Source organism: Gossypium arboreum, chromosome 13 (genome assembly GCF_025698485.1).
Source record: "Gossypium arboreum isolate Shixiya-1 chromosome 13, ASM2569848v2, whole genome shotgun sequence".
Lineage (NCBI taxonomy): Eukaryota > Viridiplantae > Streptophyta > Magnoliopsida > Malvales > Malvaceae > Gossypium > Gossypium arboreum.
Genome location: NC_069082.1, coordinates 29,709,741 through 29,770,688, shown reverse-complemented (window position 1 = coordinate 29,770,688; position 60,948 = coordinate 29,709,741). Strand labels below are relative to the sequence as shown.

At 34.0% G+C, this 60,948-nt stretch overlaps 2 protein-coding genes and 1 long non-coding RNA gene across 3 annotated transcripts; 1 reads left to right on the top strand and 2 right to left on the bottom strand.

The window, feature by feature from the left end:
* Positions 1 to 14,261: 14,261 nt before the first annotated feature.
* Positions 14,262 to 15,149, bottom strand: LOC128286921 (uncharacterized). The gene is made up of 2 exons (XR_008277609.1): positions 15,091 to 15,149; positions 14,262 to 14,469 (listed from the first exon to the last, which is right to left on the bottom strand). It is a non-coding gene; the product is annotated as an uncharacterized LOC128286921 (long non-coding RNA).
* A 6,864-nt stretch (positions 15,150 to 22,013) lies between these two features.
* Positions 22,014 to 26,989, top strand: LOC108461195 (beta-glucosidase 40). The gene is made up of 13 exons (XM_017760943.2): positions 22,014 to 22,480; positions 23,975 to 24,041; positions 24,183 to 24,241; positions 24,362 to 24,437; positions 24,568 to 24,639; positions 24,784 to 24,871; positions 24,957 to 25,212; positions 25,325 to 25,440; positions 25,616 to 25,839; positions 25,957 to 25,988; positions 26,147 to 26,249; positions 26,351 to 26,459; positions 26,577 to 26,989. Exons 1-13 carry the CDS (start codon positions 22,343 to 22,345, stop codon positions 26,749 to 26,751), a joined length of 1,515 nt encoding a protein of 504 aa, XP_017616432.1. The 5' UTR covers positions 22,014 to 22,342; the 3' UTR covers positions 26,752 to 26,989.
* LOC108461196 (expansin-A8-like) lies at positions 26,901 to 27,863 on the bottom strand. The gene is made up of 2 exons (XM_017760944.2): positions 27,665 to 27,863; positions 26,901 to 27,594 (listed from the first exon to the last, which is right to left on the bottom strand). Exons 1-2 carry the CDS (start codon positions 27,816 to 27,818, stop codon positions 26,984 to 26,986), a joined length of 765 nt encoding a protein of 254 aa, XP_017616433.1. The 5' UTR covers positions 27,819 to 27,863; the 3' UTR covers positions 26,901 to 26,983.
* Between the last annotated feature and the right edge of the window lie 33,085 nt (positions 27,864 to 60,948).

The following is a 60,948-nucleotide window of genomic DNA, read 5'->3' as shown; positions in this document are numbered from 1 at the left end:
TGGCCAAGGTGGATTTTGTGTTAATGCCATTGCATGTTAAATATGAAGCTTGTTAATGGTATATGTGATGGGGGATTGATGGCTCTTGGACTTTCTTTTTAGTATTTTTGAGTAAGACATTAAGTTCTTTGCTTAATCATGACCAAAATTATGGTGTTGTGATGTATTCGGTCATGGTATATCCATAAGTATGATTCATGCATGTTGCATGGTAGGTAAGATTTGAGCTTTGGATATGTGTTTATATTTGGATATAAACAACTTGAGATTCGGCCCTTGCACCTACATGAATATGTGTTTGCACATGATGAATTGGTATGACATATATACTATTTCAAGGTGTATATTTGCTTGTGATGATGTTTCGGTTATGTAGTAAATGAGAGATGTGTATTGAGCTACAATATGTAATCGTTAGTTAGTAAAATGTATGCTGTTTTTTTTGTGTGGTATTAAGTGTAAAATTGGCCTCAACATAGACATGCATATTCGCCAAATGAAGTAGATTGGTGTGCATGTATTCGGTTAGAGGCAACCGTATTGAAGCCTTATCTTGGCTTAGATAATTGACTAAATGGGTAATAAGTGAGGATGGTTGCGAATATACAAACATACATATGCATGTGTAATTGAATTATGAATGTTTAGCAAGATGGTTAAACTAGTTAATTTATTGATTAAGCTCAAGGAGTTAAAGAAGGAGAATCAAGCAAGGGAAGACGAAGGTCATCGAGTAGCCGACTTGGACTGTTTTACCCAACACAAGGTAAGTCACTAAGCATATATTTTGTATTGAATTGAATAGACATAATGTCTATGTAATTATGCTTGAAAGGAATGATGAATTTATATACATGTGTGTATGTGGTGATGGAAGTATTGAATGGAAGGAAAAGAGGTGAGATGTATTGAGTTGTTGATTTCGGCACTAAGTGTGCGGGTATAAACATTTGTGATCATGAGAATGGCACTAAGTGTGCGGGTTTAAAACTTGTACAGCACTAAGTGTGCGAGTTTGATCATGTAGCACTAAGTGTGCGAGTTGATTATATAGCACTAAGTGTGCGGACTCACTATATGCTTTTGAATCACTATTGACACTGAGTGTGCGGCACTATTGAGTTGATCACGGACAGCGGATCGGGTAAGTACCTTGAGTTCATGGCTAATAGGCGCTATGTTTATATTTGGGGTCGAGCTTGGTAAGTTTGAACCTATGTGACAATGTAAATTGAAGTCACGTACATAAGAATTATCGCGAATGAGTGAAAGGTCATGTAGATGTATGATTGAATCGAAGGTCTAAGGAACTATGGTATAGTTCGGTTTGAATGGAGTAATTAGCCTCGTTCCATTTTGTTTCCTCTTGCGATAATGTTATTAATGGTTGTTAGTGCATTGCTTATGACTTCTTGAGTTATATACTCATTCGGTGTTTGCTTGTCACCTATTTTAGGTTTCTTGGACTCGACTTTTTGTGTATTCGGGACCGTCATCAAGTCATCACACCGCTAACAACTTTTGGTATTTTCTTTGTAGTTGGTCTTGGAGTACATTTCGGCATGTATAGGCTATTATGTTTTGTTTGAACTTGGTATGTAAAATTTTGAATAGCCATGCGAAAATGGCTTATAAATGTTTTGAGCATAATGTTATAATCATTTGGTATGTATATGCTCATTAAGAAGCACGGAAATGTTTGGCAATGACCAGCCATTAGAATGGGTCATCATGATTATATTTTGGACTATATATGTAAAAGGGGTGGTTGAATCATAGAAACTATGTGTTAGAGAAAGTCTACCCTAGAAATAGATGCTGGCAGCAACAGTGACGTGGATGTGAAAAATCACTAAAAATAGTAGAAATGGAATTAAATAGTTAATAAATTATGTAAATGAACCTTGATGAATCCATTTTCATATGGAAGAAACGAAACGGTCATATGAGTTGTATGTTAAAAGATATTTGGGTTTTCGTGAAATAGGGCCAGAACGGTTTCTGGATTTCCTGTTCCGACTTTGAAAATTCATTATAAATTAACCAGAGATAATTAGGAGTCATACCATATATGTATAAATTCCTCTTTGAGTCTAGTTTCTATAGAAACAAACGGCATCAGTATTGAAGCCCTGAATAGGGAGTTATTCGAGTTGTAATGCACGAAGGTCAGTGTAGTCGACCCCTGTAACATGGGAGAATTTAACTAATAAACTGTACTAATTAGCTAGACCAAAAATTCTAGAAAAAAATATGTATATGGACATATGAGTATAGTTTCAGGGAAAAATTACGAAACTGATTTTTGAGTTGTAAAACTCAAGTTATGATTTTTGAAGCGACTAGTACACAGATTGGCAGCTTGTCTGGGAAGTTCTCAATAAGTGGTTTGAAGTCTGTTAACACCTCGTGTTCGACTCCGGCGACGGTCTCGGGTTCGGGGTGTTACAAGTTTTGGTTTAGAGATACCATATTTCGATTTGGTCAGCATAGGATGAGTGTTCACAGTAGTCCGGATGGGAGGAGAAGGAGGCACACAGGGTTCATCAGATGCTTCAGGAGAATTCCTTGTAGAGTGACCCGATTGAGATGCTTCCAAGGAGTGAGAGGAGGAAGACATACCACCAATAGACGGATTCCCTGTAGAGTGTCCCAGTTGAGAAGGAGCCATAGAAGAAGAGCTGGTCGGGCAGACTGAGAGACTAGAGGAAGAAATCACAGGAGCTGGTGTTGCAACAATAGGAACGTGAGACTACTGATGAGTTTGTCCTATGAGGTCAACTGGGGTTCTGGAAGAACGGCTTTGCTGAAATGGAAACTTGGTCTCATCAAAGATAACATGCCGAGACAGAAAAACACGATAAGTATCATCGAGGCATTTGTAACCTTTGTGATTCAATCCAAAACCAAGAAAAGTACAACATCTTGATCTAAACTGAAGCTTGTGTTGATTATATGGCCGCAAGAATGGAAAACAAGCACATCCAAAAACTCGCAAACAAGAGTAGTCAGTTCGAACTTTATACAACATCTCATACGGACTAACACCATGGAGAACATATATAGGGAGCCTGTTGACCACTTGGATAGCATGAGAGAATGCATCAGACCAGAATTCAACAGACATAGACGCCTGAGCGAGGAGGGTTAACCCCATGTCAACAACTTGTCGGTGTCTTCTTTCAGCCACACCGTTTTGTTCCGAGGTATGAGGACATGTTATTCGATGTTGAACACCAAGTTTGAACAGTTCAGAGGACAATGAGCGATATTCGCCCCCCAATCTGTCTGTAGCATTTTTATAGAAAATCCGAATTGAACTCGAACCATTTGTTGAAAATTAAGAAAACAGCTCAGCACTTCGGATTTGGCCTTGATAAAATATAGCCAAGTATATCTGCTATTCATATCTACAAAGGATACATAGTAAGAGAATCCATTTGACTTAACATGGGCTGGTCCCCAAACATCCGATACAACAAGTTCAAATGGCAGAGAATATACTATTTTTGAGGCACTAAAAGAGAGTTTATGAGACTTGCCTAACCGACAAGCTGAACAAACAGTAGGCAAGCAATTATGCTTGAAAGAAACATTACAACTTTGCAAGACTCGAGCAAGAATGTTGTTGCACGGATGACCGAGCCTATTATGCCATAGCAAGGGGTCTGACGAGAGCTGAGCATGGTACACAGAGGGTGGGTCGACCTGCGAACCAGCAGTACGCTTGAAGGAACCAGCTGGAGACACATCAAATCGATAGAGGCCTTTATGCATATGTCCCACGAGAAGAATCGTCCCTATTTGTATATCCTTCACAAAACACATATAGGGATGAAACTCAAAATAAACTGAATTGTCCTTAGCAAATTGACCAACAGACAATAGATTCTTGAAAACTGTAGGTACATGGAGTATATTCTTAAGATGTAGAAGTCGTAAGCCAGACATCATAGAAGAAGTGCCAATATGGGCAATAGAAACAGACGCACCATTTCCCATAGAAACTCGATCCATACCTGTGTAAGGAGAGGCAGTTGAGAGATTGTTCATATCAGGAGTGATGTAATTCGTGGCTCCAGAATCAGGATACCAAGCCTGGACTGAGGAACCTGAAGAAGGAAGTGGAGAAGACTGGGAACTAAAAGAAGAAGAAGACTGTGGATGGGAGCTGCAACAATGAGACGAAGGCTGTTGTTCATAATGATGATAGTTGACAGTTTTTGAGTCAGTAGAGTCTACGCCAGAGAAGTTTTCATCAAACCGGTGATAGTAAAATTGGACCACATGGCCAAGTCTACCACATAGTTGACACTGGGGTCTGGAACGTGACCACCCTAGACCATTGCCACGATATTAACCATGAGACCAGCCTCGACCACGGCCTTTGGAGCCTTGTCTAAAATCTTGAGAATAACCAATAGAATCATCAGTTTGTTTTGAGGGAGTAGGATTCTTGGAATAGGAAGTCATATTAGCCTGCATAGGAACCTCAGTTAACAACTCCAACTGTCGGGCTTTACAGTCAAGGAGCATTTCAGTTAACAAATCTAGAGACATGGGAGTGGCTGAAGCAATCACACGAATAGACTCAAACTCCATCGACAAACCAGCCAAGATAATGCTGATCTATTCTTGTTCAGTAACTGTACTCCCAGCAGCAACAAGATTATCATTCAGTCGTTTTACCTTCAACAGATATTCTTTAACTGTGAGGTTTGCTTTCTTGAGAGAATACAAGTCATGGCCCATTCTTGAAACTTTGATATTAGACTTAAGGCCAAAACGTTTTTCAATAGTCGACCAAATATCAAAACTAGTTTTGGCTGTTGTAAGATGAACCAGAATATCATCGGAAACTGTGGAAAGCAGCCAGGAAGCTAAGAATTTGTCTTGTTTCTTATAAGCAAGAAACAGCGGATTATCAACTAAGTGGCCATCGGTTCCAGTAATAAGAGGAGAGGGAATTGGGATAGTACCTTGTACAAAACCTTCAAGATCGTAGCCTTCAAGAATGAGTAAGAGTTGATGTTTCCAGAGAAGAAAATTAGCTTCAGTAAGCTTGATGGTGTCATGCTTGGAGAAAGAGTGAATCGTGTGCGATGGAGTACTACCAGAACCTTGAGAAGGAATAGCCGGCCCGGAATGAACAGAATGACAAGAGGTATCAACCCCAGGTACAGGATTAGTAGCCATGAAAGAAGAGAAAAATTTACACCAAAAACCACTTGGCTCTTGATACCATGTTGAAGTATTGAAAGAACTTAACAAAGAGATTTCTTTCACATTAATGAGTTTAAGGATTACAGACGTATTTAATACATGCAGCAGCCTATAATGATTTCTTAACAACTAATTGTCAAGGCTAACAAACTTATAACAGACTTTAACCAAAACACAGTTTATGAAGTACTTATAACAAGAAGCAAAACAATAACAATAAGAGAAAAAACAGAAAGGTATATACGTTTTACATTAATAATTTTGAAATAATATATATATATATACAGATAGATAGATAAATACACCTATATATATTTATGTAGTATATACTAACAGCTTTCGTTTTCATGCTAACATAGCAATTTGCATGAACTGTGGAATCGACAAATAAACAACGTGGAAGGAACATGATGGCTTCTTGACCTTACTTTGATTGATTGTGGTTTCAAAGATAAATATATTTTTAAAAATTTTAGATCATTCCTAATATTCTCCTCAACTTTTACCATAGATGATTTTGACTTCTGTTTGACTCCTTCCAAACTTCCTGCCTTAGCTAATGAAGCATAAGCCTTTCGTGGGTGTACCACCGGCACGAAACGATTTCCTAAATAATTCTTTCTTGGAAATAGGGTAAGCATCGATTTTCTATTTTTCAGTGTGAACACATCTTTATCGACGAGTAATTTATTAGAAATAACAACTTTATATTATCTGAATTTCTATGTCTATACCTCATATACATCATGCTAGAATGTCCTCTATAATAATTTGTTACGTCACAACACAAAATTAGATAATCTCTTCTATCAATAACTCAATAATGTTTTTTTTTTTTGTTTTTTTTATGTGTATAGATTTTTAGAGCTTTGCATATATAACACAACGATGAGTTTTATTATCAGAAGCTTACTTCCATCGTTAATATTTTATTTATGATAAACAAATTCATCAATTCTTTTAGTTAAAGACAGAACTCAAAGTTGCATCAATCCAATTAAGCGTCGCTTAATATCTTTCATTAAAAACATAATTCAAATGAAGCAAAGCTTTTGTAAGTAGCATTAATGATGCTTTAAAGACAAAGAAGCATAATGTTTATTAAAAAAAAATTAAAGACAATTGAGCGTTATATGCAAACCATATTTAAGAAAGAAAACCTTATACATAACCCTTATTCCAATTATCAAATACTAATTAAAAAAAATAGTATCGGTATAAGTCCTCTTGTATCAGTATAACTCATAGGGTTTCATTTGGTATCGGTAAAATCTATCAAAGTATTGATAGAAGTGTAGGGGATGCTAAACTTTGGCTACTGACTTGAATTGTTTCGGTAGAAGTCCTAAAGGTATCGGTAGCACTTTGGTTGTATCGGTAGATAGGACCAAGGTATCGATAAAAGTCCCAAGCCAAAACTACCTTGCTTACTGGACTGCATTCTACTGATAGAAGTCTGGATTGTATCGGTAGAACCCAGAGTTCTACTGGTAGAATTCTATAGCTTTTTCAAGGTCTTTTCATCATGAGTTCTACCGATACTTGTCCATCTAAGTATCGGTAGAAGTCTTTCAGACTTCAAAAACTCGTTAAAAATGAAGTTAATTCAAGACTTTTTTAAAATTTTATTTTGTCTAACACTTTGAAAATAATTTTAAGGACTTATAAACAATTTTTGCAAATTTAAGTTGGGGATTTTTAATATACTTTGTGTTATATCAAAATACTTGAAAAACCAAAGCTAACAATCTCCCCGACCCCTTTTTGATACAACAAAAACATTTTAAAAAAATTTGTTAACTCAGTATTTTCAAAATAAAGCTCCCTTTTTGAAAAAAAAATTTAGATGCCATTTCATTTAAATTTTCAACTTAAAAATTTGGCTTTAAAAAAGATTTAGATGAAAATTATATTATGTAAATTTTGTAATTTTCTCCATTTTTTGTAATATCAAAAAGAATACATGCTTGAAAAACTAAGGAGTAAGTGCACAATACTTGAACATTTGGAGACATAAGAATAAGAAATAGAAACAAAAGAAAAATGAAGCATGTAAATAAGTAGATAGAATAAAAAGAAAAGAAAAGAAAAAGACATGAAAAAGGTACAAAATAAATAGATAACATATGTAAAATCATATAATACATGTTTAAACAAATATCTACAAGAAAATCAAGTAAAAACATGCTTGAAGACAATCAAAAGGTGGAAAATATGTTTACTAACATACTCAAATTTTGATCTATGATTTAAAATACTATCTAACTTAATTATATCACATATTAACAATATTTCAAGCATGCGAGAATAAAGAGAAATAAAGAATTTACAAGTTTAAAAGTATAATCAAGTAATGTACACAAAGCATGCATAAAACAACACAAGTGTCCAAGAATGTAAAAAAGGATTATACAAGAAGCTTATGAAGGCATGTTCATTAGTCCTAACTCTCCCCTAATTGTCCAAAATCTCTCTTTATCTAAAGGCTTTGTAAAAATATCGGCTAGTAGATGCAAAGTATCTACAAAGTCTAGAACTATGTCACCTCTTTGTACATGATCTCTAATGAAATGGTGTCTTATCTCTATATGCTTTGTTCTAGAGTGTTGGATAGGATTTTTGGCTAAGCAAATAGCAGTAATGTCATCACACCTTATAGGAATGTGATCCATATCAATACCATAGTCAACTAATTGTTGCTTCATCCAAAGAATTTGAGCACAACTACATATGACAACATATTCCTCTTCGGTTGTGGACAAAGATACATTATTTTGTTTCTTAGAGAACCAAGAAACAAGCATGTTTCCTAAGAATTAACATGTTCTATAAGTGCTTTTTCTATCTAACTAGCATCCTCCAAATTCCACATCGGAGTAAGCATGTAAACTAAATGATGAATCTTTAGGATACCAAAGTCCTAGATTTGGAGTGTCCTTAAGGTACCTAAAGATTCTTTTAATTTCTTGTAAATGTGACTCTTTAGGGGATGATTGAAATCTAGAGCATAAACAAACACTAAACATTATATCTGATCTATTTGTGGTAAGATAAAACAATGACCCTATCATAAATCTATAAAGTTTAGTGTCAATACATTTACCTCATTAATCTTTATCAAGCTTTATTGAAGTGCTCATTAGTGTTGATTTAGGCTTCAAGTCCTCCATTTTAAACTTCTTGAGCACTTCCTTGATGTATTTGACTTGATTAATGAATATGTCATTTTTAGTTAGCTTGATTTGGTGCCCTAAAAAGAAGTTGAGCTCACCCATCATGCTCATCTCAAATTCACATTGCATAATCGTAGAAAATTCTTGACAAAGAAGTTTATTAGTAGCACCAAATATAATATCATCAACATAAATTTGTACTACTAAAATGTCTTTGTCTTTAGTTTTTATGAACAAGGTGATGTCTACTTTGCCTCTTCTAAAACCATTTTCAATTAAAAATTTGGAAAGCCTTTCATACCAAGCTTTAAGAGCTTGCTTCAAACCATATAGAGCTTTGGACAATTTGAAAACATGATTTTGAAAATTCGGATTTTCAAAACCAGGAGGTTGTTCAACATAAATTTCTTCATTTATGAAACCATTTAAAATTGCACTTTTGACATCCATTTGAAAAAGTTTGAAATTGTTTAAACATGCAAAACCTAATAACGTCCTAATGGATTCTAACCTGGCTACCAGTGCATAAGTTTCATCATAGTCTATACCTTCCTCTTGGCTATATCCTTTTGCAACTAATCCAACCTTGTTTCTAACAATGTTACCATTTTCTTCAAGTTTATTTCTAAAGACCCATTTAGTTCTTATAGCTGGATGATCACTAGGTCTATCAATTAATTTTCATACTTAATTTCTTTCAAATTGATTTAATTTTTTTTTTGCATACCCATTATTCAAAACTCATCATTTAAAGCATCATTAATGTTTTTAGGTTCTATACAAGAAATGGAAACAACATAATTACTAGTATTTCTAATTGAAGATCTAGTAATTACCACTTTAGATGGATCACCAATGATGTGTCCATTCTTAACATATGAAAGCTCTCTTGGGTGGCCAGATTCTCTTTCAACATGATTTGGTTCTTAGAGTTCATCAATTTTGAGTTCTTGAACCAACTTACTTACGCTTTGATCTTCATATGATGCTTGATTTTGGTTAACTTGATATATTTCTACATCATCAAAATTAATAGATTCTTTTCTAGAAAAATAGTTAGATTCATCAAAAATAACATGTATAAATTCTTCTACAATAAAGGTTCTCTTGTTAAAAGTTCTATAAGCTTTAGAATTTGTGGAATATCCAAGAAAAATACCTTCATCACTTTTGGCATCAAATTTTCCTAAATTTTCTTTTCCATTATTCAAACAAAACCTTTGCAACCAAAAGGATGAAAGTGACTTATGTTAGGTTTTCTTCCTTTAAAGAGTTCATAAAGAGTTTTTCTTCAAAATAGGCATAACCATAGCTCTATTTATAATATATCAAGAAGTGTTTATGGCTTCCAACCAAAAATATCTTAGAAAATTATTTTCACATAACATGGTTCTAGCCATTTCCTCTAAGGTCCTATTTTTCCTCTCAACAACTCCATTTTGTTGAGGGGTTCTAAATGCTGAAAAATTGTGACTAATACCATGTTCATTGCAAAAATTATCAAAGCCAAGGTTTTCAAATTCTTTTCCATGATCACTTCTTACATTTGAAATTGAATATCTCACTTGCTTTTGAATAATTTTACAAAAAGTAATAAATTTTTCTAAATCTCCATCTTTTGAAAACAAAAAGAAAATCCATGATTATCTAGAATAGTCATAAACAATAACAAATCCATATTATTTACCTCCTAAGCTCATAGTTCTAGTGGGTCCAAAAAGGTCAATATGAATAAGTTGGACTACTCTAGATGTAGAAACTATATTTTTAGATTTAAAAAATATTCTCCTATGTTTACCTTTAGCACATGTATCACATACTTTATCAAATTCAATAGGAAAGTTAGGCATGCCAACAACAAGTTCATTTTTAATAAGCTTTGAAATAATACTCATGCTTGCATGTCCTAATCTTCTATGCCATAGCTAACATACATTTTCATTACGAGTCATAAAGAAAATATTAGAGGAAGATATGTCATCAAGATTCACCATAAAAATATTAGCTACCCTATGTCTTATAAAAAAGAATCCTATTATTTACAATATCTACAACTTTGCATCCATTAAACTCAAATATTACTTTGAATCTCTTGTCACAAATTTGACTAATGCTAAAGAGGTTATGCTTAAGACCATTGACATAAAGCACAATTTTAATGAGAGTGGAATAATTTATACCTATAGAACCAATGCCTTCAATAAACCCATTGGAGTTATCACTAAATGTGGCTTCTCCTCCATTCTTGGGCATTAGTTCCATGAAATGGATTTTGCCACCAGTCATGTGTCTAGAGCATCCACTACCAAGGTACCATGAGTTCTTCTTAGAGTTGCTTGCCTTGAAGTAATGCTCTTCCTCTTACAAACATAAAGTTAAACTCTGGATTTTGGTACCCAAAATTTCTTCGGTTCATTAGCATTAGTCTTAACAATTTTTATCCCCTCAGGAATCCGCTTCTTTAAAGTAGCATCATTTTGAGATGTTTTTAATTCTTTTGGAACCCACACACTCTTAGTAAGTTTTCTCTTAGATGTGAGCTTCCTTAAAGAACATACTTGTCTATTATGCCCCTTTTTATGATAATATGTGTATGAGAGTGAAGCATCATAAATATAGCTTGGTTTTTCAAAAAAATATTTAAATTTTCTTTCTCTTTGTAAATTTACAAAACCTAAGCCACTCTTGCAAAGAAGGCTATTTGAGATCCAAGCATATCATTTAGTTTTTGTTTCCCTATGTGAAACATAGAAAAGGAATTATGCAAGTTCTTATTCTTTAAAATCAAATCATCAATTTAAACTTGCATATCATTAATTTCTTTTCTATTTCCTCTTTAGCTATGGTTATACACTTATTTTCCTTATTTAATTTTGAAATAATTTTCTTATATTTGGAGTTCATAGTCTCAAAATCTATACCTAATTCATCAAAGGCATCTTGTAATTCTTCAAATGTATATTCATTTAATTCACTAAAACTTAGGATTATCTTTGGTTCTTTAATAGCTATAAGACATAGGTTGACAACTTCATTGTCCTCATCACTATTAGATGAATCGCTATTGCTCCAAGTTGCCATAATAGCTTTCTTCTATGCCCCTTTCTTCTTCAATTGTGGGTAATCAAATTTAATGTGACCAAACTTTTTGCACTCATAATAAACGATGTCCTTTTCCTTCTTGTTTGGTTCATCATTGATGATGTCTCTTCTTGGGAATCTTTTGGCTTTGTTGAACTTCATGAATTTTTTGAATTTCTTTACAAACATAGTCATCTCCTCCTCATCATCATTATTACTAGAGTCTTCATCATTCTCACAAGTTGTTGATTTGAAGGCAACTCCCATTTTCTTTGGAGCTTCTTTGATTTTTTTTTACGTTATGGTTGATCTTCATTTTATATGTCAACAAGGAACCGATAAGCTCGTCAAGGGAGAGTGAATTAAAATTTTTTAATTCTTCTATTATTGTCACTTTAGCTTCCCAAGACGTTGGGAGACTATTCAAATCTTCTTCACCATCTCCTTGTTGGGATAAATCTTCCCAAGGGCTTTGAGACCATTGATGATGTGAGTGAAGCGATTGAACATCTAATTGATTCCTTCTTCTAGTTTTGTCTTAAACAACTCATAATCAATGGTGAGAAGGCTTATCTTGGAATCCTTAACTCTACTTGTCCCTTCATAGGTAACTTCAAGCTTACCCCATATTTCTTTTGCATTGTTACACAAGAAAACTCTATTATACTCATTTGGACCAAGAGCACAAAATTGAGTATGCATAGCTTTTGCATTTAATTGTACCTTTTTGATATCATTATCATCTCATTCACTCTCTTCCTTTGGGACAATAACATTTTTAACCCTATTTATTGGAAGGGATGACCTATTTGTAATTATCCTCTAAATTTCATAATCATTAACTTGGATTGTGACACCCCTAATGTGACCCTAGTCGGAGAGTGGTTTCGGGACCACAAAACCGAGTCACAAGAATAATTAGGTGTTATATTCTGTGCTTATTGTATGTGGAATTTGTATGCGTAAATATTTCGTGTCTTGATTTTTATTAATTAGGTGCTAATTTATAAGAAAGGACCCATGTGTTAGGACTTGAAAATGTGATAGGTGAATTTTTAAGTGGCCTAATAATGCATGAAGTGAAATAAATAGAGTTGCATGTCAATTATCCCATTTCCTAAGGTTAGTGGCCGCCATGACAAATTATGGGCAAAGGAACATGTTTCCAACATGTTTTACTAATGGTTGATGTTAGAATGGTTATTATATTGGTGTTAGTAGGAAGAAAAGAAAAAAAAAATGGGTATGTGTGGTTGCCCCCTCCCCATTGCCGTGTATTGAGCAAAGAAAAAAAAAAGTTTGGTTCATCTTCCTCCTAGCTTAGCCGATCCTTCAAGAAGAAAAGGGAAGAGTTAGCATTCGGTCACTTGAGCTTGAACTAAGGTATGGAATCCATGTTAGTCTTTGAAATCTTTGCATATATGAAGCTAGTTACTAAGTCCTTTACTTGCCCATGTCAAAAATTTTGAAGGTGGTAGTAATACAAGTGTTCAGCCATGGAAGATGTTTAGGGGAAATGGTTGTTGCCTTTATGATTTAAGGAATAATTAGAAATGGGTGAAAGAAACAAGTCTTTGTTCTTGATTCTTCTTGGCCGATTCTAAGGGAGAAAAAGAGAGCAACCATTTGGTTTCTAAGCCATAAATAAGGTGAGAAATTCATATGAATCCTTGAAATTTTAGATGAAATTGAGCTAGTTACCAAGTATTTTTTTTAGGTGACCCATGTTAGAAATTGTGATTTTGGGGTGACTAGAACTTTCGGCCATAATGGTTATTGAGGATTAAGGTTATGTTTCATGCTAAACTTGATGAATCTTGGTGTATGGGTGCTTGAACTAAACGAATGATCAAGTAGATGCATAAATACAAAGTAAGAAGAATCGGCTATTATGTGTAATACTATTGCCGAATATGAAAATATTATACTTGAATAATGTATATGGTTGGAGTTGATAATATGAAAGGAAGGCTTAGATGTGTTTGTTTAAAGAAGGAATTGTTGAAGAATGTATGTGAACTTGGCCAACGTATTCGGCTTAGTACATATATGATGTGAAAGTTGTAACGCCCCCACGCCCGAAACCATCACCGGAGTCAAGCTTGAGGTGTTACTAAACTTATCTTACCTTTTAAACAACTCTAAATCACTTATTTTAATTTTCAGAATAAACTGTTTTTCTGCGTCATGGTTACTTAAAAATTAATTTCTCGAGTTTCAAAACTCGAAATTAAGATCCGTAAATTTTTCATGAAACTAGACTCATATATATATCTACTAATTTTTTTCTAGAATTTTTGACTTAGCCAATTAGTACAGTTTATTAGTTAAAGTTTCCCCTGTTTCAAAACTCGACTGCACTAACCTCTTGTTACTACGAACCATGTTTCTTCCTGTAAAAAATTCATATCACTAAGTCGTTTGTTTCTTTTAAAACTAGACTCAACAAGGATTATAACCATATAAAGTATACCTTCTAATTAGTTTTGTAAAATTTATGGTGAATTTCCAAAGTTGAAACAGGGGTTCTAGAAATCGCTCTGACCTTGTTTCACTAAAACTCAGATATATCATGAAATATAATACCTTTACCTATTTTTCTTATTCCATAAGAAAATAGACATAATAAGCTTTAATTTCATATATTATTAATCTTCAAACTATGTTTATACAATTTTTAGTGATTTTTCAAAGTTACATCATTGCTGTTACTTGAATCTGTTTTTAGGTTACTTTCACATTTTTCATAATTTTCATGTGATAATCACCATTCAATCATACATATTAATAAACATGCATATCATCGGCCATTTTTATTAGCTAATCACTAGCAAGTATTTACACATCATTCATTGTTCATATTATACCAAAAGTGGCTAAGTTTCTATACATGCCATACACAAAACAAAACGTCTAATTATACCGAGTTATTTCTTTGATAGTGTGATCGGCCTCCGACATTTCCTTCGATCCCCGAGTGACTAGATAAGTACTATAAGAAGAAGAAAATAAAGAGATTAAGCACTAGGCTTAGTAAGCTTACAAGCAAATAAATCACAACATTCAACATAATGGATAATTATGCATAATGTCATCTAACATCATAAATTTCTTTACTTCTCAATTTCTATCTTCTTCTTTATTCCCTTACCTTCTTTCTTACCTGACCTTTCCTTTTTCATAAGTATAATCTACTTTTCCTTTGCTGTTAATTCACTGTAATTTAACTCGTATCCTGACCCGTTGAACCACTCGGAATACTAAGGATACTAGGGTCGTTCCTGTCTATCAATATCCTGCCAATGCCATGTCTTTGACATGGACTTACATGAATTATTCCTGTCTCCAATGCCATATATAATATGGACTTACATGGCTCAATCTGTCTCCAAAGCCATATTTCTAATATGGACTTACATGGCTCATTTCATTACGTCACATCAACCCTAATATCCTAACATTCCTAGGGTTCAACCGGCTTTCTAACACTTTTCTCCGTCACTTCACCTTAAATTCGACTTTAAATATTTTCATAACATAAATATATAAATGCTGAAATTGACAATAATAATGTAAAATAAAAGAATATTGCATTTATTTATCAGAAACTTACCTCGATACAAAATGTGACTAAACTTTACAATTTAGTCCTTTACTTTTTCTTTTCCCGATCTACTCTCAATTTCGCTCTTCTTGATCTATAATAGCAAATTTAGCTTATTTAATATCAACATTTATCAAAACAACCCTTTACTCAAACTTTGGAAAAATTACATTTTGCCCTAAACTTTCACATATTTGCACTTTTGCCCCAAGGCTCGTAAATTAAACTTCATCCTATTTTCTTATGTTTTATGACATGCTGATCATTTTACCTTCTATGGAAACATCAAATTCACACACTAACATGTACTTATGATTATTAGGTATTTTTACCGATTAAGCCTTTTACTCGTTTTCACTTAAAACCAAGTAGCACAAGTTGTCTAACATAATTTAAAACCTCATATTCCATCATAAAACATCAAAATACACAAATTTCACCTATGGGTATTTTTCCAAATTTGATTCCTAACTTAAATTATTGCTAGCATAAGCTTTATCGAGCTAGGGACTTCAAAAACGTAAAGATCATTAAAAGCGGGCTTGGAATCACTTACTATGAAGCTTGAAAGTTGAAGAAACCCCAGCTATGGAGAGAGGTAAGGTTCTGCTGGTAACTTGAAGAAGATGATACAATTTTATCATCTTTTTACCTTTTATTAATGTTAATAACCAAATGACCAAAATGCCCTCCTTACTAAACTTTCAAAAATTCCTTCCATGTCCTAATTTTGTCCATGAACTTAAAATTGGTCAAATTACCATTTAAGATCTCCTAATTAATATTCCAAAATAATTTCATACTAAAAACTTCTAGAATGCAAGTTTTGCAAATTATTCGATTTAGTCCCTAACCTCAATTTAAGCACTTTATGCATAGAATTTTATCACGAAATTTTCACACAATCATGTAATCATACCATGAACCTCAAAATAATAATAAAATATTTTTTATTTTATTTTTTTTACCCTGAATTTGTGGTTTCGCAACCACTGTTCCGTTTAGGCCCTATTTCGGAATGTTACAAAAGTCTTGGAATTTATTTTTGATTTTTGTGTATTATGACCATGTATAATCGGCCACATGAGTAATTTGAGCACTTGATGTTATATTAAAATTCTTGAGCTTAAATATATGGATGTATGTATATGTGGTCATATAATGGCGTTTTGGTTTAAAGGTTGAATGATAAATTATAATAAAGCGAGATGATATGAGATGCCGAATGTGATTGACAAGTAAACATTATTGATAAAAATATTGAATACTTCTACTTGTATTCGTTAAGCTCAAGAGCAAATGGGAGCTAAATCCGATAAAGGGAAGGAAAAAGTGGTCGAATAGCCGTTAAAGCCGTCAAGCGACATCCGAGGTAAGTCCTCAAGAAATGACCCTACTCGAATTATGTGAAATGAAATATGGATGTGTAATGATTATTGATTTATGTGTGTATGAGTATTTGAATGATACCCGAGCTAAGTCCCAAGGCGATTATGCTAGTGATATGTTTGTGTTTGAGCCTTAGTAACGAAAATGAAATATGGATGTGTAATGATTATTGATGTATATGTGTGCATGAGCAATTGAATGATATCCGGGCTAAGTCCCAAGACATTTATGCTAGTAATTATATCCGGTTAAGACCAAGGCAATTGTGCTAGTGACTACATCCGGCTAAGACCAAGGCATTCGTGCAAGTTGTTAAATCCGGGCTAATACCAAAGGCATTTGTGCAAGTCGTTCTATCCGGCTAAGACCGAAGGCATTCGTGCATGTGGTTATATCCGGTTGTATTCAAGAAGCTTGGGCTGGAGGTGGCGTTGGTTGCTGTAATAAATTTAATTAGTACGCTCGAAAAGCCCAAAGAATAAGGTATGTTTATATGTGCATTGGAAAAGTCGATATGTTTGAGTAACATTCGCTCAATCGACTAACGAGTTTTCAGCTATTGAATTGGTTGATATCTTGTGAAAGTGTATAATGATGAAGTGTGAAGTAAGTATGATTATGTGAATGTGTATTAATAAAATGATTCATTTGGCTATGTGAATGTAATGCTTTAGTTAAAGCTGATTTTATTGCTTGAGACTTACTAAGCATAAAAAAATACTTACCCCGTTGCTTTGGCTCTCTGTTTTATAGATTTTACTCGTTAGCAATCGGATTCGGGATCATTAAAGTCGAAGTCATCTACACTATCAAAGCCTCCATTTTGGTATAATTTTGGTTGAACTTTGAAATGGCATGTATAGGACTACCCTATTGTTGAAGGTCATGTACCTTTCGGTTTTGTGTAAGCTTGGATAGCCATGCGAAAATGGCTTATATACGTTTTTAGTATGATTCTATAATCGTTTGTATGATGATCATTATGGGGTATGGAATTGTTTGAAAAGATTAGCCATTGGAATGGTTAATCGTGATCACACTTTGTGCTATGTATGCAAAAAGGGCCAATTGAATCGTGGAAATCATGAAATAGGTAATGGTTACCTTGAAAACAGATGTTGGCAGCAGCAGTGATGTGGTTTTGAAAAATCACCAAAATTTGTAGGAATGGTATTAAATAGTGAATAAGTTATGTAAATGAACCTTGATGAGTCTACTTTCATATGGAAGAAATGAAACGGTCATAGGAGTTACATGTTAAGAGATATTAAAGCTATTGTGAGACAGGGCCAGAACGGTTTCTGGGTCCCCTGTCGCGACTTTAAAAATTTACTATAAATTATCCAGAAAGAATTAGAAGTCATGCCTTATATTTTCAGATTCCATTTTGAGTCTAGTTTCATTAGAAACAAACGGAACCAGTATTAAAACCCTGTACAGGGAGATATTCAAGTTGCAACGCGTGAAGGTCAGAGCAGTCGATCCCTGTAACATGGGTGACTTTTACTAATAAACTGTACCAATTGGCCCGACCAAAAATTCTAAAAATAAATCCATGGATGGATATATGAGTCTAAATTCAGGGAAAATTTACGGAATCAGTTTCCGAGTTTTGAAACTCGAGATATGATTTTTAAGGCGACAGTGACGCAGATTTCCAGCCTGTCTGGAAATGTCAAATTGGTGGGTGCAATATGTGGATTTGGCTTGTTAACCCCTCGTGTCCGACACCGGCGATGGTCTCGGGTTCGGGGTGTTACATGGATGAATAGCTTTATTCTTGTTCTCCAATATGAGTAGTTGGTGCCATTGAATAAAGAAGGCTTCAAGGTGGAATGCCCTTCTCCAATGTCATGAAGCAAATTTCTTGACTTATGGTTTCCATCTTGATATCTTGAGGATCTTCTCTCTTGGTGGTAAAACTGTCTCTAGAGTTCTAGCTTTGATACCAATTATTAAGATCGAAATACACCAAGAGAGGGGTAAATTCTTGTTCTCCAATATGAGTAGTTGGTGTCATTGAATAAATGAGGCCTCATGATGGAATTTTGCTCCAATGCAATGAAACAAATTTCTTGACTTATGGCTTACATCTTGATATCTTGAATATCTTCTCTCTTGGTGGTAAAATCGTCTCTAGAGTTCTAACTCCAATACCAATTGTTAAGATCAAAATACACCAAGAGGTGGCGAATTGGTGTATTAAAATGTTTTCAAGAAAGGGAAAAAATAAAACGACTTATGTATTTATAGTGGTTCTGCCTCAATTGCCTATATTCACTACCTTAGCTTTTCTCAAATAAGGATTTCCAAAATCCACTAGATTTAAACCTTTAAAGATAATATTCAACCTTACAAATCCCTATCTTTTCAATGGTAAGATAAAACCACTTCCCCTTAAGGTTTTCTACCCAAAACCTTAAGTAACACTTAAATGAGAGAAAATAATGATGAATAAGATGATACCTCTAAAAGGTAGATAATCAATAACTAATCACTCTCACACAAAGTTACAACACTTGAAAGAATGATAGTAAACTTAACCCACAAGTGTGTACAAGAAATATTTTGTAAAAGATTGAGAAAGGCTGAAAAATTGAGTTCTTGGAAGTTATGCACTTGTTTCTTGTCTTTGTTTACTTCAATGGGGAGCCTTGACCTTGTATTTAAGTCTTCTAACAACCTTGTGGACATTTGTAGCTGTTATAAACAAAATGGAGTCATTGCAGCGATAAAAATTAGCATTAAATATAGTCTACAGCTTCATTGTACCGGTAGAAGGAAACTTGTATCGGTAAAAGTCTTTCCAAAATATGATCGTGGGGCTCGTTCATCAGTATAAGTCCTCTTGTATCGGTATAGCTCTGAGGGTTTTATTTGGTATCGGTAGAATCCATCAAAGTATCGTTAGAAGTGTAAGGGATGCTGAACTTTGGCTATTGACTTGAATTGTTTTGGTAGAAGTCCTAAAGGTATTAGTAGCATTTTGGTTGTATCGGTAGATCGGACCAGGGTATCGATAGAAATCCCAGGCCAAAATTACCTTGCTTACTGGAGTGCATTTTACCGATAGAATCCTCAGTTGTATCAATAGAACTCCCAGTTTTACTGATAGAATTCTGTAACTTTTTCAAGGTCTTTTCATCTTGAGTTTTACCGATACTTGTCCACCTAAATATTGGTAGAAGTCCTTCAAATTTCAAAATCTTGTTAAAAAATGAAGTTAATTCAAGGCTTTTTTAAAAGTTTATTTTGTCCAACACTTTGAAAATAATTTGAAAGACTTATTAACAATTTTTTCAAATTTAAGTAGGGGATTTTTAATATACTTTTTGTTATATCAAAATACTTGTAAAACTAGAGCTAACAACCATTTTACAAATTAAAAAAATAAAATAAAATTGAAGAGAATATGATTCAGAGAAAAATTTAGAACGAAATTATTGAGAGAATTGAAAATTGAGAGAATAGGTTTGAATGGAAAAGAATGAAGTTTAGAAGGGTTTATATAAGAAAAAATATGGTTGTTGGGGGATGTAGCCATTAGAATTGTGACCACCGGGGGGGGGGTTTGGAAAACACATCCAATAGGGCATGTTCTCATAAATATAAAAAAAGCTTGAATAATTAATAAATGATAAAAAAGGGCATATAGATAAATTAGTCCTAAATATGCTTTGGTATGATAAAAATATCGTGATAATACTTCAACTTATTTTATAATAATAATTTTTATTTATTTTTAACTAAGTTGATGTTTGATCCAAAAGGTGAGTATTTGGTACAATGTCAATGTACTTGAACTCCAAAAATAATGTTATAAATTTATCATGTGTTTCATATTTTTTATATATTTCTTTTTTAAAATATTTTTACTATATTTTATATGCATTTATCGTCAATCCGATCTTTCTGGTAAAATTTTTAAATTCTACCAAATATTATCCATAATCCAAAAGTCAAATATAAATCGAATAAAAAAGTCAAAGACATGTTTTTTCCTTTTGAAGTACAAAGACAAAGTTTTTTTTTTTTTTTTGGTTGAAACGATGTTAAAAACATGTTAACTAAGCATCTTTTAGATTTTTTTTTATTTAACGATAAGGTTCCAAGCATATCTAGCAAAAAATATGTGAAATCATTAAAATAAATAGTGGGTAACATCCATATGGTCTGTTGTTACTTTGCATGTTTTACGATTTAGTCCTTTTGTTAATTCTAGTTAATTAATTTAAATACTCTCAATTTCATGGCCTGTTGTACTATGTTATCTAGTGAGTAGTTCTTTAAACTCTTAACTTTCATGTTTGTAGTTAGAATTTGCTCAATCATTGACTCCTGTGGGTTCGATCCTTAGAGTACTCCTGTACCCCGTTGTACAAATTATATTACAACTAAACTGTCATACTTGCAGACACCACATGTAATTATTTGGATTTGATTGTTGTTTTAGTATTGATTCTCGCCCACCTGTGGCGGTCGAAGCGGTCACACATACAAGAATCTCGCATCTCGCATGTTTCCATGAATGTCAACTGGTGCACTCACACTTAGATTGTGTATGTATGTCTCCAAAACCCGATCTTTGACCCGAGTATATAAACATAAAAATAAAATAAAATTAATAATGTTAACAACATAATAATTTAACAATATTTTCTTACTATTTATAAATGGACATTGGAGATGTGCTTGTTATCCAAATGAATAAGTTGATTTGCCATTTTACAAATTAAAAAGGAATAAAATAAAATGGAAGAGAATAGGATTGAGAGAAAGATTTAGAACGAAATTATTGAAAGAATTGAGAATTGAAAGAATAGGTTTGAATGGAAAAGAATGAAGTTTAGAAAGGTTTATATAAGAAAAAAATATGGTTGTTGGGTGATGTAGCCGTTAGAATTGTGAGCATTGGGAGATGTTACCGTTGCCAGAAAACACATCTTATAGGGCATGTTTTCACTGACCTATTCTCATAAATATAAAAAAAAAAGACCTAAACTCATAATTAAAAAAAATACATATATATAAATTAGTCCTAAACGAATGCATTGGTTTGATAAAAAAATCTTAATAATACTTTAACTTATTTCATAAAAATAATAATTTTTACTTATTTTTAACTAAGTTGACGTGTAATCCAAAAGATAAATATTTGATATAATGATAATGTACTTAAATATAAAAATAATATTATAAATTTATTATGTATTTCATTTTTTAATATATTTTTACTATATTTTATATATACTTATCATCAACTCAATATTTCTCGTAAAGTTTTTAAATTCTACTAAATATTATCCATAATCCAAATGTGAAATATAATTTGAATAAAAAGTCGAAAGACATGTTTTTATTGGGTTTTTTTTTAAGAAAAAATTTAAATTTAAAGATAAGGTTGCAGGCATATCTATCGAAAATGATGTAAAATCATTAAAATTAAAAGTGGGGGGACATGCATATATGGTCTGCCAAACTAGAAAAACCAAACAAACACCCAATTGCACGTATTTATAGACAAAACCAAAACTAAAGCAAAAACTGCCAAAAAAAAGAAACGAAAGTATAACCCTCTAAAAAAACTTGCCCACTAATCCCATTCGAACAAATAACGTGTGAACTTTAAGACTTCGAACTTTGGCTCATTAGCTGCGTCCCGCCCACCACCACCACCATTACCATTACCATCATCTTAATTTTTCCATTTCTTGCTCTCTTTTTTACTTAACAACCCCTTTTCTTATTTTCTGTTCACATTTCCTTTTATCACTTATCTTTCCTTTATAAATAATCATTAACCCAAACCCAAATCTTTCTCCATATCTCTCTCTCTCTCATATCAATTTTCTGTAATAGTTGAATTAAAGGCATGGTGCTAAAGGGCATTGCTTTGCCCATTATTACATTGATACTAGCTTTGGGAATCCAGGCTGGGTTTTCTCAGAATATTAGCAAAGCCAGTTTTCCAAAGGGCTTCATTTTTGGGACTGCCTCTTCTGCTTTCCAGGTTGGTTTTTTTTTTCAGTTTTTTTTACAGTAAACTATCCATGGAAGTTTCAGTCTTTCAATTTCTTTTCTTTTGTATATTATTATCATCTTTTTATTTTTTTTGGAATAAATAACAGCCTTCGATAATAAGGAATTGAAAATGATGAAACTTGAACATTAAACTTTGATGAAGATTCGATTTTTTTATTAATATTTTATATATTAAATGGAAAAAAGGTTTGTGAGGTTGATAATGGTTACTCGTGAATACTAAATTGAAGGATGAGACTGAAAGGATTTAACAGAGATCAGAATTACAATTTTTTTCATTTACCAGCTCCATCCCTGCATCCTTCTATGTTTATAATATTATTACTAGGACCAATTTGATAATACTCTTAACGGCCTTTTTATTTTTTTGGAATAAATATTACACGGTGTCCCATGAATTTGTTAAATTTCACATTTCATTCTAATCTAATAGACAGTTTTTAGTTTTTTTAAGAAACCACCTTTTTTTTTTTTATTACTATTGTTTTGGTCTACTTTATTTAATTTTGGATTCTAGCCATTCATTTTTTTCTTTTATTTAATTTAAATTTCCTCAATATTTCTCTCTCTCTCTCTCTCTCTCTCTCTTGTCTTCTTTATAAATTATAATTAACTGTAGTGCAAACCCGAAAGAGAATGGCGTAGAAAAGACTTCTTAAAATTTTATAATGGAAGTATAATGACTTCGACCTCTCACTTGATAGAAAAATTCATTTTAATCATTTATTTAAAATATATATAAAAATTCGGAAATTTCAAAATATATATAAATTATTAAAAGAGCATAAATTTTATTTAACAATAAAATTATAATAATATTCTATACCATACATATGAATATCACGCCAACAAAAATAATAAATTAAAATAATGGTTTTTTGCAAAGTTGGTCAAATTTATGTCAAATATATTTGTTTCTGACTCTCTTTTTTAATATTTTATTTTGATATTTATATTTAGTACATATTTGAAATAGATATGAAATTATATATGTATTTTTAAATATATGAATAAAATTAAGTGTAGACATATATGGAAAATATTCATATCCTAAACAGATACTGATTTAAATAATATAATTTAAAATTGCACTTTTTTCCCTAAAAAGTCAATCTCAAATAAGAAGAAGCTGGAAAAAGAAATTAAATACGTGGAGGTGGCAAATTCATGTGTCACTTTTAAAGTCATAATAAAGTCATGATTTTGAGTAAATTCTGTTCTTACATATAAGGAAAAAAAAAATAGCAGCAAATCATTATCATTCTTTTGTAATTATAAACTTTAATGGAAAATGACAAACCAAATAGGAGAATTTTCCAGGAAAAGAGAAGACAAAACGACAAAGTATTTGCTGTTCTAAATTAATTTATGTCTCAACACGACAGTTTGTCATCCAAATCAAGGTTCTTCTGTTGTTCGTATGAAATGTCTTTACTTAGTGTTGAAAATATTTTTTTTCCAGTATGAAGGAGCAGTGAAGGAGGATGGAAGGGGACCAACTATTTGGGACACATTCTCGCATGCTTTTGGTAATGTCTTTTCTTAGTGTAATTTGCCATGCCATGATTCTTGTACAATTCAGTGTACGTACTTATGTATGTATGTATGTAAACAAGCATGTATTTATGTATATAGGATCATTAAGCATTTCACCTTATGTTATGTTACAGGGAAGATACTTGATGGTAGCAATGCGGATGTTGCTGTGGATCAGTACCACCGTTATCCTGTAAGTGATGATCTTCGTAACTGATCATATTCCGATATCCGTTTTCTTCATTGGATACTCCTTTTTCCGTGTTCCTAAAATACGAATGGCACAAGATTAATTTTGTTGTCTGGAAAACAGGAAGATATACAACTCATGAAAGACATGGGGATGGATGCTTATAGGTTTTCAATAGCTTGGTCTCGGATATTCCCTAGTAAGTTCTACATTGCTGACACCATCATTTACGATCATCATTTCTTCAAGCAAAATTTGTCTCCTCAATTTCACTTGTTTAATAAAATGAAAATGTGAGAAATATTTCTAACATTTTTGGCTTGAAACAGATGGTACGGGCGAAATAAACCAGGCCGGTGTTGATCATTACAACAATTTCATTAATGCTTTGCTCGCGGCAGGTATTCGGAGTTCTGGTTTACCATCACATGGTTCAACTGTAGATCAAAATGTTGTTTAAACATGAACTGCAGTGCATGATATCTATAGCTGCATTTCGTTATCATATATAGAGACAATTTGAAAAATGCATGTTTCATATGCAGGAATCCAACCATATGTGACCCTTTACCACTGGGATCTTCCTCAAGCATTGGAGGACAAATACAATGGATGGCTCGATCCTCAAATTATGTAAAATACAATTCTCATTGTCATATTGTTATCTAAATGGTTATGGAGTAGTGATGAATATCGTTGTGACTTTGTTCATTTGCAGAAAGGACTTTGCGATGTATGCTGAGACATGCTTCAAGTTATTTGGTGACAGGGTGAAATACTGGATTACTTTTAATGAACCTGATACATTTACGGTACAAGGTTATGATGTAGGTCTTCAAGCTCCGGGACGCTGCTCCATAGTTCTTCATCTGTTCTGCAAGGCCGGAAACTCTGGAACCGAGCCTTACATAGTTGCCCATAATGTTCTCCTTTCTCATGCAAGTGCTGTGGATATTTACAGGAAAAAGTACAAGGTAAAATTCAGGATACTATTGGATTACTTTTGTCAAAATCGGAAAGAAACTAGGCAGAGTTGATAAAATTTGGACTTTAGATTTGGTTCACATAAGACTATGTGCTATGCAGGCAAAGCAACATGGATCTGTTGGGGTGTCGTTTAATGTTATTTGGTTTGAACCAGAGACTAATTCAACTGAAGACACTGAAGCAGCTCAAAGAGCCCAAGATTTTCAGCTTGGCTGGTAACTCAAGTCCGCAATCATCTTGAATTTCTTTCATCCTTTCACATAGAATTAGAACTGGGGTTCAATTTTGTTACACTCGTAAAATGAACTGATTGTGTATGCTGTCATACTATCTTCTCATAGCAATCAAGTTATCTTTTCCTAGGGTGATGCAATGCTTTGATTTCTGCAGGTTTTTGGACCCATTGATGTTCGGAGATTATCCAAGTTCGATGATAACCCGAGTAGGAAGCCGGTTGCCGAGGTTTACTAAAGCTGAGTCTGCTCTTCTTAAGGGATCTTTGGATTTTGTTGGCATTAATCACTACACTACCTTTTATGCAAGAGAAAACAAAACTAATCTAATTGGTAGTATACTAAATGACACTGTTTCGGACTCCGGTGCCTTTACATTACGTAAGTAAACATCTTCTTTGTAATCTTGTTTCTAGTTCGTCCTTAAGGATTAATCGTTTATTGTGTTGATACACTAGTGACTAACCGAGGATGCTCCTTTGTTCTAAATGCATGCAGCTTTCAAGCATGGGAAACCCATAGGAGACAAGGTACTGAAGCCGATCTCTGTCCATTGTTCCATTTTCCAGTTAGTGTAATTGTGCACATGCTAAGTAGATAGATAACCGGATGACGTATTTGCCAATCATTGTTCTTATTGTTCAACTTTCATAATAATTAACCATTTTTTTACTTGGTCAAATTGCAGGCAAATTCTATATGGTTATACATAGTACCCCGTGGTATGAGAAGCCTAATGAATTACGTCAAGGAAAAATACGGAAACCCTCCGGTCATTGTTACAGAAAATGGTTAAAGTTCTTCCATATCTGCTAAGCTATAGCAAGTTCCACTCTTGGATTGCCTTTAAAGAAGATCTAAACATTTCATTGTTGGTTTATTGTTATTACAGGTATGGATGACCCGAATAGCCAATTCATATCCATTAAAAATGCTCTCAAGGATGAGAAAAGAATCAAATACCTCAATGACTACTTAACTAACCTGCTCACTGCTATCAAGTATATAACATTACCTTATCAACCATCTATGTTCTAGCGTTACATACATAAATATATATATGCTGTGATCATATCATAAGGTGTAATGAATACCAAACTTTTGATGAATAATTGCAGGGAAGATGGTTGCAATGTTAAAGGGTACTTCGTGTGGTCGCTACTCGACAACTGGGAGTGGGGAGCCGGGTACTCCTCGAGATTCGGTCTATATTTCATCGACTATAAAGACAATCTCAAGAGATACCCCAAGGACTCTGTCAAATGGTTCAAGAACTTCCTAGGGTCTGCTTAAGAATGGTGTAAATGAATTGCAGATGTCGGTCTCTGAGACTGTTGCAAATTGCAACACTTAGAACAGTTGCATGGTAGTTATTCTTTAATAAAGAACATATTGATTGTTGTCAAAGATGTTATAAGAAAACCGAAAGATGAATCGGAGTGTTTAGGAAGGCTAGATTATATTCTTCATGGTTATTCTTTCTATTACACTTGTTAATGAACATGCAATTTTAATTGCTTTAACTTTAAAACTGTTTGCCTTCATAAACACCACCGAATTTCCAATCAGCCGGCGCAACATCATCAGACTGCACCATCTTACCGTCACTCGTAGTCACTTGAAAAGACAAGCTTTGGCCGATAAGATTAGCTGAAGTTTGCCAATTCTGGCCCCAATTCCGCGACATTTGAATCCAACTCGTACGCGAACCCTTGATCTTAACGTCTACAACGTCACCAGCTCCTGCCACATTGTACACTAATATCAGTATCCAGTACTGGTTTCCGTTGATTTTGAACTTAACACCACCGGATTTTACACAAGGAACACGTCTATACAGGACAGGAACAATGCCAGCTCTATAAACAGCAATCTTGCGAAACATCGGTTGGGATAGATCAAAGTGTTGCAATGGTGGATTGCACCAGTTTCCTTCAGGTTTACTGTAGTTCGGAGGGCAAAAGTTCGTAGCAGTTACAATGATGGTGTCGTTTAGACACCATTGTACCGAGTCATAGCACCGGATTTCGAAACAGGCTCCACAGGTCAGACCGTTATTGAAGAGAGCTGTACTTAAGGCAGTCGTTTCAAGGCCATAACCTTGTTTTATAAGATCACCATAACCGCAAGCTCCCACTGTCAGACAATTCAAGAAATCAGAATACATGCATACATACGTACATAAAAAAAATGGCTTGAAACTTACTCATTGTTTCAGTCCCATTCATGTCACCATAAAAAGTTGCATGGGCTGCATTCCAATATGCAGGTGGAGATTGGGAACCTGTGAGCCTAAAGATCAAACATAAACTCAAGAGCTTAACCATAAAAAAGAACCCCCAAGTCCTATTTTCAGCCATGTTATGTACCTCTCCAACTTTGTATTAGTGATATTTTGGCTAACAAAAGATGAAACGAAGTGCTAAATATGAGAGTAAAATAGAGGAAGGAAAGGGAATCTGAAGCTTTTGGTAAAAATAAATGATAATAATAACTACAACAATGAAAGTTATAAAAGTGTAAGCCATGCAAGTGCTTAAATCAGCATCTAATTAATTTTTAACTAGTATGAGTTAATGATTATTAAGGTTTTGGATTTGGTTATGATTAATGTTGAAATGTCAAGAAATTAATTTTATATATTAGAAATTTTATGGAATAGGTGAAAACTCGTATTTAAAATATAGATGTTAGTTTAAAAATAATATTTAATAAATAATAAAATGTATAGTTTGAAATTAATTAATAATAATTCTTACTAAATGTACTATAATTGTTTATCATGATGTTATCATCAATCCGAGTTAAGTTCAAGTTAATTTGTGACATCAACTCAATCAACAACATTATCTATATGAGAAATCCTATTACATGCGTATACATGTGGAAAATACTGATTTAAAACATAGATATGTGTTTAAAAATAACATACAATAAATAATGAAATGTAAAGTTTGAAATTAATAATAATAACAACACATATGCAATAGGTACGAAATTAAAATAAAAATAGTTTAACTTGTGAGTAAAAGAAAATTGAAATAGGTAACATATCACATTAAGAAGATTAAATGCTCTTCAATAACAATCATGGTATTGTTATTTTTCTTTTGCACGTCAAAAGAGATCAAATTACTAAAACAAAAATTCAGTATTAAAATTTTGTTTTTAATAATTAAATATCGAGTTGACTTGTGACACCATACATATCTATACTAGAGATCCTATTATACGCGTATATGTGTGAAAACCACATATTTGGAATATAGAGGTGCATTTGAAAATAACATACTATAAATAATAAAATGGATGAGTTGAAAATAATTAATAATAACACATGAAATATATACGGTAATAAAAATATAAAAAAATAAATTAAATTGTGATCAAAACAAAATTTAAACTCATAAATGTAGTAGATTAAGAATACTAAATCAGCACAATTGTTTATCACGGATTGTCATTAATATTAAGTTGGTATCGAGTTAACTTGTGACACCAACTCAATCAACAACATTATTAATAAATACTATTAATTGAAGTAATAAATTGTGCATTTTTTATATTTTTTTGTAAAAAATGTTAAAAAAGTTATCTACGATAGAGTTCACGATGCATGCTAATTTCTCAAGTTTCAATAGTGGTGTTAGTCGAGCAACTAAGAAGGTTCGTACAAGATCAGATCTGTCACTGGAATCGAAAGATTTGACAATGGATGGGAATGGGAAAAAGATTCAAGGCTCTGAATTACCCAAGGCGACGTACAAATTTACGCTAATGGGAGCCTTATCGAATCCTTCGCAAAATATGTTTGTGGAAGAAGACTTTCCATTTATAGATGGTAACATTACGGAAGTGATAGAGGGAGTCCCGTTGATAACATTTTCAGATCGTGTCCAAAAGTATATTGAGCATAAGATGGCTAAAACAATTATAGTAAAACTGTTAGGGAAGAAGATTAGCTTTAATGCCTTATTGAATAAGGTTTCTCACTTGTGGAACCTAAAGAGTCCGATACAGTTGATGGATCTAGAGAATGACTTCTTCTTGGTTCGTTTCTATGATGAGGACGACTATAATAAGGTGCTGGTTGGGGGGAAGTGGGTAATCTTTGGTAGTTACCTATCCGTTCGACCATGGTCATCAAAATTTTCAACATCCTAGAATGAGATCGCCTTTCAGGTAGTGTGGATCCATCTGTCAGGTTTGCCAGATGTTTTTTATTCGAGTTATCTGCTTAAAGAACAGTTGGGATGGTGGTGAAACTTGACATCCATACAGGCTATGCTCGTCGGGGACGATTTGCACGGCTTATGATTTGTGTCAATTTGAGGAAGCCTTTGGTGTCGAAGGTGAGGATTAATGAGCAGTTGCAACACATGGAGTATGAGTCTCTACTAGATGTTTGTTTCAGGTGTGGGCACTATGACCATAGAGCAAATCTATGAACGGAGGTTGAGACATTGTTGCTAGATGGAGAAACAGTAATGTTCAAATCTGTTCCTGAGAAATCTGGGATCTAACAGTAGGCGGAGGAATAACCCTTTGGTCCCTAGATGTTGGTGGAGCGGTGACAGAAAATAAAGGGTTGTTTTTTCGGAGCGGCTAGGAAGGGTAATTTCAATGATGGTTATGGTAGTTCTCGGTTTGCAACTCTTGGAGGAGATGAGGTCGATATTCACAGAATGATTAAGGGAAAGAAAGATGGTATGACATCTGTAAGGGATAAGGGCAAGAGTTTCGAAGTGATTAATAGGGTGAAACTGTTGAACATTTGGGAAAGAAGATGAACCAAGAGACGATGATAGGAGGAATTGGGAATTTAGAGGTTAACAAACCTAAAGGATTTTCTAAGGATTTTAATTTGAAAGGGAAATGAGCTATGATTTGATCTGGGCTGAAAAAATATTTTAAGGTTTTGAAGCCTACTAATGGGAAATTAAGTCTTAAGGCCACAAAAGATCATATGGCTTTTGATAATAGCCCTAAGATGAGACCAAATATAGATATGTATCGAATATTAGACATGTTGGGAATGGACAACATAGTAAACCATTGGATATTGTTACGAGTAGGTATCCAAATGACACTGTGGATTTGAAGACGACAATGAAGGGCTTGGTTCGTGGTCTTGAACAGGTTTCCAATGGTGCTTATATGAAGGACGATGACCTGAGTGGGGAAGAAGTTATCGATGCTGATAATGATTATAGTGATAAGGTTAGTTGCTAAAATAGTTTATCGTTTCTGGGCTTTGTCTTTTATATTTATTTATTTATGGTCACAAAGATATTTTGTTGGAATTTTCAAGGGGTCGGGCATCCCAAGTTCCATAATAGTGTGAATGAGTACATGAAGGATTTTTCTCTTTAGTTGATCTGTTTATTTGAAACCCAAGTTAATGGTGCTAAGGCAAACGGTATTATTAAAAAAATTGGTTATCCTAATTTCTTTCGGGTTGAGGCTAATGGATTTGCTAGTGGAATTTGGCTATGCTGGAATGAGGATATTTTAGTGGATATCTTGGAAATTTATTGTTAGATGATTCATTTGAGGATTTACAGTAAGTAAGGTTCTAATAGCTTTATTTGTTCAACTGTTTATGGTAGTCCTCAGTCAACAGCTAGAATGAAGTTATAAAAGTTGTTAGATTCTATGGCAAATTCTTTAGTTGGTTTTTAGATTCTAGTTGGAGATTTTAATTCGATTATTGATAGCTCAAATAAGGCAGGTGGTGCTTCTGTTCTAAGAATTTGGTGCAAATGGTTTTGCGATTTTTGTTTAGAAATGAATTGCGAGACTTGGGAGCTAGTGGAGCCCAATTTACTTGGTGTCGAGGGGACTTATCTTAAATATTGGATAGACCTATTTTTAATTCATGTTGGGATTCCCTTGCACCTAACTATTTTGTTAGGGACCTTCATAGACTGAAATCGGATCATTGGCCAATTTTAAGTATGCTCTATCCAAAAGTGAGCAAGGGTGAAATACCATTTCATTGTCTTGCGAATTGGATGCTTTATGTAGATTTTAGATACCTAGTTAGTGATAACTGGAACAATGAGATGACGGTTAATGAAAATTTGGAACATGTCCTGGATGTTGTTTAGAAGTGCAATAAACGTGTTTATGGTAACATTTTTGTGCGTAAAAAGAGGTTGATTTTAGAGTTGAAAAGGGTACAAAGAGCGTTGAAATGGCGAAATTCTCCAAAACTTTTCTCTCATGAACTTGAGCTTTAATGGGAAATAGAATAAGTGTTAAAACTTAGAGTTATTGTGGTTTCAAAAATCTAAAATAGTTTGGCTCAAGAATGGTGATAGGAATATGAGTTATTTTCATAATCGTACATTGACTAGGCAGAAAAGAAATAAGGTAGAGCGTCTTATCATTAAGAGTGGTGATTGGTACTTTAATGATGAGGAGTTGAAGCAACATTTTGTAAATTTTTTCAAAAAGCTGTATATTTCCATGACGTGGTAAAATTCCTTTATTGCAGTCCGATGAGAGGGGGAGTTTACTCTTAATGGTTTTTGACAATAAGGTTCGCAGGTGGTCTTTGGTATAGCTCCACTAAAAATGCTCGAGGTGGATAGTTTTCAGGCGAAGTTTTTTCAATCTCAATGGGATATTGTTGGGCCTTCGGAATGTTCTCTAGTCAAGCAGACGTTGGGGTCAGCTATTAGATCTTAATCTAAACAAAACCTTACCAGTACTACTGCTTAAGGTCTAAAGTCTGGGAAAGGATTCATTAGTTTAGATCGATAAGTTTATGTTTTACAAGATTATTACAAAGATTATAGTTAATAGGCTGAGACCACTGATGGTTAAGCTAAGTTGTCAGAACAAAGTAAGTTTTATCTCAGGCAGGAATACCACTGATAATATAGTTGTGGCATAAAAAGTTGTGTATTCTTTAAAGAGTTTTAAAGGTATTAGATATAGGATGGTGCTAAAGATCAATTTAGAGAATGCTTACGATAGAATCAGATGAGATTTTCTAAAGGACACATTAACTAAATTTGGGTTTCATCTACATTTAGTTAACATGATTTTAGACTATGTCTCATCATCGACTCTTCAGGTTCTTTGGAATGGTGTTGTTACAGAATCATTTTAGCCTACGTGGGGAATTAGGTAGAGAGATTCTCTATCCCTTATGATTTTGTATTGTGTATGAAGAGATTAGAGCATCTTATTGGAGAGGTGGTTGAACAAGCTTTTGGAAGCCATTGCTTTTTTTCATAGAGAGGTCTAGCATTATCTTACTTGTTCCTTGCTAATGACTTAAGACTATTTTGTGAAGCTAGTAGCGGTAAAGTGAATATTGTGAATGGCATTTTAAACACTTTCTGTCATTTTTTTTTGGTAAAAAAGTGAATAAAGGTAAATCACAGGTGTTTTTCTTTTCTCGTAATACACTAGATAACTTTGCAGATACTATTTGTATTGAGATGGGTTTTAACTAGGTGGAGGATCTTAGGATCTATCTTGGGTTACTGTTGTTGCACAATAGAGTTACAATGAGTACTTTTGATTTCGTTGTGAGCAACGTACGAAAAAAATTACAAAGCGAGGAAATTGTTCCTAGCTGGTTATATAACTCTAGCAAGGTTAATCTTTTAGCTATTCCAAATTATTTTATGTGTACGACATATCCCTATTTCTATGTGTAAGGAGATTGAGAAGATTGCACGTAACTTCATTTGAGGAGCTAGTTCAGGGTCAAGGAAACTTACATTGTTATCTTGGGGTAAGTGTTGTCATCTGCTGGATTCTGGAAGACTGAGTCTAGGAAATTTCGAATATCATATCAAAGTTTTCTTGTTAAAGCTTTACTTTCAATTGCTTTCAATACAAATTCCTTGTAGGTTAGAGTGAGAAGGAGTAAATACAATGTACAGGGCTTACTTCCACGCTCTATTTCCAAGAGTAAATGTTCTTTCATTTGGAAGTCTTTAATGAAGTTCTTGCTAGAAGTCATTGCTAATTTCTACTGGTCTATTAGAGATGGTTGTTTAACGAACTTTTAGAATGATGTGTGGCTTAAACAAGTAGGTTCTCTCCGTGACTTCTATATAAATACTGGGTAATCGAATGACACTTTGTAAGTTTGTGACATGGTATCTGAGAATGGAAGTTAGGACATGATTCGTTTTAGTGATGTTATACCGAGACATATTATTTTGCAGATTTCAGTCACAATACCTCCGTCACCTGAAGCAGGTTAGGATTACATAGCTTGGAAGTAGATGAAGAGAGATGTGTTTTCTTCTACTGAAACTTATAGGAAGTTGGTTCATATTGAATCATTATTTCTCCTGCTGTTTGGAGTTTAATTTGGAAAGTGAGGGCACCTCAGAGGGTGAGAGTGTTCTTATGGATTTTGTGGAAGAATATATTGTTGACAAATTTTCAAAGAGTGTAAAGACATATGACTAGCGATGGTGATTATCCTCGATGTAATAGTGTTTTGAAAACGAAGATCCATGCAGTTCAGGATCGCATTTTCTCTAGAATTGTTTAGCTTGTTGTAATTTCGAGGGGAGTCTCTGATTTTTTTCTCTCTGTCGTTTGATGAGTGGTTCTTATGGAATTTACAGAATAAATGGAGTTGTGGTAATGCTGATATTGATTGGCAAATTTTGTTCTCAATTTTATGTTAGTTTCTTTGGAAAAACATAAATTCTTTTGTTTTTTCTAGCAGTAATAATTGTGTTGAAGCCATTGTGGATACATGTTATATGTGGGTGAGGAGTTGTGTAGAAAGAATGTGAATTGGATCATCCTAGATCCATGAGCTCTTTTATTGAATTGGTCTCGTCCAGGAAAGGATTGGATAAAGCTTAATACAGATGGGGCAATGTTAAATAATCGATTTCATGAGTCCATTGGAGATGTACTTAGAGACTCAAATGCATAATGGTTATGTGGTTACTCGATGTCAATGGGTAAGGAATTCGTTTTCAAAGTTGAAGCTAAAGCGACGGTGGAAGGCCTTTTTATAGCATGAGAAAAGGGGTTCAAGAGGATTGAGGTGGAATGTGGTGATGCTCTATTGGTAGAATAATTATTAGCAGTTGGTGGCGCTAATAGTAACTTGGTAGAGTTAAGGCTTTTGCATAAGCTCCTGCATAGGAAATGGGACGTAAAAGTGTACCACATCCCAAGGGAGCATAATGGGGTTATAGATGGCTAAGTGTGCTGCAGTTGGTTTTTAAATTTTACAGCTATTTGAAGAACCTCTGATTTTGATACAAGATTTATTGATTGTTGATTGTAATGTGTCGTTTCCTAATTAATGTTAATAAGTTGATGTAATCGTTTTATGCCGTTTCTTTTTAATAAAAAAAGAAGAAGTTGTAGTTGGTGATAAATTAAAAGTTTTATTAATGTCTTTGATGTGGGTTTAAATCTCAACATGTACATATTTTTATTGGTTTTTTTTAAGTAAAAAAAATTAAAATACCCTCGAATAATATAACTCATTTTAAATATGAAATGATATTTCCCTAATTTTTGTAATTGAGTTTGTCTCTAATTGACTCGTGACACCAACTCGATCAGAAGCTTAAATTTTAGTATAGATACGCAAATTTGGTGAGAAAAACATTTTATGTTAAAAATTAATTTTTTTTAAGTTTACTTAAGAATTATTATTGGTGTGGTGGTAAAGAATTTGTTTATAGCTATATTAAATACAAGTTTAATCCTTAGATATGTTAATTCTTAGTTCTTTTATTTAAAAACTAGGTTAAATTCTGCTATTAGACCATGTACTTTGTGTAAATTGTGGGTTTAATATATATACTTTAATTTGGTAATTTTAGTCCCTACACTTTTCAGAATTTGAAATTTAGTCTTGACCCAATGGTAACAATTAAATTTGTTTGGTTAAATTTTGTCATTAGTCTTGTATTATGCATAATGTTATAGATTTAGTCTATGTTCACCAATTGGATCATTTTTAATGGCTATTTTTTCAAATTTCAAAATTTTAGTATTAATGCAAATGATAGTCGTTAAATTTATTAACTGATTATTTAGTAATATATGAAAATAACAAATAGACATAGCATTGCACATGTGATACAAAACTTAATTTAATAAATTTTACAGTTGTAACACCCATAACCCGGTCTAGACGTTATGGTCGAATCTGGGTGTGTTACGATGAAAGGTTTTAAATTATATCTTTTAAGTTTAAAACATGTCATTTTATTAGTTTATAATCTTATTTGAAACCATTTTAAGTTATCAAGAATTTGCAGCGAAAGTTTGAAAATCATTTTATTCAAAACCAAGCTCGTGTTTCCAAAACCATTTGTTAAAATCATTTGTTTGCGTAAAGTGTTTTTGTTAATGTAGCGGAAAATAAAGCAAAACAAAATCCAAATCCAAAAGTTAAAACCATACAGTTCAGAGAATCTCAAAAATTACAAACTCTAAAAAAAAACCAGATTTTAAAATTAAACCGATAATACTAAAGAAAAACAGTTCTCTGTCGAGTGGTGACTGCTAAGCCTTCGTCGCACTGACCCGCCTAAGTCTGTGGATTATCTGAACAGTACAGACAAACAGATGTGAGTTTTTATAAACTCAGTGTGTAACCCAACAGATATAGTCATGCAACATTCATAAAATCTCAAATGCAGACAGAAATAGAATCGGACCTAAGTCCTTAACATATACAGAACATATATACAGAATCCTACCCCAATCCTCTACACACCATCTTCGTCCATCACATCACACCATGTGGGGTTAAAAACACCTACCCAACCCTACGCTCCATATAGTGTTGATGCGACACATAACAGATAATATGCAGCCAAGCTACCAGATAGTAGGTGAAAGGTCACCGTACAGATCATTTCCTCCACATATACAAATCCTACCCTAAACACAAATACATAATACAGGTACAGAAATAACAGATTTAACATGCTTAACATGCTCGTATACAGATGACATACATACTTAAACAATACGATCAGACATGCATATCCATTGACTGTAACACCCCAAACCCGGCCTAGACGTTATGACCGGATCCGACATGCCACATCGAAGCGTTCAAAACATTTCCGATCCAGAAAGAAAACTTATTGAGTGTTTTAAAAGATAATTTCATTATAGGTTAAAGTGAATGGAAGCTGTGCACCAAGTAGGAAACCGAAAAAGAGGTGGTGAGTCCATCGGACTGCTTAAGTACCAAGCTCCCTTCGGATCCAATCCTAGACATGCATACCGCCATTGCCACACCTTAACATCATGGATATTTCTAGGAAACCGATTTGATTAAGTCATTTTTAGGAAAAGTGATTAATTTTGGAAAATACTTTCATTGCGGAAGCTTTGCTTGTTGTCGTGTTATTTTGAAATCAATTGTTGTTTTTGAAAACGCATACAAGCTATCCAATTTCAACAGTTAAAATAAGTAATACCTATCTTAGTAATACATATTAAAACCATCAAAAATAATTAAGCGGCCTTATTAGATTTAAAACCTAAAACTTCAAACGTAAATAAAAGGATGTCCAGTTCACGGAAGAAAATCAAACTTTCGAGCGGTGGCCACTCAATTCCCTCACACTCCAAGCCCACTATGGTTGGGGATTTCTGCGTGGATGAAAATAAAAGGAGTGAGTTTAGGAAACTCAGTGTGTAAGGAAAACCCATTCAAAGCCCAAGTCACCTCAAGCCTATTGGGCCTAAGCCCATTCAGTAATGATGGTCTTGGACGAGCCCTTTTCAGATTACAATAAACGGGCCTTAGCCCTTATTCAGATAACATGATATGGCCCATAGGCCCATTTCAAAATACATGCAACATCAATAACATATGCAAGCCCATTTGGGAGACTACTCAACCCACCAACCACTACACTCCACCCGTACCAGCCCTACACTCCATGTGGGGAACAACTCAACCCACCCAAATTTAACACTCCACATTTCTTGACCTTTGCTTAGTTAACAATAAATTGAGGCAAAGCCTCCGATCGTGGACAAGCCACTTTCAGTACTTCCTCCGTCAATATCCCAATCCCATGCATCGATAATAACAACATGGCATGCAATAAATAACAACAATCAAACATGCATTTAGGTCAATTTAACCCTAGGGGTATTTCGGTAATTTATGTACTAGGGGTAAAACTATAAATTTTCCACTTTTAAAGGTATTTCAGTAATTTATCTATTTTAGGGTTTTTCATGCATATTCCTACTTTTCACGTACTAACAGAATCACGTACCGAGGGTTCTTACCGAATTGGGCCAACGTTCCAATTTTGGCCCATTAAGCCCAAAAATATCGAGGGCACAGAAATCATGCACTTTGCAGTCCAAATTTTGCAGCTTACCAAAAACATTAATCGATTTACCTCACGAGCATTCACACACTCGCAATTCTACAAAATACCAATTTTCGGCATTTTGGCTTGTAACGCCCTGTACTCGAGACCGTTGCCGGAATCGAACACGAGGTGTTAACGGACTTAATTCATTACTTAAACAGCTCATACAATTCATTTTAAAATTTTCTAGACAAGTTGGCTAACTGCATCACAGTCGTTTTAAAAATCGTATCTCGAGTTCCAAAATTCGAAATCCAATTCTGTAAATTTTTCCTGAAACTAGACTCATACATCTATCTACTAATTTTTTTCTAGAATTTTTGGTGGGGCCAATTAGTACAGTTTATTAGTTAAAGTCTCCCCTATTTCAGGGTTTGACTACTCTGACCTCTGTGTATTACGAATCAGATATCTCCCTGTATAGAGCTTCAATTACTATGCCGTTTGTCTCTAATAAAACTAGACTCAATAATGAATCTGTACATATAAATCATGACTTTTAATTATCTTTGTAAAATTTATGGTGAATTTCCAAAGTCATAACAGGGGATCCAGAAATCGCTCTGGCCCTATTTCACAAAATTTTAGACATCTCATAAAATATAGCTCATATACCTGTTTTGTTTCTTCCATATGAAAATAGACTCATCAAGCTTCGATTCCATCACTTATTCATTATTTAATTCCATTTCTACTATTTTTAGTGATTTTTTAAATTCATGTCACTACTACTGTCTGAATCTATTTTTGTGATAAATTTTACCTATTTCATGGTTTCCATGGATTAGCTAGCAATTTGACATACATAGCACCAAATATGATCATGATTAGCCATTTCAATGGCTAATCATTACCAAGCATTTCCATAACACTCAATAACCATATCATAAGACCATATATACAAAATGATTATAATGCTATACTCAAAATATATAAGCCATTTTCGCATGGTTATACGAATATATACATTACCAAAAGATACTTAATTAACAACAAAGGTCAGTCCTATACATGCCATTATCAAAGTTCAACTAAAAGAGTACCAAAAAGAGGCTTAGATAGTGTGGATGACTTCGACTTTGACACTTATGAGTCCGATAGCTGACGAACAAAATCTATAATACAGAGAATTTAAGCAACAGAGTAAGCGTTTCGATGCTTAGTAAGCTTATAAGTAAGGAAATCATTTGAAACAAAAACACAAAAGAAATAGAGTTCATAAGGATAAATAAATGTCTATGCACAAGATCACATATTCATTTTAAATTACACTTCTATCAATATGTTTACACATTCGAAGTCAATCTTAACTAAATTTCATTTGAATCAATTTCATGTAACTCGAGTGAGCTATAGACTTCATATAACCCTAAGGAATGGCCGGGAGAGCATTATTCGATTACATAATCACAACTTATACTGTACCAAATTTTTCCAATGTATATCGATCCATACCTGGTCATATTAGGGATTATGAGCACATTAATCGAATTATTACGACGAATCGCACCTTTCCAAACATAAATACTTTGAATTTGGCTCGGATATAACAACCAAGACGAATGCCTTCGGGACTTAACCCGATTATAATAACCCGCATACGAATGCCTTGGGACTTAACCCGTTATAATAACCCCACGAATGCCTTGTACATATATATATCATAACCCATTAGCATTACTAGCAAACAAGTTCAACATGCTGATCAACCCTTACTCTTACGGCTCAATAGCTACATACACGTAATACGATTTCATTTCGCTATTCCACATAAATTCTTTAACCATTCGGCTCCAAGTCATATAAAATAAAAATCATTTGTTTCACTATGTAATTTATATAGAACCATAAGATCACAATTTATCTACTATGCTTTTATATGATACCTATAAAATCATAAGCTAAGTTCCGTTACTCAAAGACTTACCTCGGTATATTCAAACGGTTGTAGATTGGTTACTCTATTGCTTTCTCTTTTCCCCTATCCAATTTCGATCCTCCTTGCTCTTTAGCTTAATAAATGTAAATAAATTTGTTCAATATCTTAACTAATATTATTTACTTATTATTCACATTCGGCAGTCACATAACATCAAAGTATAATATGTTTTATATAATATGCCAAGACTAAATTTTTATGCTTATTATACCGATATCTATTTCACATGAACAAGCAAAAATTCACATAACTTACCATGCTTCCATATACACGAATTTAACTATATATATATATATATATATATATATATATATATCTAAATGTCCCTATGTCTCAAGGTACATACATAAAGCGTTCATATATCTATACCTATGTGTGACTATCACAATTTAATCGATTACTTGTTTTATGCACTACCACGTATTCACATATATATATATATATAGTATGCCATTTACTCATAAACCCCATTATGCCGAATATTCATTTAATATTTTGTTCACATACTCATACATAGACGATTTGAAAATTTCCCTTTGACCAATATACATTCGGCAATGATCATAACAACTTAGCAAGTCTTAGAATCCTTCTTTAACATTTTGACTTCATCTTGTTATCCCCCCCCAAAGATCGAATGCACACATATAAAAAATATAATGCCGAATGTCATTAACCAATAGTCACACTCACTACTTATGTACAAAAATTTATCCACCCTAGCGGCCATTCATCACTCAACCAAACAAAATTTCATAGCAAACTCCTATGACCAAGCACACACATATACTTACATCCCAATACTCATAATATTCAAAATCACATTTTAAATAAATTATCTTAAACAATGCCGAATCCTTAAGTGATTAAACATCAAATTTTTCTCAATTCCAAACATATAAACAACATTTATTCATGACATCAAGCATCTTTATTTCGGTTATTACTAGTATAAGCATTAACCATTCATATTTTTTAGAAAGACCAATTTCTTTCCTCAACACATTCATCATCAAAATTCAAATAAAACAATCAAAATTCCTTCCTTTATAACCATAGCCGAATGCTCCATTCACCCATCATTATTGAAAATTTTAGCATGGGCTAAGCAAGAACCATGATAATTTACCTAAAACAAGTAAACATTTCACAAATTTAACACAATATACTAACCTCCCTAAGGATTCAAGTGACCGAAATTCTTCCCCTCCTTTCTTTCTTCTATTCGGCCAAGTTGAACAAAGAGAGAACTTTGTTTTCATCACCTAATTTCTTTATTTTTATTTAAAGTATAAAACCATTTAACTAAAATTAATACATTTTTTTAATATAAATTCATCATCATGGCCGGCCACTACTAGCAAAAGGGGATATTTGACATGCAAGTCCAAGCATTTTTATAACATGCATTAATAAGTCACTTCAACATTTGCCTAACACATTTTTAAATTTTCTCACATAAGTCCTATTTAATAATTTCGCATACAAATGATAAAATTAAAGTATGAAACTTTCACACATGCCTTTTCACATACAATAAACACAAAATTTAATGGTTAATTATTTTTACGACTTCGGTTTTGTGGTCCCGAAACCACTTTTCGACTAAGGTCAAATTAGGTCATCACAATTCTCCCCACTTAAGAAATTTTCGTCCCGAAAATCTTACCGTAAATACATTTGGGTATCGTTCTTTCATAGAGTTCTCGGTTTCCCAAGTAGCTTCTTCGATCCCGTGTTTGAGCCATAACACCTTTACTAACGGAACCCTTTTGTTTCGCAACTCTTTCACCTCGCGAGCTAGGATACGAATCGGTTCTTCTTCATAACTCAAATCAGATTGAATTTCAACCTCTGATGGATTAATTATGTGCGATGGATCGAATCTATAACGTCGAAGCATCGAGACATGAAAAACATTGTGAATCTTTTCAAGTTCAGGGGGTAGAATCAATCTGTATGCGACTGGCCCAATTCGTTCGGATATCTCATACGGCCCGATGAATCTCGGACTCAATTTGCCTTCTGGCCAAATCGAGCACCTTTTCCAAGGTGAAACTTTAAGAAACACTTTGTCTCCGACCGATATCCAATGTCTTTTCGCTTTAAATCAGATACGACTTCGACGATCCAAGTCGCTTTCAGACTTTCATGGATTACTTTTACTTTCTTCTCAGCATCTTTAATCAAATCAACCCCGAAGATTTTATTTTCACTAAGCTTGGTCCAAAATAATGGTGTACGGCATTTACGACCATACAAAGCCTCGTAAGGTGCCATCTTAATGCTTGACTGAAAACTATTGTTGTGAGCGAATTCAATCAAAGGTAAATACCGCTCCCATGAACCACTAAACTCAAGGATGCAACATCTCAACATATCCTCGAGTATCCGAATTATCCGCTCGGATTGACCATCGATCTGGGATGAAAAGCGGTGCTAAAATGCAACTTGGTACCCAAAGCTTCTTGCAATTTCTTCCAAAATCGGGAGGTGAACCTCGGATCTCTATCCGACACAATAGAAATAGGTACCCCGTGTAATCTTACAATCTGAGAAACATACAATTCAGCTAGTTTATCCAAAGGAATAATCCGTGCGTCACGGAATAAAATGAGTCGACTTAGTCAGTCTATCAACAACAACCCAAATCGCATCTTTCTTACTTGCCGACAATGGCAACCCAGATACAAAATCCATCGTGACTCGATCCCATTTCCATTCAGGTATCATGATCGGCTGAAGTAAACATGTAGGCACTTGATGTTCCGCTTTCACTTGTTGACATATTAAACACTTCGAAACAAAATCGGAAATGTCTCGTTTCATACCATGCCACCAAAACTGACGTCTCAGATCATTGTACATTTTCGTACTCCTCGGGTGAATTGACATTCGGCTACAATGAGCTTCGTTCAGAATCATCGAAATAAGTTCTGAATTTCTTGGAACACACAAACGACTTCTGAACCTCAAACAATCGTCATCATCAATTTGAAACTCTGATTCTATATTCGAAACACATTCAACCCGTTTTGCAACCAATTCATCATCGACTTTCTGATCTTCACGAATTTGACGAATCAACAATGGTTTGACCTTTAATTCTGCTACTAACACATTATCGGATAGAACAGACAAGTGTACATTCATCGTTCGTAAAGCAAAAAATGATTTACGACTTAAAGCATTCGCAACCACATTAGCCTTTCCCGGGTGATAGTCAATGACAAGCTCATAATCTTTTAACAACTCAAGCCAACGTCTTTGTCGCAGATTCAAATCTCTTTGAGTCATCAAATATTTGAGACTTTTGTGATCCGAAAATACATGGCACTTCTTACCAAATAAGTAATGTCGCTATATTTTCAAAGCGAATAAGATGGCAGCTAATTCGAGATCATGGGTTGGATAATTTTTCTCATGTGGCTTCAATTGCCTCGACGCATAAGCTACAACTCGACCTTCTTGCATCAATACACAACCCAACCCAAGTAAGGATGCATCATCAAAATGACAAACTCTTTGCACGATTCGGGCTGCACTAATCTTTGAGCTTCATCAAATAAGTTTTAGTTGATCGAAACTTTTCGACATTTTTCATCCATTCAAACTTAACATCTTTACGAAGTAGTTTCGCCATTGGTGTGGTTATCATCGAGAAACCCTTTACAAACCGTCTATAGTAACCAAAGTCCCAAAAGCTCGAACCTCGGTAATATTTCTGAGGCTTCCAATTAAGTATGGCTAAAATTTTGCTCGGATCAACTCGAATACCCGTCACAGATACCACATGACCCAAAAAGCTAACTTCTCTCAACCAGAACTCACATTTACTGAACTTAGCATATAACTGCTTATCCCGTAAAATCTGCAACACTAATCTCAGGTGCTCAGCATGTTCGGTTTCATCTCTCGAATAGACCAAAATGTCATCAATAAACACAACTACAAACCGATCCAAATACTGTCTGAAGATCCGATTCATCAAATCCATAAATACCGCAAGGGCATTAGTGAGTCCAAACGGCATCACTAAGAACTCATAGTGACCGTATCTCGTTCTAAAAGCAGTTTTGGGTATAGTTGAATTTCGAACTCGCAACTGATAATAACCCGATCTCAAATCTATCTTTGAAAACACTGAGGCTCCCTTTAGTTGATCAAACAAATCATTAATACTGTGATAACGGATATTTATTCTTTATTGTCACTTTATTCACCGACGATAGTCGATGCACAACCTCATGGTTCCGTCCTTCTTTTTCACAAACAATACTGGTGCACCCCAAGGTGAGAAACTCGGTCGAGCGAAACCTCTATCCATCAACTCTTGCAACTGAGCTTTCAATTCCTTTAATTCCATTGATGCCATACGATACAGAGCTATCGAAATCGGTGTAGTCCTAGGTACAAGTTCGATGCCAAACTCTACCTCCCGAACATGTGGTAACCCTGGTAATTCTTCGGGAAAAACATCCGGATATTCACAAACCACTGGTACCGATTCAAGTTTCTTTTCTGATTCTTTATTATCAAGTACGTATGCAAGATACGTTTCACACCCCTTTCTCACATATTTTTGAGCTAACATCGAGGATATTATTGTTGGAAATCCATTCAAAACAGTAGACTCAACTCGAATTATCTCATTATTTGCACACCTCAAATCAATAGTCTTACTTTTGCAATTCACAACTGCATCATGTACGGTCAACCAATCCAAACTGAGAATAACATCAAATTCATCAAACGGTAAAAGCATCAAGTCAGCCGGAAAATAGGAGCCTCGGATTATTAAGGGGCATTTCTTACACACCTTGTCGACAAGCACATAACGACCTAAGGGATTCGACACTCTAATAACGAACTCAGTAGACTCAACAGGTAAAGTCTTACTGGATGCTAAAGTCTCACATACATAAGAATGAGTAGATCCAGGGTCAATCAAAGCAATCATATTAGTATCAAAGAGAGTGAAAGTACCGGTAATAACATCAGGCGAAGAAGCATCCTCGCGTGCACGTATAGCATAAGCTCTAGCAGGAGCACGAGCCTCAGATCTGGTGATAACATCTTTAGACCCTCTCTGACCGCTGCTAACATTCCCCGTATTCCTAGGTGGCCTACCTCGTGCTGTAGTAGCACCTAGTTTCCCACTCTGATTTACATTCATTCGACGGTTTGGACAATCTTTGATAAAGTGGTCAGCTGATCCGCACTTATAACAGGAGCGGTCATGGAATTTACAACTCCCCGAATGCCATTTACCACAATACTGGCACTCTGTCTTGTCCCGACGATCATTTCCAACATTGGCAACCGAAGTGACTCGCGTACTCACAGGGGGTCAATCACGATCTCGTTTGGAAAAGCCCGAAGTGTCTTTAGATCGGCCTAGATCATTTCTAAATTTCTTCGATGATTGTTGAAAGGGCTTTCCCAAAGATCTCTTACGAAACTCTCTTGCTTCCACTTCAGCTTTTCTTTTCTCCTTACTGAGCTCTTCGGCTTTGCAAGCTCGCTCGACAAGTACTACAAATTCTCTAATTTCAAGAATGCCAACATACAGTTTTATATCTCCGTTCAACCCGTCCTCGAAGCGTTTACACATGATAGCCTCGGACGAAACACATTCCCGAGTGTATCTACTAAGTCTGACAAACTTTCGCTCATAATCAGTAACTGACATAGAACCCTGCTTAAGCTCAAGAAATTCTTTCCGTTTTTGATCGATGAATCTTTGACTGATATATTTCTTGCGGAACTAGGTTTGAAAGAATTCCCAAGTAACCCGTTCTCTCGGCACGACGGAAACCAAAGTATCCCACCAATAGTAGGCAGAATCACGTAACAGAGATATAGCACATTTTAAACATTCATCAGGTGTGCACGATAATTCATCGAACACACGAACGGTATTATCAAGCCAAAACTCAGCCTGCTCAGCATCATCACTGTCAGTAGCCTTGAACTCAGTAGCCCCATGCTTCCGAATCCTATCAACCGGGGGCTTTTTCAACCTCAACGGGTCAACTACAGGAGATATTATAGGTGCAGGGTTTGTATTAGTCGGGGGTGAGAGTTGTGCAACAGCCGGATTAGTTTGAACATATTGGGTAAACCAGTCGTTCATCATAGCATAGAAGGCTTGTTTTGCCTCATCATTTTAATTACTTGCATTTAATTGAGAGTCAATCGGCGCTGTTCCGTGCGCGGGAGCAGGCGCTACACTCTCAATATCATCATCTACTGCTCGATCAGGATCAGAATCCATTTCTATACGAAAACACATTTTTATCTGTCAGAAATCACCACACTATCATATTAACACATAATGGCATGTATAGCTAGACCCATACTTATTACGGTAGTCCTAAAATCGACTAAACTGTAGCTCTGATACCAATAAAATGTAACGCCCCGTACCCGAGACCGTTTCCGGAATCGAACACGAGGTGTTAACGGACTTAATTCATTACTTAAACAGCTCATACAATTCATTTTAAAATTTTCGGACAAGTCGGCTAAGCGCATCACATCGCTTTAAAAATCGTATCTCAAGTTCCAAAATTTGAAATCCAATTCCGTAAATGTTTCCTGAAACTAGACTCATACATCTATCTACTAATTTTTTTCTAGAATTTTTGGTCAGGCCAATTAGTACAGTTTATTAGTTAAAGTCTCCCCTATTTCAGGGTTCGACTACTCTGACCTCTGTGTATTACGAATCAGATATCTCCCTGTATAGAGCTTCAATTACTATGCTGTTTGTCTCTAATAAAACTAGACTCAATAATGAATCTGTACATATAAATCATGACTTTTAATTATCTTTGTAAAATTTATGGTGAATTTCCAAAGTCATAACAGGGGATCCAGAAATCGCTCTGGCCCTATTTCACAAAAATTTAAACATCTCATAAAATATAGCTCATATACCTGTTTTGTTTCTTCCATATGAAAATAGACTCATCAAGATTCGATTCCATAACTTATTCATTATTTAATTCCATTTTTACTATTTTTAGTGATTTTTCAAATTCACGTCACTACTGCTGTCTGAATCTATTTTTGTGATAAATTTTACCTATTTCATGGTTTCCATGGATTAGCTAGCAATTTGACATACATAGCACCAAATATGATCATGATTAGCCATTCCAATGGCTAATCATTACCAAGCATTTCCATACCACTCAATAACCATATCATAAGACCATATATACAAAATGATTATAATGCTATACTCAAAATGTATAAGCCATTTTCGCATGGCTATACGAATATATACATTACCAAAAGATACTTAATTAACAACAAAGGTCAGTCCTATACATTCCATTATCAAAGTTCAACTAAAAGAGTACCAAAAAGGGGCTTAGATAGTATGGATGACTTCGACTTTAACACTTCCGAGTCCGATAGCTGACGAACAAAATCTATAATACAGAGAATTTAAGCAACAGAGTAAGCGTTTCGATGCTTAGTAAACTTATAAGTAAGGAAATCATTTGAAACAAAAACACAAAAGAAATAGCATTCATAAGGATAAATAAATGTCTATGCACAATATCACATATTCATTTTAATTTACACTTCTATCAATATGTTTACACATTCGAAGTCAATCTTAACTAAATTTCATTTGAATCAATTTCATGTAACTCAAGTGAGCTATAGACTTCATATAACCCTAAGGAATGGCCGGGAGAGCATTATTCGATTACATAATCACAACTTATACTGTACCAAATTTTTCCAATGTATATACGATCTATACCTGGTCGTATTAGGGATTATGAGCACATTAATCGGAATTATTACGACAGAATCGCACCTTTCCAAACATAAATACTTTCGGAATTTGGCTCGGATATAACAACCAGCACGAATGCCTTCGGGACTTAACCCAGTTATAATAACCCGCACGAATGCCTTCGGGACTTAACCCGGTTATAATAACAAGTACGAATGCCTTCGGGACTTAACCCGGTTATAATAACCCGCACGAATGCCTTGCACATATATGTATCATAACCCATTAGCATTACTAGCAATCAAGTTCAACATGCTTATCAACCCTTACTCTTACGGCTCAATAGCTACATACACGTAATACGATTTCATTTCGCTATTCCACATGAATTCTTTAACCATTCGGCTCCAAGTCATATAAAATAAAAATCATTTGTTTCACTATGTAATTTATATAGAACCATAAGATCACAATTTATCTACTATGCTTTTATATGATACCTATAAAATCATAAGCTAAGTTCCGTTACTCAAAGACTTACCTCGGTATATTCGAAAAGGTTGTAGATTGGTTACTCTATTGCTTTCTCTTTTCCCCTATCCAACTTCGATCCTCCTTGCTCTTTAGCTTAATAAATGTAAATAAATTTGTTTAATATCTTAACTAATATTATTTACTTATTATTCACATTCGGCAGTCACATAACTTCAAAGTAAAATATGTTTTATATAATATGCCAAGACTAAATTTTTATGCTTATTATACCGATATCTATTTCACATGAACAAGCAAAAATTCACATAACTTACCATGCTTCCATATACACGAATTTAACTATATATATATATATATATATATATATATATATATATCTAAATGTCCCTATGTCTCAAGGTACATACATAAAGCGTTCATATATCTATACCTATGTGTGACTATCACAATTTAATCGATTACTTGTTTTATGCACTACCACGTATTCACATATATATATATATATAATATGCCATTTACTCATAAACCCCATTATGCCGAATATTCATTTAATATTTTGTTCACATACTCATACATAGACGATTTGAAAATTTCCCTTTGACCAATATACATTCGGCAATGATCATAACAACTTAGCAAGTCTTAGAATCCTTCTTTAACATTTTGACTTCATCTTGTTATCCCCTCCTCCAAAGACCGAATGCACACATATAAAAATATAATGCCGAATGTCATTAACCAATAGTCACACTCACTACTTATGTACAAAATTTATCCACCCTAGCCTATAGTTCATTCGCCATTCATCACTCAACCAAACAAAATTTCATAGCAAACTCCTATGACCAAGCACACACATATACTTACATCCCAATACCCATAATATTCAAAATCACATTTTAAATAAATTATCTTAAACAATGCGAATCCTTAAGTGATTAAACATCAAATTTTCTCAATTCCAAACATATAAACAACATTTATTCATGACATCAAGCATCTTTATTTCGGCTATTACTAGTATAAGCATTAACCATTCATATTTTTTAGAAAGACCAATTTCTTTCCTCAACACATTCATCATCAAAATTCAAATAAAACAATCAAAATTCCTTCCTTTATAACCATAGCCGAATGCTCCATTCACCCATCATTATTGAAAATTTTAGCATGGGCTAAGCAAGAACCATGATAATTTACCTAAAACAAGTAAACATTTCACAAATTTAACACAATATACTAACCTCCCTAAGGATTCAAGTGACCGAAATTCTTCCCCTCCTTTCTTTCTTCTATTCGGCCAAGTTGAACAAAAAGAGAACTTTGTTTTCATCACCAAATTTCTTTATTTTTATTTAAAGTATAAAACCATTTAACTAAAATTAATACATTTTTTAAATATAAATTCATCATCATGGCCGGCCACTAATAGCAAAAGGGGATATTTGACATGCAAGTCCAAGCATTTTTATAACATGCATTAATAAGTCACTTCAACATTTGCCTAACACATTTCTAAATTTTCTCACATAAGTCCTATTTAATAATTTCGCATACAAATGATAAAATTAAAGTATGAAACTTTCACACATGCCTTTTCACATACAATAAACACAAAATTTAATGGTTAATTATTTTTACGACTCGATTTTGTGGTCCCGAAACCACTTTCCGACTAAGGTCAAATTAGGGTTGTCACACGGCTTTTCGACTTTTTCCGATCCAGACTAAGAAAGAGGGTGTTAGTTACACACCTGTTTGCGACGATATGCTGACGAGATCCACACACGAACTGCCTACAATTGGATTACTAACACATTAATCTAACTATTCAAATACAAACTACGTATTAACCCCTTACAATATTCGGCCAACCATACCTACAGATCATAGTAAGCTTATAAGAAATCAATAAGCAACTCATTAACAACTTTTTGTCAGTGTTTACCACATAATCATAATTTCGCTGCAAGCTGTCTTCCTGAGCAACAGTCACTAAATCATTTATAACTGGAGCTACAAAACTCCAAATCAAGTGCCGTTAATTTTCCCTGAAAATAGACTCATATATATTCTATCCATAAAATTTTCAGAATTTTTGGTTTAGCCAATCAATACCATATTTTTCTCAAAGTTTCCCATGTTTCACTGTTTGACTAATCTGACCACTCTTCATTACGAATCAAATTTCTCATTGTACAGAATTCAAAATATGTCCTTGTTTATTTCATTTGAAACTAGACTCAATAAGATTTAATTACATAATTTATTCAGCTTCTAATTCATCTCCCACAATTTATGGTGATTTTCCAAAGTCACATTACTGCTGCTGTCCCAAGCAGATTTATTACCAAATCACTCTTTCACACATACCTTGCATGCATGTTATTTAAACATGTATATCACCAATCAATCATCACATATCTATGATTTTACTTAAGTATAATCTCCAATTCATCATTTTAAAGCACAACATGTTAGCCGATTTTTCCCCTTAGCATCTAAGGCACATGCATGCTCATTTGTTTGGCTCAAATTCACCTATCTTCCATTTTTCATCAAAAGAACATGAAACAACAACCATTTTCTTCATTTTAATTCATGACTAAATGCTCACAACACAACTAAAAAACCAAAATATGCTTCAAGAGTTAAGGTAGAATCAAGAAGAACTCATGAACATCAAGATAGAAGCAAACTACCATGAACTTACCTTCAATTTTCTTCCCCAAGTGACCGAACATTCAAGAGCTTTCTCCTCTCCTTTCTCTTCTCTAACTTTCGGATATGATGAACAAAGATGGACAAAACTTTGTTCTTTTCACCCCTTTTTCTTTTAATAAAATTTCATATTTTATCCATTTAATTCTTTAATACAAAAGACATGAAATGCCCATCATGGAACATTTACCTAAACCATTATCATGGAACATTTACCTAACCCATTATCATGGAATATTTACCTAATCCATTATCATGGAACATTTACCTAACCCATTATCAATTTGTACCATGAATTATGGATATCAAGTGCTCATATTGTCTACAACAACATGATGGCTGGCCACCTCATGTAAAATGGGAGGTTTGTCATGCAAATCCTCCTATTTTGCACTCCTATTTATTTGGCCACTTTAATTTAGCCTATAGCATTTTCAAACATTTTCACATAGGTTCTATTTCATAATTTCACCCCCTTTTTCTTATGGAACAAAAATTAACTAAAATTGCTGGGTTCTATCTTAAGCTTGGGCCTTCTAGAGGCCCACTAACATAATTAAACCTATGCCAACATTCACAGAATTCCCGAAAATTGGGGCGTTACATTGACGCTGCCTAAGACTCAACTCTTTTTAAGTGAGGAGGTACTTGAGGCTTTTGTGATCAGTATAGATGATACACCTCTCTCCATACAGATAATGCCTCCAGATCTTTAAAGCAAACACCACGATAGCTAACTCGAGATCGTGCGTCGGATAATTCTCCTCGTGTGACTTAAGTTGACGGGATGCGTAAGCCACAACCTTACCATATTGCATTAGTACATAGACCAAACCAACCTGTGATGCATCACTATACACCACAAACTTCTTACTGGATTTAGGCTGTATCAGAATAAAAGCCAGATTTGAGCTTCTCGAAACTCGATTGTTGCACATCAGTCTAGACAAAAGGAATATTCTTATGTAGAAGCTTAGTTAGAAGAGCTACAATAAGCGAGAACCCCTCAACAAACCTCCGATAATAACCGATAAGACCTAGAAAACTACAAATCTTCAAGATGTTCCTAGGCTGTTTCCAATCAAGCACAGCCTCAATCTTTCTAGGATCAACTCGTATCGTCTCAGCATAAACCATGTGCCTCAAAAAAGTTACCTCTAGCAACCAGAACTCACACTTGCTCAACTTAGTGTAGAGCTGTTTCTCTCGAAGCATCTGAAGCGCTACTTTAATATGCTCATCATACTCATCCTCAGTCTTAGAGTACACTAGAATATCATCGATGAAGGCTACGATAAACTGATCCAGATATTGCTAAAAAATCTGTTCTTCAGATCCATGAATGCAGTCGGAGCATTTATTAAACCAAAACACATAACAAGGAACCCATAATGCCCATAACAAGTCCTAAATGCTGTCTTATGAATATCAGCTTCCTTAACCCTGAGCTGATGGTACCCAGAACGGAGTTCTATTTTCGAGAACATTGAAGTCCCACTGAACTGATCAAACAGGTCGTTGATCCTCGGAAGTAGGTACTTATTCTTCTTATTCAACTTATTCAACTATCGGTAATCTATGCACATCCTCATGGTACCATTTTTTTTTCTTTACAAATAGAACCGATGCCCCCACGGAGACATACTAAGGCAAATGAAACCATGATCCAGAAGCTCTTGAAGTTAAACCTTAAGCTCTGTAAACTCTTTTAGTACCATACAGTATGGAGTGATAGACATCAGAGTTGTACCCTACAAAAGCTCAATACCAAACTCAACTTCCCGATTCAGAGGTAAACAAGTTAACTCCTCAGAAAAAAAATCTAAAAATTCCCTCATTGTTCTAATATCCCCTACAAAAGAGTCCTCAAAAACTGAAATACTAACATAGGCCAAATACGTCTCACACCCTTTCCGAACCAATTTCTCAGCCACGAGAGCGGAGATTACATTAGCCAAATAATCTCAACGCTCACCAATCACAAAAACCTCCTTATCATCCTCAGTCCTCAAAACGACCCTATTAGTCGCACAGTCCAAACTAACTCGGTGCTCAATTAACCAGTCCATACCCAAAATTAAGTCAAACTCCCTAAACGGTAGCTCCATCAAATTTACTGGAGACACATCCCCTTGTACTTCTAATGGAGTATTTCTATATAATCTACTAACCCGAACAGATTGCCCCAACAAACATAGTAAAATAATCTCACCAGAAGTACACTCAACAGAAATCCCCAAGTTCTCAGAAACAGAACTAGCTATAAAGGAATGGAGCATCAAAAGTAAAGAATGTACCCATGATCACTCAAGGGTGTCTCTGTCCTCTCGACGTCGAGCAGATCAACCAGTGCAGGCTACTTTGCCTCAGTCTGATTAACACATCTGCCATGTGCTCTCTGTCCTCGACCTATACCATTACCACCCCTAACCGATCCACAGCCCCTAGGTGGCTGCTATACTGCCCTCTAAAGCTGAACAAAACCCGATCCCAAAGTTTGCATCTGAGTATAATGATGTGGACACTCTCTAATCCAGTGTTCTAATGACCCACACCACAGACAAGCTCATAATCTCCTCCCACACTCGTTTGGATGGCGCCTAGCGCAATTACCACAAGGCTAAATCTCAATAGGAGCAATAGGAACTCCCATTCTAACATGCCCATTAGGTTTGGCCCCTTTTTTAGGCTTCTGAATAGAACTAGAGGGGTCCAAATCCCTCTTATTCTCCCCTCTCTCTTGGCCTCTATTTTGGCGCTCCACGCGCTTAACCTTCTCGATGATCTTCACCTTATCCACATGAATAGCGAATTCTCGCTCCCTCTACAAAGTAATCAGAACCCTCAGACTATCTCTCAAACCGTCCTCAAAATAGACACATTTCTCATACTCGGATGCCACCATGCCTCGAGCGTAGCGGCTTAATCTCAGAAACTCGGCCTCATACTCGACCATAGATTTATCACCTTACGTGAGATTCATGAACTCACACCTATGAGCATCCACATAAATCACCCCTATGTACTTCCCTTGTAAGGAGTTTTAAAGTAATCCCAATTCAGGTGATCCAGTTGAGTACCCTCCTCAACCGACAACCACAACTGATATGCTTCATCATGAAACAAAGAAACCGCACCCTTCAATTTCTATTCAGGAGTGCAGTCGATGTCCTTCATTATCCTTTAGGTGGCCTCTAACCAATACTCGGAAATAGTAGGGGCGACTCAGTGACGCCCCTAAACAGCTCAGCTCCATTAGACCGGAGTCATTTAGTTATCGACCCACGGCCCTCCAAATCCAGAATGGGGTCCAACGACCCTTTCCAACACTCTCAACATGGTTTGGGACAGTGCGTCTTCCCCAGCCGATCAGTTTTGAGACCCATTCTCAGTAGTAGGTGAAACCAGTGTCTCAATCATATTCAAATTCAGCATACTGCCCAAAGAGGAAGACTCAACTCAAGCCCCCTTACGGCGCCCGCTGCGCCTACGAATACCACGACCGTGAGTTCCACGAGCACTCATCATATTTTCAGGTTTATCTACATTAAAAAATTTTATGCATTAGTTCCAGTGTTTATTAGCGTATATTTTATACTTAAATTAACAAAAGTTCAGAAGTATTTCAAAGGTTTTAGTCTCTAACTAACTAAGTACAGTTTTAGAAAGTACTAACTATAGTGTTTTTAGAAAGTTCTATCTAAGTTCAGAAATAGTTACAGGATCGACGCTGGAGACTCGATGTACCACATACCTACTCAAAATTATCCAAATTATTTAAAAACCAGTTCTTTTTCAAAATACAATTTTGGAACCCAAAATTCACAGTCTGAGTTTTGCAACATGACTCTGATACCACTAAATGTAACACCCTTAACCCGGCCTAGACGTTATGGCCTACTCTAGGTGTATTATGATGAAGGGTTTTAAATTATATCTTTTAAGTTTAAAACGTATAATTTTATTAGTTTACAAATCGGAGTCTTAACATCCGGAAAAAAAACTTGTTTATAATATTATTTGAAACCATTTTAAGTTATAAAAAATTTACAGTAGAAGTTTGAAAATCGTTTTATTTGAAACCAAGCTAGTGTTTCCAAAAACATTTGTTTACGTAAAGTGTTTTTGTCAATATAGCAGAAAAGAAAGCAAAACAAAATCAAAATCCAAAAGTTAAAACCATACAGTCCAGAGAGCCCTAAAAATTACAAACTATCAAGAAAAACTAGCTTTTAAAATTAAACCAATAATACTAAATAAAAATAGTTCCCTGTCGAGTGGTTACCGCTGAGCCTCCGTCACACTGACCCGCCTAAGTCTGTGGATTACTTAAACAGTACAGACAAACAGATGTAAGTTTTAGTAAACTCAGTGTGTAACCCAACAGATATAGTCATACAACATTTACAGAATCTCAAATGCAGACAAAAATAGAATCGGACCTAATTCCTTAACAAATACAGATATCAGAATCAGATGTACAGAATAGATATACAGAATCTTACCCCTATCCTCTACACACCATCTCCGTTCATCCCATCACACCATGTGGGGTTAAAAACACCCACCCAACCCTACACACCATATAGTGTCGATGCGATACATAACAAATAATATGCAGCCAAGCTATTAGATATAGCTGAAAGGTTGTCGTACAGATCACTTCCTCCACATATGCAAGTCTTACCCTAAACACAGATACAGAATACAGATACAGAATATGGAAATAGAAATAACAGAGTTAACATGCTTAACATACTCGTATACAAATAACATATATATTTAAACAGTATGGTCAGACATGCATATCAATTTTCTACTCAGGTTAGACTATTAGAATATCAGATCATATGAAAAAGGTTTTGATTAGCCCTTACCGACCCTACGGTAGGCCCACAGTCGATCGGAACAACCCGTGCGAGGGCTCACATGCTCGTGTGGGTCCACACGCCTAAATTGGTCTTACTCGTATGGCCCATACAGCCTAGCCTAAAACCCACACGCCCGTCTGGCATGCCTGTGTGGACCCCCATACCTAATCTGGCCTATCCCGTATGGCCCACATAGCCACACCAACACCGTCATACGGCCGTGTCTCGTGCACGTCACACCTACGACATTCACACTGCCAGCCACACAGCAGGGCACACACCCGTGTGGCGTCAATAATTTCCTTTTTTAGCTTTCGTCGAACCTCGATTTTATGTGTTTAGGGTACACACCTGGTTCTATTTTGATGTGAAACCACTCCCGAGACCACCAGAACCTAAAAATTGACATTACAAGCTTCAAAAAATTAGTCTTACTCAATTAAACCAAACTAATAAACCAAAAACAGTGAAGTTCAAGTGTTCCACACTTACCCAATTCCTCAAACGATTCCGACTACGATTTCGCAAAATGCGATTTTCGTTCCTCAAGATTAACTGCCGACAACATCAACGAAAAGAACAGCAAGTTAAGAACACTTGAAAATTATCCTAATGATAACCCCTACACTTACCAAGCCTCACGCCAACACCGAAGAACCAGAATACCAAAATTGAATAACAAAATTGTGACAGAAAATAGAGAGCGAGGAAATAGGAATTTTTCAATTGACAAGAAATATGCAGAGAAAGGGAAAACTAGCATCAGAATTTTCTTGAGAAGAGAAAAAAAAAGAAAAACAAAAAAATTGAAATTGAAAAAAATTCATATCCTACTAAATCTCAACCCCTATTATCCTACTAACTGACCCACTAACTCTCAACCACCTTAAAATTCTAACTCCACCCAAAATTTCTCAAACAACGGAGCAAAAATTTATCACCCATACTGCAAGGATTCGAACACAAAACCTCCAACAAGCTAACTTCTTACCACTCAAACCAACAAGCTCGTTTTAATATGAGTTTACAAACAATATAATATAAGCCCACCCAATAGGGATTAGGCTTGGATAAAAAATAACAAAATTTGCCAAGAGTGAGACTTGAACCCAAGACCTCGTACACACATCCAAAACATTTAACCACTAAAGCAGATACATATTTATGTCAAGTTCCATAAAAACAAACTTAAATTATTCAGGGTGTTACAACAGTTATCATTTGGTTATTAGGACTAAAAATTTTAAAATTCTAAAAGTACAAGGACTAAAAATGACAAAATTAGAGTACAAGTACTAAATCCACAACTTAAGCAAAGTACAAGATCAAATAGCAAAATTTGACTTAAAAACTATATAGAAGTATGAAAAGGCAAAAATGTCATAAAAAATAATATAAGTCATTTAATAAAAGGATACAATAGTCATTTTCAACCGAGTTGACACTTGGTTAACCTATCTCACCAACTCAGTCAGTAGGTTTATTAATAGTATAGATAGATACACAAATTTAATGTGAGAAAATATTTTATGTTAAAAGTTATTTTTTTAAGTTTACTAAAAATTATTATTAGTGTAATGGTAAAAATTTGTTTATAGCTCTATTATATATGGATTCAATTCTTAAACATGTAAATATTTTATTCTTTTATTTAAAATTTACATAAAAGTACAAAAGATAAAAATATCATCAAAATAATAATAGTAGTTATTTAATAAAATGATATATTAATTATTTTTTAACCGTGTTAAACACCTCGTTAACCTATGACGCCAATTCAATTAACAATTTTATTAATAATATAAATACTATGGCAAATGACATAAGAATTTGGTTTTCTATTTAGTTTTAGATTACTCCAATGCTTAACAAGTTGCATCAGTATTTGATTCACACTTCAATTTAATGTATAACTAGTTTTTGCACATATTTATTGTATGTATTAATTAAAATTAAATATTTTATTTTATTTTTACATAAATTTATTAATAAAATTATAAATAAATTTCAACAGAATATTTTAGAACTAAAAAATTAAACTTAATAAATGATATATAAGTTTAAAACACTAATTTTTTTTTAATTTAAAATATTATCTTTTATATGTGTAGGTCGATTTTATGAATCAATTAAATTACATTAAAGTATTGCTTATAATTTTGTAAAAAGAAATTGTCACTAATAATATTATTACAAAATTAAAACATAATAATATATAAGTTTAATTTAAAAAATATTTAACATATTTTTAATTGATACACATGATTAATTCTTGAAAATTAATTATTTTTAATTTTTAGAATAATCAATATTCCTTATTGATATTGACATATTTAATAATATTATTTAATAAAATTAATACATTTTAATTAATTTAGAAAATTAATAAAATTAATAAATGATATTATTAAACTAAATGAAAAACATGCACTTGAATGTGATATATAAGAGATATTGATAATTTATATTATATTAAACAAGGATAATCTTATGCCAAGACTTGCCTGAAATAGTGAATAGAATTCATGTCTATCACTTAGATCTCTTAATTCCTCTCCCAATATTGTAAAGCATAATGACTTATGGTTCTCCAACTTAAAAAAAAAAATTTATTTTCACCATCTATTTAATTTTTTTGTCTTTTTTAGTTATTGAATTTACATTTTTGTTAAATCATTCCAAAATAGATGGAAACATGAATACTTATTCACTTTGCTGATGTGGCAGCCCATGTATGGCATATCAAGTAATTAATTAAATATATTTTTATTATTTTAATAATTTTAATTTTTTAAAAATAATTTTTATATTTTATAGAATTTTTTAAATTTAAAAATTAATTGATTGTTAATGTGGCATACATATGGCTTGCCACGTAGATGCCATGTTAATAAAGTGAACAAATGTTAACTTTTTTTTATTGTGGGGTGATTTAACAAACAACACAAGTTTAAGAACTAAAAGAGAAAAAAAAAATTGAATGAATGGCTAAAATAATTTGGTTTTGTAAAATTAGAGAGTTAAATAAGTCATTATACAATACTATAATGATAAAAAAAGAGATGATCAATAAAGAATTTTTTTAAGGGACTAAATATTAAGTTATATTTTTTCTTAGCCGAAGCACGAGCCCTTCTTTACCCCCCTCTCTTCGCACCTAGAGATAATCTTATTTTATTATATTTTGTTATATAAATCTTACATAATGATAACATATTAAGTAGTAATTAGTTTTTTTAGTAATAATTAGTTAAATAAATTATATTAATGATACTTAATTATTTTTTTTCATTTTAAACACCAAAAAATAAAAATTCTAATTTAGACACCCAGACATGCCATTAAAATTATAAATGGTTGGAATTTTTTCTTAAATAATAAAATTATTTTAAAAATTACATCTAATACCTTTGGTTTTTTTTGTTTTATCATCACCATCTTTCATCATCTCTTCAACGTTAGTTGAAACCAGATCTTTTACAACCGCTTTTATATATGCTTCGCCAATCACTTATCCACTTTCAACCGCCACTCTTCCATCTTCACCTTGAATCTTCTCTATCTTCCTCTCTTCCTACTTCTCTCATGCTCGTGTTAGAACTGTACAATGAAAAGGAAAGGAGAAAAAGGACAACTCTCAGGAAAATAGACTTTTAGCGGCGTTTTTTTTTCCTTTAGCGGCGTTTATAAGCGCCACTAGTACTTTTAGTGGCGCTTTCCCAAGCGCCGCAAAAAAGGTCGCTATATACACTGCCGCTAAAGACCAGGACCTTTAGCGGCGCATTTATAAAAACGCCGATAAAGACTAGGACCTTTAGCGGCGCATTTATAAAAACGCCGCTAAAGACCAGGACCTTTAGTGGCGCTTTTCCTAAAAACGCCGCTAAAAATATGACCTTTTAAAAATTATTTTATTTTAATTAAATAATATTTATTTCTATGTTAAAATATTATATTATGTTTAATTTTTGAAATTTGATATCTAAACTATATACTTTAAGGATAAATAAAAATATTAATTAAATGAAATTTTCCATTAAAATTTAAATTTCAAAACTAAATATAAAAATTAATGAATTTAAATTTAATACATAAACATTGATTTAATATGTAATTTAATACATAAATGACTATTTCACTACCGCAACTAGGCGAGATCTAGCTTTTGTGAAAATAGCAATGAGAGATCCCAATTGCAACTTATCATTGCACCCAAAACTCAATCGATACACGCAAATGGTAAGACATATCAATTGAAGCCATTAGCTACTACTATCGATATACTTTCCACAATCAACACCTATTATACAATATCGAGAAGAATGAAATATGATTATCAAATTAGCATCTCTTTGAACATATGAAAACAAAGAGATATTTAATCGTCACTTCTTTCATGATTCTAAAACAATGCCAATAGCATTTTTAAATACCATCTACTAGTCAATTGTTCTTCAATCTCCTATCTAAGCGTATTTATGTTGATGAAGCAAAGTTCCATATTCAGGCCCCAATTAAAACATTCAACAACTTGGCCAAAAGTTTATCAAAAAAAACCTTGGCCAAAAGGAAAAGGAAAACTTCCAACACTAACAAAAAGCCTTAGTAAAGGAAATACTAGATCTCAAATGTGGCGGCTAGCAATAATAAATAAAATCAACTAATGGAGCTAAAACATCATTTGGCTAAGAATGCTCTAAATGAAACTCCAAATCGTGCACTTACATAATACTTGCAATAAAAGTCTTAAGCTATACATTAAATAAATTATGCTTATTTACCAAATTGTCTTGGGCATACTTCTCTTTCTTTTGGTTCTTTTATAATTATAACCAGTTTTATGATACATTCATTGTTCGAGCATCAAATATTTATCAATTATTTATGTGTTAGAGAGAGAGAGAGAGAGAGAGAGAGAGCAGTAGAGAAATAAGTACTTACTCTATGTCCGCCAAGTCATTGATTAACCGAACTCGAACATCTAAGGGCATTTTAATCTTAAAAACAAACACATTAAAAAGTGTAATGCATGAATAATTACCCAAAAAAAATTAAAGAGTAGCCATTTATAAGTCAAAACAGACATGGCACTTACATTGTCACTTCCTTACAATATCGATCGGGCCAATCCTTTCACGGTCTTTGTTTGAGATACTCCTACAAAGAGTTAACCAAAGAATAAAGAAACAGTTTTAAAGAGAATAAAAAGTAGATCTACGAGACAAGATTTTACTAATTGCACAACAGAGAGATTGAGAGAAATACATTTGAAACTCTCCGCAAATGACTCATTCGAAGCCAGAAGATATTTGCTCGATGTCTTTAGGCAATGGATTTCTAGTA

Coding starts and splice junctions, on each gene's coding strand:
- LOC108461195 (XM_017760943.2), top strand. CDS start 22,343: ATGGTGCTAAAGGGCATTGCTTTGCCCATTATTACATTGATACTAGCT. Junction 24,438..24,567: donor TTGGTCTCGGATATTCCCTA/GTAAGTTCTACA, acceptor GGCTTGAAACAG/ATGGTACGGGCGAAATAAAC. Junction 25,441..25,615: donor CAAGATTTTCAGCTTGGCTG/GTAACTCAAGTC, acceptor TGATTTCTGCAG/GTTTTTGGACCCATTGATGT.
- LOC108461196 (XM_017760944.2), bottom strand. CDS start 27,818: ATGGCTGAAAATAGGACTTGGGGGTTCTTTTTTATGGTTAAGCTCTTG. Junction 27,595..27,664: donor GAATGGGACTGAAACAATGA/GTAAGTTTCAAG, acceptor ATTGTCTGACAG/TGGGAGCTTGCGGTTATGGT.